The 72,089-nt window shown below is 38.3% G+C and overlaps 1 protein-coding gene across 1 annotated transcript; it reads right to left on the reverse strand.

Moving 5' to 3' along the window:
• Positions 1-511: 511 nt before the first annotated feature.
• On the reverse strand, positions 512-31,156 carry LOC149804481 (centromere/kinetochore protein zw10 homolog). The gene is made up of 7 exons (XM_089940697.1): positions 31,014-31,156; positions 26,713-26,915; positions 17,162-18,288; positions 12,703-12,878; positions 10,891-11,091; positions 4,560-4,694; positions 512-2,883 (listed from the first exon to the last, which is right to left on the reverse strand). Exons 1-7 carry the CDS (start codon positions 31,048-31,050, stop codon positions 2,510-2,512), a joined length of 2,253 nt encoding a protein of 750 aa, XP_089796823.1. The 5' UTR covers positions 31,051-31,156; the 3' UTR covers positions 512-2,509.
• Positions 31,157-72,089: the final 40,933 nt, after the last annotated feature.

A 72,089-nucleotide genomic window follows, 5' to 3' on the forward strand; every position in this document is an offset into this window, starting at 1 on the left:
AAAAGGAAAAGTTGTTGCAATGGGCATTCATTCACAATAAGACTCCAAATTTCAATTTTAGCTAGACGCGCCATTTTCTTTCGAATGTCGAGCGTGTGACTAAGTTCAAATTTATCTGGGCGGAATTATGTGCACATTAATAATATTGTTATTGTGTAATGATGAATCTGTCCTTGTGTATTTAGTTTGGAATATAGCATACATTCAGTTATTTTGTTTCTTGTTGTGTATTTTGTTAATATAATTAAGCATTAGGTAGAATTAAAAATAATTAGCATATAATAAAAAGGTTACTGCATTTGTATGGGAAAATATGAACTCATTTTGTCAGATGAATATACTTACATATTTACATCAGAAAAAACTTGTTCATATTTTCCCATACAAATACAGTAACCTATAATTATCTGATGCACAAAAGTAATATATATATATATATATATATATATATATATATATATATATATATATATATATATATATATATATATATATATATGTATGCATGTATGTTATGTTTTTAACAATTTGTATTCCCTCTGATAAATGAAACAAGTTTGTGAAAAATTCAGTTTTTCAATGAATTCAAGGATATAAAGTATATAAACTAAATTAAAAACAATTCAAGGAATTCTCAAGGCTACTCCTCATATACATGCATTTTTCAAGGTTATATGAACCATATTTGTCTAATGTTTAAAGACTCCTATGCCAGGACACTTAGTGTGAAAGCTGGTCACAGATCACACCTTACAGCATGGGTGAGTTAAACAAGTGGGACTGAAATCACTCACCTGACTGAAATCTGTCTAAAAGCCAAATATATTAGATGATTTTGTTCTTCCACATGCATATTTTCTGCAATTTTGGAATCAGGAAATACCTATGTGAACAAAGGACCAATGTAGTCTTCTACCGCTAGGGGTAGTCCATGTTCTATTACGAACTCAGTACATAACGCCTCTGCATTTATAAAATTTGCGTCCACAACTTAGTTCTATTGTAATAAAGAAGTTACCTTAGTACTGGAGTTAGTGAAATGAGCTAATTCAAGGTTTTCTTATTTTACCACAATGACCAATATTAAAATCCTTTCCACACAGACTGAGGGGCGTGAAGCTGCCCTAGAATGGAATGCTGTATTGTGTAATTCATGTATTCATCTCTGAATCGATTTTTCGTCTTTTCCTATTCCATCTGTGAAATTATCTGAAAAACATTTTTGTTCTAACACACGCATCGACTAGAATAAATCTGACTTGACTTTTAGCACCAAATACCAACAGATTGGTTCTGTACCAGATACGAATTTGAACAAAGAATCTGTGAGCAAAGATTAAAAGTTAGAAAACCAGTCTGTTTTCTCCTAATCCATACAGCTGCTATAAATAGAAACTGAGGTCAAAAGTTTTAAAGTAGAACCAGCATGTTTTATGGAAATAGGACAGCTGCTATAAATAGAACATAACACTGTCAGGAAAGTGCATGCAAGTCTACGGACAAGCGTAATCTTATGTCGTAGTTACATAGAAGCCATCTTTTTTAGAATATGGTCTGTGGGATTAATGGGATGTTAATAAAAATGAGAAAACAAATTGTTAATTTTTTTGGAGGGGGATATACCGAAAACATGTAATCCGAATATATTTATGCATAAGGCGTAATTTAGTGAAAAAAGTGTAATGACTATGCCAAAAGCATAATGGTTGGCATGTATGTGTACCATATATAAATGTTTGCCATATCCATTCATCATGTCCTTATATCATGAATTTTATTCCACATGTTAGCTTTGATAGACTTCATGGATTGAAACTGCATTTGGTATGAGCCTTTTATTAATAAGTCCTTTGTTATGTTAACATTTTTCGTACAAAATCTGACCCAGTTTGCATTTGTTTTGACTTCTAACTGCCAATTCAACATGAAACAAGCTTTCTTCAATTGCACTATATTTGCAGAGACAAGATATTTCTAGTTGAAACATATGCACTAACTAGAGTTAAACATGCAGAGAAAGCCACATGCAAAATGTTCAATTATTCCTAGTTGAAACAGATCGACCAACTCGAGTTGAACAGGCAGAGAAAGCCACATACAAAATGTTAAATTATTCCTAGTTGAAACAGATCAGCCAACTAGAGTTGAACAGGCTGAGAAAGCCACATATAAAATGTTCAGTTATTCCTAGTTGAAACAGATGGCCCAATCTGAGTTGAACAGACAGAAAGCCACATAAAAAATTTAATTCATGAGATAATGTCAACACTACATTTGTGGATGCAAGCTTTAAAGACTTGTTTTTTTGTCTGGATTGCTATTTTTTGAAGCTGATATTCATATTGTACACTGACTGAGGTTGATATCTCTTTGTGCTTCTTGTCCTGTTTTCACAGAGCTCCAAGGAAGTTTTTCTTCAAAAGTATCTAAATCCCAATTACGAACAAATTTGTGAAATGTTTCCAAACACTTTTGTGTTTTTTGCATCTTGTTTCAGTACTTTATTTCACTATTTAATCTTGGCCAAGACATTGGCCCTTCTCTCTGTATTTTGAAACAGAGCTCTAATTAACTGCTTGACCTCTGTGGCAGTAAACTCCACAGCAAGTGGACCCTTTCCAGCAGACCATCTGTCTGAAATTTCTAACAAATTAGCATTCAGGACCAGATCTAGTTCTTTAAACCTGTTCCACTTTGACACGTTTCTTTGCAGCTCCACGCTGACATTGATGTTTTCCCCGCCTTCAGTGTGCATCAACTCTTGAGCAATCGCAGTGATTCTTGAGACCATGCCTGACAGGTGCTTGGCATCATCAGTAGAGATGTCCTCTAAAGACACAACACTATCTGTCAGCTCAGCAATTATGGCATTCAGTAATGTGCCTAAAATTGAGAAAATAAAACATCTACAGTACTAACTCACTATACCGCTGTTCATGAGAGCAATAAAAGTGGACCACTTTATATGAGGTTACCTTATAGTCAGGTTTTTTATGCATAATACCATTACATAATGAAATGAAATCCATGATCATACCCACCTGATAAAGGGACCTTTTACTGTGGTACCTTTTTTTAAGAAAACACCACATCAGCTTTTATTTATCAATGACCAAAGTCCTCCAATGTTATCCTTTACAACAGAATGAATATTAAAATTGTTCAAATTCATTTATAACACTTTCCAGTAAAGATCTTTTATTTATTTATTTATTAAAGTACGAAAGAATTTCAATTCACTTAAATTCATCAGGAAAAATGAATATGTTCTAGATAATTGGAAGTTCTAATAAAAAGAAAGATAAATTAGACTCACCATCCCAAGATAATAACATTTTCTTGTTTGGTGCTTAAAGGTACATCAACACATAAAAGGTTATAGTGTTTGGTCAATGAGAAAGAAGTGCCTTGCATAGACATTATCGATGGAAACTGATCCAGGTTGAATGGTATGTATTAAAACTGGTGACCTTTGATTTGCAAGAAAGGTACGCTAACCAATGAGCCAATGTGACTCCCTTGTAAAGTTCTAAACAATCTCATGATAAACATTTAGTCTTCTCATAAAAGTAAAAGTAAACATTCTGATATAGTCTTTATCAGAGCTGACTTCCCTTCTTTCTTCAGCAAAAAGCAAAGGCATCTTCCACAGCGTCAATGTATGCACTCCATGAACTTTAGTCAAAGTAAGTGGTCCAGAATTAAAGTCATTATGTTAAAAAAAAAAAAAAAAAAACATTTTTGTTCTTGTAGTCAGTGACCTTGACTTTTGATATTTTGACCCCAAAGAAAAAATAGGCTTCTTTCTTACCCAACCTGCACCTCACCCACAAACCTTTGTGAAGATACAAAGTAGAAGTGATAATTGTGTGCAGAAACCGTATTCTTTGTTTAGTCAGTGACCTTGACATTTGACCCCAAAAATTGATAGGCTTCTTCTTTACCCTCATTGCAAACTATCCATGTCAGGGCCAGGTCTGAGATGCAGAATGTTGTTGTGCAGAAAAAAGTTCTTTCAGGCAGTGAACTTTTCACCCACAATCAAAGAACTTATTTCTTATCCAAAGTGCAACCTATTCAAAATGTTTGGTTCAGGTCTGTGACAGAACTAATCTTATTGTGCATACACCATTTTCTTTTTTCGATAATAATGACCTTGACCTTTGACATTTGGACCATGCTGGACCTGATATGGAGGAAGTAAATGTCCTGCTACTTGCTACTGTGTTTTGAAACCTCACAACTCTGTTTTCCTCAAAGAGGAAATAAAAAATAATCAAGAAAATTTAACGAAAAAGTTTCAATTCTGCTTGTGTGAAAAGCAGTTTGTACCTATGGAGTTTCCAAACTTCTGATGTTTCCAAAGGAAAAATAACTGACTTTACAAAACAAATGGTGACTTTTTAAATGGCTAATCATGTACCAACCAAAGCTTTTGTGTGCTAAATGTTGTTCATAAATAATTATCTATAATTTGACATTAGACTTTCAAACACTTATGCGGATAAAAACAAAACTTACATACCATTTTCAAGATGTGAAATATAGCAGCTTCTTACCCATAGATTTTCTAAAGTTGGTACTGGGAAGGACTTCCTGCCAAACATTTTTCAGATGTTGAAGTTGATGCAGCACCTGCCTGATTGATTTGTCTGCAACAAAGAATCTCTCCTCCTCTGATACACTCTGGAATCCTGCAATAAAAAAACCGTGACCTTTAAACTCATCAAAGAAAAGCATTTGTAAACTAGACAGGAAGCTGATACACAGGACAAGAGACTCATGGTGTCCTCCAAATTCACACGTGGCTGGCAGCCTAAAAGTCAAATGTAATAGCAACTGAAGGAATGGCAAGCAATTTTCACAAGAAAATATACCCATTTCTTCGTACATGGTGAAGGTGAATCTAGTAATGTAGCCATTGAAAGCAACTGTGCAACTAATTGCCTCTGGCTTGCAAGTTTAAAAGGGCAAAAACTCCTACAAAATCACGGAAGCCCAATAATTGGTCAATATGCACATCTTCATAAGCTGACCCTATTATGTGCCACAAGTAACTGAAATCCATCAGTAGCTGCAACTAATTACACTGAAAAAATATTCAATCATTATCTGCATTCAGCTGTAAGCTGAAAAGAATCATCTCTTACCAAAACTGTAAAATGATTGGATGATATATACTTCTTACCAAAATTGAGTAAAAAGTTTCCAAGTCTTTAGATACTTAACAGTTTCACAGCAATCCACTGAAAATTGCAAGACCAGTGACAACATTGTGTAATATTTTGCATCAAATGAGCAATAACAATGTGCTTACTTATAACTATACTAATCAGCTGGGGCTCATATAGAGCAGCCAACAGTCTTAAGAATGGTACAAGAGAAAATAACAGTTACTCAGGCCTGAAAGTTAGGTCACAGTGAGTTACTCATCTTGAGATACAATGATGTACAAATTTTCAAGATTGTACCTGAAATAGGGCCTAACATATTGAGGGTATATGAAACAAATAGCTGCATGTACAAATCATTCAAGTGTGAAAAAATCAGGTTACAGTGACATAGTTTTGGTGTGGACGAGTTACTTCCCTTAAGAAACCTCTACGTGCCTAGTTTCATGAGTACAGTTAAATAATCTAAGATATTGCAGGTATAACAAATAACTGAGAACACAAAAGTCACTCAAACATGAAATCTGGTAGCAATGACCCAGTTTTGATATGGTTCGATTATTACCCTTGATATAAATCCACATTACATTTTTCATAAGTATGCATCCACACACCTATAGTGGTCACCTCATTATAAAGCTATTCTGAGGAGCCGTAAAGTGTATTGCAGTATATTAAAGATTGCCATTATTGTACATTCATTATATGGAAAATTATAATCCAATTAGTATATTGGTATCCATAATCAAACCCATGTTTGAGAGGATGTCAGCTACAATGCAGAAAGAAATTGATGACGCACTCTTGAAAGTCATTGTTGGAAAAGTTCTTCCACTGAGACTCATTAGAAACTTCGTGATGCTTCTTAATCAAAAGTAAGTTTTGAATGATAAAACTATAAATTATTAATATTTATTTAAAATGACAGTGAGAAAACAAAAAAGTGTTAATCCATTTGATTCTAGATGTCAACACTGTAAGATGTTCAATTGTGAATTTTCATACATAAATTAAGCAATGTTTCATTAAATATAATGCTGTCCTGTCTACTTAAACATTATATAAATTCAATGTTTTCACGATATTTAGACACAAGGAATATTTCAAATACATGTATGCCCTGTCTTGTCTGACTACCATCACTAAATGTTTCAAACTTTACATTTTCAGGTATGAAATTCCAGGTCATAAACCAGTGAGAAAAAAGTGGAAGAGAAACTACATAATGTTCTTCATATAGCTGTTGCTCATGATACATGGACATCATTAAACACAGAAATGTTATAACACAGTGACAGCACATTTTATTTCCAAAGATTGGGAATTGAAAAGTGTTGTGTTAGAAACAAAAAGTTGAAAGCAGTCACACTTGAGAAAACATAAAAGAAAGCCTATTGGCCACTCAGAGGTGATTGAGTCTTCCAACACCAACTGGAGTCACTGGTCATGCAGCCAATGAGATAAAGGCTTTTGATTTACTTCAATGGAGTCGATTTAGTTGTTATGGTCAAAGAATCAATCTTATTGTGAAAAAAGCTTTAGCTATACCAGAACTGTCACAAATTATTGCAAAGGGGTGCAAACTTGTGACCTTTCTCCATCAAAGCACAAGCATAAATGATTTGCTAATGAGCAAGCAGCAGTTACTATCTGATGTAGGTACTAGAGGACACAAGCTCAAGATGGATGTTCCAACTAGATGGAATATCACTCATGACATGCTTAAACGACTGCTTGAATGGACACATTCTATTATGGCTGTTATCAGTGACCCAAACATAAGCAAGTCAGCAGCTGCAACGTTGAAAAAATATGTCAATACAGCTGATGAACAAGCATTGGTTGAAAAAGTTGTGGAAGTTCTCGCACCATTCCAGAACGCAACAAACAGTGTTTGCAGAGACAAATCCCCAACCCTTCATAAAGTTATTGCAATACTTCTTAAACCTGCCAAATGTGTGGACACAAATGTTAATGATCTACCTCCAATTGCCAAACTTAAAGATATAATGAGACAAGAACTTGACAAAAGAACACAGTACAAAGCTTTAGTTCTGTTAGGCTGTTTATTAAATTCATCTTGAGTTTCTACTGACATGCTCTGAATTTAAAGGTTGCTCTTGATATGGCTGATGTCAAAGTGAATGTCAAATTGGAGCCAGGGACTAGTGATGAACAGCCTTCAGATACATTGCCACCTCTACCAATAGTACCATCACTGCTAAATGTCAGAGATGACAACGATAAAACTGTGCTGACACCTGGTCCACCAATAAAGAAAGCAAAGTTCAATGTTTACATGGGTGATTGGTTGCAAGATGTTGTTTGCCTTGGTGAAAGTCAACAGCCAATAATAGATGTCAGCCACCAGGAGGTTTCCAGATATTTAGCTGCTGCTCCATCTGATACCAATCTGACAATGTTACAGTAGTAGAAACAAAATTGCCAGTTCCACGCCTGTCTTAGCTTACTAGCTCAGAAGTACCTAAGTATTCTGGGATCATCTGTATCCAGTGAGAGGGTATCTAGTCTGGCTGGACTTTTTGTCAGCAAGAAACGGGCTCGTTTAAACTGTGACAATGTGGACTTGATAATATTCTTAAACAAAAACATTGACTACAGGTAGTGCTGGTGTAACAAACACAAGAATAAGCAGTATTCTGAAAAATGAGTTATGTGTTCAGTATTACTCAAACATCTGATTTGTATTTTATTGTACCTTCTGTTTAACTTGTAATATGAATAACATTTTGATCTAGTCTTTAGAATTCTGGTCTTAGATTTTTTAAATCAGTATATGACTTTGCTGTTAAACTGTTAAGTTAATAAATGTAACCAATTTTTGGTGTTTTGTTTCAGTTTAAATGTAAAATGTGGATTATTGGTTCATTGTTAGTGCAATAATCAGTATTCTGAAAAATGAGATGATCTGTACTAGTCAAACCTTTGATTCTGTTTAATGTGGATAACATTTTAGTCAAGTTTTAAGAATTCTAGCTTTAGATGTTCTATCTTTACATAATTACATGATTTTGCTGATAAATTGTTCAGTTAATAAACCTGTGAACTTTTTTTTATTTCGTGAAGTTTTTTTGGGCATAAATCTAAACTGCTTTGATTGAACTATTAGTAAATAATGACAAGCAAGAAAAGCATGCCCTTCTATACTTTAAGCAAAAGACAAATCACATATGATTAAAAGTTTTCTTGCGGATTGCAACAGTCTTTCAGTCGCATAAAACTGATATGCCAAAGAAAGTTGCTTTCATTTAAGAAACTTGTAGAACAAAAATAACACAATGTAATAAAAACTATTATTTTTATAAGGTTAAAGTATATATATACATATATATTGTTATCAGCCTCGGCTCTTACAAAGAGTAGCAGAAAAGAGTGAAGACAACAAGCTTTGCAAAATTTAACAAATAATTTACTTCCCTAGAATATCAAGTGAAAAATGAGAAAAAAGAACTAACAGTTTTACAAATCAAATCCAAAAATAATCCAAGAATTAAAAAATAGAAGTCCTAGTAATAAAAAGTCCTGAATGAAAATGAGTTCGAATCCCGATGAAATCCAAAATGGAAGACAATGACATCTGTTGTAACCTGCGAAGCACTGTTACGTCAACAGTTTCTTGTTGAATCACAGAAAATATTATTCCAGTTTTTAATTCCGTATAACTTTCTGCGAATATCTTTGTCCAAGAATTTTGTAGGAGCAATTATGTATTTCTAGGGAAAAGAATCACTTGAAATCAAAATAATTTGAAGAAAATAAAATAATTAGCCCAAACTGGACACAACATAAAACAACTTGACTTTTCAAGTGTTAAGACACAACTGAAAAATTCTGATCATAACATGAATTGTAAGACTAACTAAAACACAAAACAGAGGCCCAGACGGGGGTCAAGAGTTCACCTTTTCAGAGTGAAAAGAAGTTTGTTACATGATAATTATCACGTCATCCTGGTATGGCCTTGACTTAACTTAATAATTCATACTCGGAGAAAGAATTTAAAACAAACAAAAAAAATGTTTACCAAAACTGTCACTAGTTCTGAAACAAGGTCAGAAACTAGATACAGAGTTTCTATTATTAGGTGTTTATCAATGAAATTAAAAAAAGGTCAGGTCAAACAAAACTGAACTTAATTCTGAAGGAAAAACAAATAAAAGTAACAGACATTAATTTAAATTACATGCAGATAACTATATATATAACTATATGATTACTCCTGAACATTTGTTAACATTTTGAACTCTTGAACAAAGATATTACTGTATAACAAATACAAATTAAAATTTACTTGTAGTAACCAATTATAATCAATTATCAGTAAGTTGTGTGGAACTGATGATCACTTATAAACTTCTGATTCCCATCACTACTACATACCACTTTTCAAGATAATTAAGGTCCAAAATATTAGCTGAATGAATGAGCTGAAACAGGATTTGAAGAAATAGCTGAAAATACATACAGTACAGCTCATACAAGGTTTCATTTCTCCACCCATTGTAGTGAAGCAAGTAAGTCCTTCCATGCTTGCTCTACACGGAAGCACTACAGTGAGTACCTGCAACTCATCACTGTGACTCAGTACAAATGTGTTGTGCACATGGCGGGGGTTGAAAAGCATATTCTGATTGACAATTGAATTCAATTGTCATAAGTATTTTTTTTAAGTTAAAACCCTATATTTATGACAATCCATTCCAGAGAAGTAAAAATAACTATTTTCAAGATGGCTGCTGTGATGGATATACTGGATGACTGACAGCATAATTTTGGTTTAGATCCATCTAGACCTTGGGATAAATGTACATAAAGTTACATGGCAATTCTCAAAGTAGCTTAGAAGGAGTAGCAATAAACTTGTGCTAATGGACGTACAGACATTGGACGACAGGCAACAGGCCATCTCATTAGCTTTCTGTTTTATGACTAATAGAGCTTAAAAGAGACCACATCCACTATGTGGGCCCACATAAGACTGCTTTGCTTTATGATCAAATGAGCTAAAACAGTTTGCTTTAAAATCATTTTTTAAACAACCCTGTACAACAGCCCACATTAAGGAAGTAAAAAATGTGATGATGCCATGTGTTTTCATTGATTCCCTTATGAGGAATGGTCATATCCCAAACAGTCTTGTTTTTCTTAAATGTCCAGATCCTGTCACATCTAAGCATGAGTAAAAGAACATAGGATAATATACACTCTGTTGTGTGCAAATATTTACCGAAGCATGAGGTAAATGTTAGAGCCTGAGGGTCCTACATCTATCCCAAGTGCACAGACAAAAAAATGCAGCAAACTGTATGATTTACCAAACAAATGTACTTTATTATTATTTGCAAATCCAAGATCTGAGTACAGCTTACGTCAATTACAAAATTAAACTGATGTCAGTTTAGAATGAATGAATGATATGCATGGTTGAAATGAAGAATTCCCACCTCTACGGCCAAAATTAGAGAGCAGGCCAACAATTCTGAAAAACAGCTTTGGATTTATAAAGCTATAACCATGCACATGATTGATTCTACATAATCTATTCATTATTTTCTTATTTGTAATTAAATCAAATATAAAATGAATAAAAAGCATCTGGGGACATACTGCTTTGTACAAATTTCTGGTAGTGCATTAAAATGAATATTTTCTGAAGAAGCAAATACACATACCAAACAAAAGCAAGTCAAGTTCTTACCACCAGCTGCCTGCAGATACTCCAAGAGTTGAGCTTTCTGTTGAGCTAACTGCTGAAGAAAGCTCTCTGTTCCAAGTCGACGAATCTTGGGGACCAAGTCAACAAATGTGGTACTGATGTTCGGTGGTAATTTCTTACTAAACTGGTGACCCAAAGTCATCAGATGATGGCTGATGAACATGCAGTTGTTATAATGCAGAGCTGAAAGGAAACAAAAAATGTTAAAATCAAAAACCCAGTACAATAGAACCTATTGTCAACTTGGAATAAATGCACTTAAAAAGTTCAGAAGTGTGATCTGATTCAGCAAAGGCAAACATCAAATTAAACTAAAAAGATTTTCTTGTACACTTCGACCTTAATTACCACCAGTGCAATTTCCGTAACTGCAGTTTCAAACCCAATGGGTTCTTGCTATATCTCTGAACTTAAAGGTTTTTTTTGTTGTCAATTGCAATGGCAATCATCTCACCCATCATGACACAAAGGTTTTTTTTGTTGTCAATTGCAATGGCAATCATCTCACCCATCATGACACCTTGTATTGACTGACATGAAGTTGAGGTCGATATAATAGGTTTACTGGTTCATAAAGCTTAATATTTACCAAAACAAATGTGTGTAATTGTATAACAAGACAGCATGGACACTGTCATGAAGTTGGGGTGAATGAAATAAGCTTACTGGTTCATACAACATAATATCCATTGATGGTCTATAATTGTTTTATTATATGATTTAGAGAATAAAACTGCATATTCTTTTCAAATTTTACAAATGCTTTTTCAATGGTATGATGTCAAGAACTTTAATAAGATTACAATGTCATGTAGAAGTTAATTATATCAGACCTTGTAACATGAACAGATATAACATGTAATGTTTGTGCCATCCAGTGAAAAAACATTTCTCACAGCTAAGAATTTTTTTTCGGAGGTTTCAAACAACAGTATTATCTTTGAACTGATGTTAATATGAAGTGAAGTGCAATAAATGCCTTGTTCCGATTTTTCCCCATGTGAAGTTTTTCATAATGAATATCTGTTAAATTTTATTTCACATATTCTTGCCATGTGAAGCTTAAAACTGCCAAAATAGGTTAATTTATGTATATGTGTATTTGGGACTTTTCTACATACGGAGTACTATATTTTTTTGTGTCAAAAACTTAACCCATGTGAAACTTTTCAATGACGATATTTTTAAGTATGCGTGTGGTTTTTTTTCTTTTCCAATAATCTTTACTGAGGCAATAACACACTAATGCTCAGCAAACCCTAATGCTTAAATTCTAAAGAGAGAAGAATTTCCTTTAAATCAATACCATAAATGCCTTAATGTAAATCACCATCAAGATGAGAGAAAAAAGTATCTAAATAGATGGGACTTCATTCATGAGTACTGACCCAGAAGTAATAATTGTGACCCATGTCATGAGATTTGATTGATATGTTCCAGACTGCTGAGTCATCATCAGAAACAATCTGCTATCGTTTATTTTTCACATGATTTTTATTATGTATTTTAGTATGATAAAATATAGAATTTATAGATTAAAATTTTCTACATACCTAAAAGTCAAACTGGCAAGGTGGAGCGGCTACTCATATTTTGCACCAATCTGCAGTGAAACTAGCTGCCATGGGACCAGTAGGCTGGCAGCAATTTGCATGATTCACTTAACACGTCTTTTAAAATATATTTTTTGTAGGGTAAATTTTTAACTGTAAATATATGGTACTAAATAACCTAAATTTGTTGTTTTGCCATAAAACAACAAATCATGTACTAAGCTTCTTTTATTGTCAGTACCTGAAAGTTGAGGTAAGTTTTCTAAGCTTTGTTTGTGGTAAGTTGGAAAAACGCAACAGAAGAGTTCAAACATATTTCTGATTGCATAATACATCTGGACAGCACACTGTGGAGAACTCTCTGAAGCCTCTTGCAGGGTTTCATAGGCCATGGTCATTAACTGCTGGACACATGTACTGAAATGCAACACATATTTTTAAAATATAAACTGAATCAACAGGATTTGAAAAATGTGAACAGATGAACATTTCTATTTATTCACAAATAAGGCATGGAAATTGCACAAAATTCATTTTCCTTTTAAAGAAGAAATCAACATTTACTTGTCAAAATTTCCAGCCTTTTACAGGCAAGACTTTTTCTGAATTTCAGCCTTATACAGTATCAAACATCATGGCTATTTAAGGACTATTTAAGCTGTGGAAACATTGTCCCCAATTGGTAGTACTGTGTGCACTGTTTTTCTGGTACTGCTACTCACTTTACCCCTAAATTTTTTACATCCACTCATTTTAGAACGCCAAGCTGTAAGTTCCATCAAGCTGTGTGAATAAATTGCAGATACATGTACATGTAAATTATAGGTACACATATACGAACATGTAAATAGTTGATATATGAACATGTAAGTAGCAGATATACATAAATGTAAATAGTAGAGATATGTACAAGTAAATAGTAGCAGCAGCACATGAAAAGACAGAGCACCAACAAACTGTTCATTGAATAGAGTTTCTCATGGACAAAACAAAGTGTACACATTGCAAACCACTCATGACAGTATGGCCAGATTGCAAACCACTAGTGACAATATGACCAGACTGCAAACCACTAATGATAGTTTGGTCAGATTGCAAACCACTAATGACACTATGGCCAGGTTGCAAACCAGTAATGACAACAAGACCAGACTGCAAACCACTAGTGACAATATGATCAGATTGCAAACTACCAATGACTGTTTGGTCAATTGCAAACCACTACAAACAATATGACCAGACTGCAAACCACTAATGACAGTTTGGTCAGATTTCAAACCACTAATGACAATATGGCCAGACTGCAAACTGCTAATGACAATATGGCCAGATTGCAAACTACCAATGACAATATGGCCAGATTGCAAACCACTAACAAAGTATGGCCAGACTGCAAACCACTAATGACAATATGACCAGATTGCAAACTACTAATGACAATATGGCCAGATTGCAAACCACCAATGACAGTTTGGCCAGAATGCAAACTACTAATGTCATTATGGCCAAAATTGCAAACTACTAATGACAATATGGCCAGATCTGAAACCACTAATGACAGTTTGGCCAGACTGCAAACTACCAATGACAATATGGCCAGATCTGAAACCACTAATGACAGTTTGGCCAGACTGCAAACTACCAATGACAGTATGGCCAGATTGCAAACCACTAATGACAGTATGGCCAGACTGCAAACTACCAATGACAGTATGGCCAGATTGCAAACCACTAATGACAGTATGGCCAGACTGCAAACCACTAATGATAGTTTGGCCAGACTGCAAACAACCAATGACAGTATGGCCAGATTGCAAACCATGAATGACAGAATGGCCCGATTGCAAACCACCATTAACAGTATGGCCAGACTGGGCTATATAGTACTGTGTAAGTTAAGGAATTATAAATTAAATTAAAAAACAAACATGAAGGCCAAAAAATATAAAATCCTAAGATACAGAGTTAAATTATTAGAATAAACTGCACTCTTTTCAAAATTTCATGACCTCAGCTGGTTAAACTTTAAGGGACACATCATAAGGTAAAAAAATTTGCTTCCATTAGTTGGCACTAACAAAACTCTGGAGTCTTTCTATATCCATGAGCAAGCTGACCAGCCAAGGGAAACAGCTTGACAAAAGGAATGTGCAAACCACTTATTCATTAAATATAGGTCTCTGTGACCTACATTTCTCTCATAAGACTCACATTCAAATCTTAAGGGAGGCAGGTCTATAGTCTCAAAACTCTCAGACCAATGGGCACACCCACTGTATGGTACTCATGAAGTATATTTTGTACAGGCAAGGCATGACTTGTGCATGTCTTTCTTAGCCTTGAACTTGTTGCATTTATTACACTTACATTAAAACTGCAGCATGTTAGTAAGTCAATGAAACAACATCATTACTAACTTGGTGAGCGAGAAATAGTCAGTGTGCATGAAACCATGAATAACACTAAGCATTAATGATAGCATGTTGTACCATGTAGTCTAAAAATTGACAGTGATAAAATGATTTTTTTTTATATAAAGTATTTGCAAAATAAACATTTTTATAATTACCACCTGTTGAGGAATGAATATTAATCCAAATAAACCCAAAATCCTATATGGCTGGTTTGAATTTAACATAAACTTGGCTTCAGAGTGACTGATCATATTCGATGTTGTTTTAAGTAAGTGAAGCTTAAAAACTAGTGTCATCCGATGGTGGCAGGGGGATGCAATGAGCAGGAGTTATTGCTTTTCGTCTAAATGAGATGGACAGAAAAGATTATTTCTGTCTTTTTTGTAGGGCTGGATTCAGGAGGTAGCAGACTTATATCCATAATGTTAATGTGATCCAGAAAATATGACAGAGAAATATGTCCAAAAATGATTTAACACTCACTAAACAGTGACATATTCCAAATGACTCGTTTAAACACCAAACTGTGTGACTCGGCAACTAATAATGTCTAGGAAAATGACTCAATACAACAAACTCTTAACTAGTCCAGGCCATCGATAAACCTTGACCATTTATATTTATTCTTGAAGGATTACAGTTTACATTTATTTGACAGTGTTTATCTGAAAATATAGGTTTTAAACAAAATATTGCCCAGCTGATACAGTGTAAAAGTCCCTTAAAAATATGTATCTTTAGAAAGACCACATGGGATTTTATTTACGCAGAATTCTGTGTCAGTGTAAACTTGGAAATGTCAATCAACTCATTGTACCTGGAAGATTATTTTTATTTTCACCTGAAATGGTAGTAGGTGACAAACTTTTCTTGTTACTTCTAACTTAAAGCATGGCTGAGTCTGAAATAACTTCATATCCACAATGCTTAGATACATAAAGAAGTTGTTTTCAATTGGCTGTTTCACCTGTGGTATTACTGAAAAGAGGAAAGATGTACAGAAGCTTGTCAGTGATTACAAGTTATGAAAATATTCTACCCATTATAAGAAATAAGCCAAAAAAATGAAACTTTTGAGATCAGAGTATTTTTATAAGCAGTACATTGCCGATTCCAGAGCTAGAGTTTACATCCAAATTTTAAACTTCCTGTCATTAAATCTAATGCAAATTCGTCTATCTGGCACATGGATATACACATCTATGCGGCACATGGATATACACATCTATGTGGCACATGGATATACACATCTATGTGGCACATGGATATACACATCTATGTGGCACATGGATATACACATCTATGTGGCACATGGATATACACATCTATATCGCACATGGATATACACATTTATCTGGCACATGGATATACACATTTATCTAGCACATGGATATACACATCTATCTGGCACATGGATATACACATCTATGTGGCACATGGATATACACATCTATCTGACACATGGATATACACATCTATCTGGCACATGGATATACACATCTATATGGCACATGGATATACACATCTATCTGGCACATGGATATAGACATCTGTCTGGCACATGGATATACACATCTATCTGGCACATGTATATATACATTTATTTGGCACATGGATATACACATCTATCTGGCACATGGATATACAAATTTTTGCAAAAATGAGGGTGAGTTCAAGATCTGGAGAGAAAGGGAGCCTGAAGATGAACTCATGTGTCCAGTAAGCAAAAACATAGGTCAAAATTCCACTCATGTATGAAATATGAAAATGTTTCTAACCCTGGAAAAATGGAACAAGATATGTGTAAATGCAGTCTTTGGGCTTCATGATTTAAATACATTTAGATAAATTAAGATCTAAAATTAAACCAGCAAACTTATGATAACAGCCAAATGTGCCAATCAAAATGCTAATGTGACATAGCATTAGCTTTGATAACAGTCAAGTGTGTGATGGGATAACATTCAAGTGACAGATATGATAACAACCAAGCACGTGAGATAGGATAACAATCAAGTATCAAGTGTGAGGGGGAACAAGGATTTTCTGTACTGGTATTACCACTGGAAAATCTCTACCTATACTGATAGGAAATGTGATCAAATAGGTCAAGACTGCATATAGTTTTCCTCAAGGCTCTAGACTTTCATATGCAATCAGTTCTCAGATGAAAATCTTAAATCAAAACTTAAACAAGGGACCTGACAACTATGTCCTCACATGAGAAAAGTGATAACTAACTTTTGATTTTTCACCAATGTGGGAACTCGACATCGAGATCATTACCTGATGAGACATGTAGGCAGTCTGAAAGTGTTAGGACTAAGTTGAACTTCTGGTGCCAACTCCAATTTCTTGGCCTTCTTGCTGGTATAACCATGTATTATTGGGGGTAGGTCACCGAGAGGTTTATCATTCGTAACCAGTGTGGTATTGTGAATCTCTGACGTCATCAGTTTTCTGGCCTCTTCCAAAATGCCCTGACATTTTTTGTTGGCAAAAAGAACATTTACATTCTGGACATAATCCAACAAAGTTGTATTATTGTCGTTGATGAAATGAAGTTCCAAAAGTTCTTTGTGGGTGTCTTTTGTTAACTGAACTACTTCTCCAAATTTCTCCAGCTCTTTGGTAGAGGTAGGTATTGCTGGTATCAAACACTCCTTCACCGTCATTTCTAAAAGCTCCCCAGCTACAATTTCCCCTAACCTCTCCAAAAGTGTCTCTTCCCCATCATCAATTTTAACACAGAATAAATTTTCTTGGAGATGGAGAAGACTTTGATACAGTCTGCTAAACATGTCAGGTGGTGAGGGAGGAGAAGGGCTGCTGCAATTTTTGTAGCTGATGGAGAATACTTTAGCCTGCTCTGTCACCGATACCTGGTTCTTGCAGTCTGCTCTTGTGATCATGGGTCTCAGCAAATGATCAAGGAGTTGCTCACCAAAACGTTTCAACTTTTCGTCCAAGATGTCCAGTTTATTCATGCCAGAAACGATGTTTTCTGCTAATTTTGAGTTTACTCCACTTTTCAAAAGTTTTAATTCAATTATATGAATGGCATCATTTTTAGTGTCATCCTCTTGAACATTCCATTGAACTAACTCTTTCCATCGGTCCCCAAGATCAAAAAGCAGTTTTTCTTTCTGGACATGGCATTCTGTTCTAATTGCAAGCATAATCTGCAGCTCATGTTCATGACCAAAAACTGATTCCGCTAGTAGGGACTGGATGCTGTATAGGGTATCTGCAGCTGTCCCATAGTCCTGAACTCGGACTGCATGTCCCACATTGTCCAAACCTTCTTGCAGCTTGACCAACTTCTGTAGGATGACCATCAATGCATTGACGTCCTGAAGCTGTGCAGTCAGGTACTGGAACTCTCCAGTGGACAAATTCAACTGACTTTTGATCTGCAAGAATGAAACTGAAAATCAGCTGTCTGTACATTTATGCATGACCTATCTTACGGACAAAACATGTTAAACACTGTGTGATATCCAAATCTAAATTTTGCAGGAAAAAAAAATATACAAAATCAGTCCATATCTGGAATAATCTGGAGCATGAAAATTTTATTCAGACTCCAGACTCAGAACTAGGAATATTGTGATATTGAAATGGTGGAAATAGGAAATGCCATCAACTTTATACTTACTCTTACAAACTGACTGATGCTACTTGTATTTCAATAACCAAAAAAGCTCTCTAAACAAATTCTTGAACATGAATATGGGTCCAGTACCAGAAACTGGAAGTTCTAGTAAGAAGACTGCTCTGATTGAAGTTCAAGTTCTGTCTGTATGATGTGTTATTATCACTACAGGAAAAGGTCTTAATGAACAAAGAATATTTTACATACAGAAGGCTGGTATAAAAGGAAAGGTACGTCTCTATTTCCAATATTACAAAGATAATAGCATACATCATAGCAAATGTGCATTGAATTCTATTAAAATATGCAGAAATTGAGCGTGAACTTTCACCTTCACCAAGAGTACCATGAATGGCACATTATCACATTATATACACAACTCTATGTTTAACAGTCCTGTATGCAGGCTCTCAACACAATGAACTTATGTGCAGGAACGATTATTTTTTTTTATCAGACTCACTATGACTGTGACCTCTATACTCTAGACACTAGAATATATAGGTTTCTATTGAAAATGCAAGCCATCCACATAAAATAATCAAGAAAATGGCCCAACACAATGGTTATTCTGCAAAATTCAACTCTCATGGAACCATACTGACCTTGAAAAATGACCATTTTACCCCCAAATCAACATGCCTCTTCAATACCTTAAGTGCAAGTCCTCTACAAACATTGGTCCAGGTAAGTGCTGTAGAACTAATCTTAATGTCCTGAAACCCATTTTCTTCTTTCAGTCTCAGTGACCTTGATCTTTAGAGAGTTGAACCCAGTATCAACAGGTCTCTTTCTTACCCTAATCCACAAAACTGGTTAATTGTAGATGCTGGATAACTTGGGTTATTGTGCAGGAAATTGTTTCCTTCTTTTAGAGTGACTCTGATGTTTGAACTTTCAAACTGAAAACAACTGGATTCTTCCTTTCCCCATGTGTAAACCATTCACAAAGTTTGGTAATTATAAATGGTGGAAACATTAAGTTATTGTTCAATTTATCTTCATTAAATCAGTGGCTTTGACATCTCATCTTTTGACTCAGAAATCTAAATGGTTCTTTGTTGCCCAAGTATACACGAAGTCTGGTAACTGTAGATGGTGAAGAACTCAAGTTATTGTGCAGAAACCATTTTCCTCATTTCAGTCAGTGATGATGACCCTAAAGAATTGAGTCTGAAATTGATTGGGTTCTTCTTACACCCCCACCCACCCCCCGTGCAAGTAATCCACAAAGTTTTGATGACTGTAGATAGTGGAAAACTAAAGTTACCGAACAAAACAAAAGCAAATTGGTAACAGACAGATTGATGGATGGACAGCATTATTACAGAATTCATTCTGCCTTAACATAGATTTTTTTTAAAAAATCACTAACACGATAAACATTGCTCCATGAATGAAATCTCAAGAACAAATGACATACACAGCTGAATTGTTTTTTTCTTGTTAACAACTGAACTCTGCTTTTGAATTGGCAAAAAACTAGATATGCCATTCCAATCCTAAAATTGCAATATAATGCCAATGAGAAGAAAAAAAATAGAAAAATGAATAAGTCATACACACCAAAAGGAACTTCTTACAAAAATCCCAACCAAAAACACTATATGGGCATCACAATTATAAGTCTTTTCAGCTTTTGAAAAAGCAAGGATAACTTAGGGCTGCTAAAAAAAAACACAAGTCGGGCTAAATAGGATTATTTTAAAAGGAAACTGTGAAATTACTGTGAATTACTGAGAGAGAAAAATACAACAGGATATAGCTGGCACCCAGTATTAATGGTGGAGGAAGAACCCAGAAAAACCCTGGGAAGAACCATTAACCCATGGGAAGCTACTGGGAATCTTTCTCATATTCACAATGGCAACGCTGAGACCCATGTGGACAGAGGTGAAATGTCAGTGGTCATTAAAGACAGGTGCATGGACAAACTGGCCAACTGGGGTACTTATTCAGTTTTGAACTGTCACTTTAATCATGCAGCTGTAAAGTTGCAATTGCTCAACTGTAATATATGGGTTTGAATAGCTGACCACTATGGTGTAAAGATGCTTGTCATTTATATTGATGTTTCAGAAACAACCAAAAAACAGTTATATTCCTTGGCATTTAATTAGATATCTGTAGCTATTTGTAATTATAATAATGTAATATAGGTATTCCTATCAGTTTTAATTAATTATGTTATATTTTCTGCCGAGCTCATGTGAAGTCATATGGCCAAAATGTATGTCGAAATGACCAAAACAGGTCTATTAACATTCAAACAATCAGCTAAACATCACAAAGCCATAAATGACTTTACTTCACAATAGCTGTTCATGCAGTGTACTCAATTTTCATGATGAGTGTTTTAAAAAGTTGAGATAGTATGTCCAAAATGAGAAAAGTGTATGTGAAAAAATGGGAGTCTGACAAAAAGTAAGTACAATTAGGTAAAACAAGGACCCTTAATAATAGAAACGAGCAGTGTTGCTCTTTGAAAAGGAAGAGAAAAAAATCGGCCACTAAACTCACAGAGGGACATAGAGGATCAACCTATTTTCTAGATACTGATCACAAAAGATTCTCTGTTAGAGGCTGATCTGGACTGAATGATGCACGTTGCTTGAAAACATTTATCTGCAGAGAGATCATTTGAAATGAGCCAAGTGTGATAGTGGAGAATTTATGGGATGTTGCTTAGGATAGAGCCCTTGTGCTCTGAGAGAAGATCACTCCTCACAGGTAAGATCCTGAGATAGTCCACCTGCAGACTGACAGAAGATCACTTCTCTGAGGTAAGGTCCTGAGATAGTCAACTAGCAGATCACTCCTCTGAGGTAAGGTCCTTAGTCCACCAGCAGATTAACAGAAGATCACTCCTCTAAGGTAAGGTCCTGAGATACTGAGATAATTCACCAGCAGATCAAGATCACTGAACCATGATCACTAGGGCCACAGAGAAGCAATCAAAATGAGTTGAGCCATGGAGTGTCAGACTTTATGATGGACCTGTGGGATCATCCTGAAGGGTGATATGGCTTAAGTAAACAGATGATCCCATCTCAGGATGATGGTGTCCACTGTCCAGGAGACTTGTTGTTCAGCTTGGTGGCAAACAATCCCAACAAGGGAGTTCCCCAAAGATGGAACAGGGAGTATGCCACAGACTGGTGGCAATACCATTCCATAAGAACTATCTTCCCTTTCTTCGACAGACTGTCCAATAAAATGTTCTCTACCAGGAATGGGAAGTAAGTGAAGGAATATTTCCACTGAAGCTGTCCAGCAAAGGAGGTTGTAAACCTCCTTGCCAAGAAAAGGTGCATGAGTGCCTCCTTATCTACTGAGGTACACTACTGACGCGTTGTTGGAAACTATCATTTTTATTCTCCTGTACTGATTTTTAAAACTTTTTAAGAGCAGTATTTTTTCCTTTTGTCTTTAACATGTATCATTAGCTGGATGCCATTTTTAAAAAAAGTATATAATGGACAATTTGATCATGCATACAATGGATAGATATGTGCAGTTTAAAGCATCCAAGGTAAAACTATAAAGTTAGTCTGGTTCTCTGACCAATTCCACTAAAGCTAATGTGATACTACGATCCATCTCAAACACAGACACACCAATTATCCGGATTTTACCACAACAGTCATCTTTGTCCTTTTATTTTGCTCCCCTCTCATATCCCTTAAGTCCATATTTTAAGGGTCATTTTCGTAAGACTTAAGCAAAATTCATAAGGGTTGGCAGGTCTGTAATCCTGCCAAAAAGCTCTTGGTACAAAGACTAAGCCAAATGGCCTCACGTGAAACAGCAATTCAGACAGACTCCCAAATAGCAACAATGTCAGATGCTCAGACACAGACAATCCCAATACCAGCCAAAAGAAAATGTAAAATGACCACGCAAGTAACAATTAATACCCAAAGTAATCCTGCACTGCAAACAACAGTACCATCATCTCAGTCATGTGTCACACCTGCAACAGTAATAAGTGTACACTATTGGCCCTCAGCTCAGACAAGTCTGTTGCCTGCACCAACAACTGCATTTCCCAGTGCTCAGACAAATGTGTCAACATCAGCTCGATTAGCTCACACAACTGAGACACCAATTTCAGCACCTCTTCCTCCAAGAAATGTATCTGAAATACAAACCAGAGTCCAACACATGAAATCACAAGCCAGAAAAGATAGGACTCTAATAATTGGCTTTTCAATATTGAAAAGTATAATACCAAGAAGACTTTTTTAAAACAGATGTACAGACTTTAAGAGGTGCAAAAATCAACAACATCACGGGCAGAATAATGAATACTGACCTAACCAAATTATTATTTTAGTAGGTGGAAATGATGCCAGTGAGGGAAGGTCACTAAATCAAATCAGAACTGATGTTAAAAGTTTACTGTATGCTGCTAGGTATTGCAGCCCAAATACATGTAAAATAATGATATCAGCACTACCTCCTCATGTGGACACCAGGGTGAAAGAAATCAATGATCTGATAATTGACCTATGTAAAGATTTTAACCTACAGTACATTCCACAATACAAATCTTTCTTCAGAACCAGGATGTCAACCTAAGCCTCTACCACAGAGACAAAATTCATTTAAGCAGAAAAGGAACTTCTCAACTACTGAGAAAGATTAACATGTATGCCCCCATTTTCAGGCACTATAATGAAGAGTACTGTCTCAACTGTGGAGAAACTGGGCATGTGACACAGGTATGCCAACAGATTGAGTGCTTCAGATGCCTTAAATCTGGACACAAACAAAGACTGTCAATCAATGTATTATACATGCTAGGAAGCTGGCAAAGAAAAGAATTCCAGTGCTTCATTTATAACAAATCTAAATGTTCCCAATGAGACTATGGACATGTTTTTCAATCAATTTTGACAAGTTTGGTCGTATTGAGATTGGGCAGTAGTTATCAGCATCATCCTTAGAACCAGATTTGTGAATAGAAGTTAGTTTTGCAGTTTTCCATATTTTGGGGACAATACTTAAATGGATCATGAATGTTATGCTATCTAAAATAGCAGGTGCAGAAGATTTAATGAGTCATGGACCAATCTGATCAAGTCCTGTAGCTTTCCTGGTATCAAGTTCACTGAGACATCTTTTAACAAAAATGTTTGATACTGGTGGAATAGAAAAACATACCTCCTTAGAGATTTTGCTGCTACAGAACTTTTTCAGTTCATTAAAGTTGTTTTCTATACCTGGTTTTTTTAACTTTGTGGTAATGTTGGTTAAAAAAATCACTGAATCTGAACACTCCCTTTCTCAGGAGACAAGATCATGTGCCAACAATAGGTCCCTAGGGCAGAATGGGGATGGTGCAGCTCTTCCCTCTCAGAAGCATGCAACTCACTCTCCACCTGTTAATACCGTCCCTTAGAAGGGGGCCCAGTAATCCTAGGAGTCTCCAAGGAGCTGTGGGTAATCTTTCTCTGAGACCTGAGAGACTCGGAGAAAGAGAACCTGGAAAACTGTGATGAACACAATGATACCTTTCTCTTCACTTGGTAGATTCCACAGCTCATCAAACCAAAGGCTTAAAAATGAGCAGCCATCTTTCCTCTTACAGTGTATATTGCATAAAAAATAGTGGGCGGGGGGTCCCCAAGTTTATTTCCTGTGGCCACACATATCCACACAAGTCCTTGCTTAGACACTGATCCCAAAAAAAATGTTGAAAGAATATTTGATAAACACAAAACTTCAAAGCTGGTATGCACCAGGTAAATTGGGGACTAAATATATGCTAATGTAATTTATTCAATTAAAAGACACCTTACATAGTTGTTTGGTTGTTTGACAAAGAATAAATGTTAAAAAAGGAGCAACACTATGCTTTCAGGAGAAAAGAAGCTATAATTAAGTCAACCAGGGACTACTTGATTTTTTTTTATGCCAGAAAAAAAACAAGGTTACATGTGCTAACTATACAGAAATATTTCGGTTAGGCTATCCAAGACTAAAAATAGAAAGATCCTGAATTCATTAACAGAGTACAAAAGATGAGAGGAAAAAGTGGTTTGTGACCTGCTTATCATATATAAAATGTCACAATTCACCATACAGGAATACAATTATTCTTCGGTGAGTCTGTAGACTGCAAAATGTAGCAATATGGAAATTACAATACATTACCTACCTTTGCAGCTTTGAAACTGCTATTTCAATACTAATAAAACCACCAATTTGATACTAACACCCACAGATTTGAAGAAAAAAAAAAAGACTTACACATATGTACATAACAAAGAAAGCTTAATTAAACTATGATAAAAACCTGTCAGGTATGGGGCCATCCATTTAGTATGTACACAAAGATCTGGCAAAGATTGACTCCTCCCCCTCACTGTACACATGAATACTTTTTACACCCCCTCATCTGCGTACATATGCTTGATGTACCCCCAATGCCATAGAAGCCTATATTTAATCCAACCAGAAACCATAAAGGATTAATAATATTAACGTGTTTAATCATACAGATAGTCCACTGACGCTGAATGTCTGGCTGCATCGAAAAAATAAGCCATGTAACTTTAAACAGCTTGTCTAGTGTCCGCTAAAATTCAAACGCAGACTAAACCCAATCAAACAGGTTACGTATTAGACAAATTATTATAGAGGTTTCACCCCACCCACCCCCGTTTCCTATGCATACATACATTATCAGTAGACCCTACCCATCATACACAAGTGTATGCATTTGGGTTATCCCCCTCCCCTTCCATGTTTATGTACTAAATGGACGGCCCCTATAGTCCTGATGTTTATGAAATATAGTTAGCACATAAGATAATTCGCTCATTGATTCAAGTAAGCAGCAGATAATCTTGATGTAAACTGCTGACCTTACAACATGGCAACCCAAAAATATAATGGAGAGGACATTCATGCATGATAAGGGGTGTATGGGGTTCTCCAAAGACAGAAAGGGCTGATCCAGGAAGACTCTGGTTCACTCTAATGGGGGACAGAATTTTTGTCAATCGGTTGGGTATTTTCCTCCTAGAAAAGTACGAGCAACATATATGGCATCACTGATGTTACAAATTTTAAGTTATTTTCAGATGTACGTATATCAAATTTGGATGAACAATTCACAGATCTGCAAGTTATATAGTCCAGCTAAAACAAAAAAATTTTGGAAAACGAATAGAATAAAAAAAAAATTACAGTTTATGGATGTGTTTTAATGATCTAGAGATCGACACTGAACAGGGCTCAAGGTGGACAGTTGGGGAAGGGCACAGAAGAGGGCATGGGAAGGGGAGGCAGGTAAGAGCTGGAACACTGACAGAGCAAATGCACAGTAAATTCCATCAATGTATAGGTGCTTACAGTTTACAGAGGTGACCACTTACAGATTCTCTGTGATAAAAATAACATTCCACACATCTGAATCATTAAGTGATGCAAGTTTCATCAAATCCCTATAAGCATTTTGGGGTTATAGGCTTTTACTCAATATCAACGTCAATACTGCTCGGTCCAGCATTTTACATGATAAAGGCAAGAAAAAAGAGTTGAGAAATTCCCTAATTGTGAGAAAATCCTATAGTTTTAATTACATATAAGCAAGAATCTTCTGTACAAAGAACTGGGTAATATGACCACATATTAAGTCATTCCCAGTTTTTGAATACATGTAGTACTTTGTTTATAATACAGGGACTCTTTGCAGTACACTTTTGAGGACATAATTCCAGCCATGCTACACTCTTTTCCTGTAAAATACCTCTCACGAAATTCCAAGAAACACCATGCTACACTCTTTTCCTGTAAAATACCTCTCACGAAATTCTAAGAAACACCATGCTACACTCTTTTCCTGTAAAATACCTCTCACGAAATTCCAAGAAACACCATGCTACACTCTTTTCCTGTAAAATACCTCTCACGAAATTCTAAGAAACACCATGCTACACTCTTTTCCTGTAAAATACCTCATGAAATTCCAAGAAACACCATGCTACGCTCTTTTCCTGTAAAATACATCTCACGAAATTCTAAGAAACACCATGCTACTCTTTTCCTGTAAAATACCTCTCACGAAATTCCAAGAAACACCATGTTACGCTCTTTTCCTGTAAAATACCTCTCACGAAATTCCAAGAAACATGATGCCAAACTCTTTTCCTCAGACACACTCACATTATACCTCATTCTCAATTTTATTGGAAACTTCATCCATTTCCTGCTTGACAAGCTGTACTTCTGTAGCCAGTTTCTCAGCAGTTCTGAGATTGGGCACAAAGTTGGCATACTTGCTGACAGTGGCATCATGCAGCTGGGTTTTCAGGTTATCAATCTGTTTGGATAATATCTGTAATTTTGATCTGGCCTCCTGGGCACTCAGCTGACCTGTCAAAAAAAAAAGGTTAAGTTTGGCTCTCCTACAACAACAGGCAAGGTGAAATGTTATATGATCCTTTTCCTACTAAGACAGAATGCAAAAATGCGCTGACCAATTTCCTTTCATGCCAGTGTGGCTACCATTTTTTTACACTTCACTATACTGTGGACATCCAGATTTTACAGTTGGAGCAATGGTCCTATGGGGTGTTAGACTGACTAATTCAACACCCATACAGTAGCCACCTGCTTCAGGAAAATAAAATAAATATACTATACATCTTGTAACCCACATTTACCAGGTGGATCCATCCCACTTGTGTCAGTGTAATTTATAATCGATGAGTGAAGTACAGCTTGGTCAGAATATAATATCAGCATGTCACTCTAACTACACTCAAATGTACCCTACACCAGCACAAGTTTAACATGGTCAATTCATTTTGTATGTACTATAAGGTGAATACATTGTTCAAAAATACTAATGGCATGGCATTAAAATACCTTTAAATAAAATTTTAGACCAACGACATAATTAAAATGCTGGTTAATTGATCTGTTTTTCAGTGAAATACAGACATAGTTACTCATTAGACATAATAGGCAATAGCTAGTTTCCATGCAGATTATCCAAAAGATCATGAAAAATGTACACAAAATTTGCATGCATCCTGTGACACTCAACAATAGCAACAACTCACCATTGCATCTGTACAGAGGCAGGAAACTGATTAAGGCCAAAAGATGGCAGTTGGCAACAAACTGGACAAGGGTGGGCCTATCACTGATGCTTTGCTGTGTTTCAAATACTTCATGAGTCTCATTTTCTCTCAAGCAATAAGATAATCTCCTAAGAGAAAATTTCCAGCAACCTGTTTTTAGAATAAATCTCATAACCTATTATTCCTTCTGAAAAACTCTTGTTTACAGAATTTTCTATAGCATAACAGCCTTACAATATTAATATATTTAATATTTAGTGTTAATAAACATTAAGAAACCGAGTTAACTAAAAGAAAGATTTGAAAACTTTGAAGAACATAATAGGGTAAAAACTGTATGACTTAAACCAAAACAAAAATATGTATTGCCTATTGCACTGTTTTTAAAACTAGAGTAAGTAGGTACTTAAGTTATTTTTTTTTTTAAAAACACACACACACACATATATATATAAAATGTACTAAGCATCTTCAATTACTGGCCAAAACCAGCTCAATTACTGTAGATGCACAAATCAATTTTAGGAATTAAAAAAGAAAATTAACCCTGGGAGAAAAAAGTGATAGTGTTGGCAACAAAAAATGGTGACAGTCAGCCAAACAGAATCTCATTGTTTTGGGGGCTTTATGGTTAAACGAAAGAAAAAGTTTATGTTTAAAGATTTGGACTGTTTTAAGGCAATAATTTCTAAGGTTAATTGTAGACATGGATTATGGCAGACGCAGCATCTATAATCTCAGAATGTTATAGTTCGAGACAGGGCTAGTGACTTAAAAGAAAATAACAAGCTCTTACACACAATTCAACAAGACCCAACTCCACTTATCGGTGCCCAACCTTTCTACTAAGATCAGTTCATTTTTCACGGCACATACCATTTTTATGCTGTTGCCCATAGCAACGGTTTGGAACCTGTGTTAAGTTATGCACTCTTACAATATTACCAAGGTAGACTGCATGACAAGGGAAGTCAGCATGTGTTCATACCAAGGTAATAAAGGAGAAAATCAAACTTAAATGCAATGATGTACACAACCTAAACAATGACCTATAAACACATTGAGTAAGTAGCATACAGTCTTAATTAGCTAAATAGAAATAGTCATTAGACAAAATATCAAAGATGCCAGTTGGCAGCATAGGCACTCCCTATTTTCACTAACTCTAGACATGTAGACAATACCAGCTAACAATTATAAGAAGAATTAAACAAAACATAGAATCATAGCAAATATTAATGTAACTCATTTTAGAAATTCGTTAGTAATGCACTGATTTTTTTTTTTAAATCAAGACTGAATTGGGGAGCTTGTATGATTAGTGCTTACTTTATACATGTATGTATATTTCACTCCAGAAAATGCAGGTTATTATATCCAGGAATGCTGAAATTGGATTAAGTTAAGTATTTTTCTCTAATGAAAGTAGTAGAAAATATACTAATATTGAAGAAAGTGTTAATACAGCTTTGTTTTGTTTGAAATACCTGTCATCCTTTTAACCCTTTACCTCATACAGCATAGTTACAAAGTGCAGCGTGCTGTTACCTATTCGACTCCATACACATAGGCATGCCTGTTAACTGTTAAGCAATGTAGTGTATGTTATGTTTAACAGCAATTTTAACCATTTTACATTTTTGGTACACATCTATTATGTGTGGAAAAATTTAAGAGTAAAGTCCGATTGTTATAGCTGTGTAATTAATTTTCACGGAAGAATTTGTTATGTGCTTTAAAATCTTGAGAGAACTTGTTCACCGTCATGTCAGTGAGGTCGCATGACCAACCATAGCTGCCATTTCTCATACTTGAAATTTACAAGTTTTTGTCTGCGTCTACATCACTAAGTCATCTGAATTTGATAATTTATAAAAACTAATTGCTGCCTACATCAATATCAGAGCCTTTACCTAAGTTATTGAATCTTTCATAGTTGTAATTCTAATCATGAAAACTTCGCAAGTACTGAATGAAATCTGCGACCACCATTTTGGAGAATGGAGATTACGACCCAGTTACTTTAAACAGCAGATATCGACCAGTGCATAAACAGTGACCACGTGATCTGATGTAATTGTCATTCGCAGAAATGAATACAGTAACTAATAAGGGGTTTTCCCCGAAGGTGGCACTACGAAAACCGACTTAAAATGGCTGATGTTTACAACAGGCATCAAAAGGCGCTTCCATGGGAATGGAGTAGAGGCGTCAAAAGGTGCTTCCATGCATGAGGTAAAGGGTTAACTAATTTCAGCATTCCTGGTTTCCACTGCATTCCAGGCAAGTGAAATGTAGGTCAACAAAACTTGAATATACATCCATTTGCTTGTGTGAGAATTTGAATTTATTAAAAAAAAGATATCAAAGTACAGTCTGGCTAAAGCAATATGACTTTAATTTGTAGAAAAGCATCAATATGGGCTGCCAAGTATGTGAGATATTTTCGGAAATTTGGCCTCTTGTTCCAATGCTAACTGACCTCAGAACAGGCTACACAGCAACATTATTTAAGTATGAAGATGGCAAACCCCAAAACACAAAATATCAGGGGAGGCATCTTACATTATAAGACTAGTCTTTTTAATGAAATGAAGTTATCAAATCACTTTTCTCAACATTAGTATATTTTTTTCTCTCACTTTGTTAAAGAAATTTACCCCAAACCAAATTCACAATTACCTTTGCATACCCACCAACTGAATGTCAACAGAACTTGAAAAATGCACCCACATGCTTGTGTCAGAATCTGATTACCTCAGAAAAAAGCAAATACTATAAACACCAAAATAAACTCATACACCGAAATACAGAATTATTTGTTTTGTATAATATAACAGATTATAACTGTGAAAATTCAGAATGTGTATTTACACATTTTCAGTGAAAATATATATTTTTGTGTTTTAAAGTAAATAAAGACATAACCGACCCATAAAACGGACTAAACTTAAAGCTGTCCAGACAAGTACAACCGACTCCATCAAACGAATGGTGTAATAAATAGAAAAATGTAAATATTTCCTTACAACAATCGCTTAAATAAAATCGTATTTTGCTTTTCCATCATTATTTAAACACATACAAACCATAATACTTTTATCTTCATGTATATTGGTAAAATATGTGTATTTCGGTGTTAATAAAAACCCTGGAAAAGAAGTTATAGTAAGAATAGTCCCACTAAATCCATTAGTCTTCAATTTGTGGAAAAGTGTCCATATGGGCTGCCAAGTGTATGAGATCTTCCTGAAAATATGGCATCTAATTCCCGTCAGTCTCCAAAAGACGGCGATCTTGATATGTTTCACTGTAATACATATAAATGTTGACGTATTACACTGTATGAATATTATATCCAATTTTCATTACTTTTTGAGCATACCTGCTGATGTAAGAACTTCTGCTACGATTGAAGCCATAATCTATGCGACCCTAGCCTAAACTCGCTCAAATAAACTACTGCAGCTGAAGTATTGTCTAAGACATTCCGTTTTAGTTTTAAAACCTCGAAATGTGGCAATTTGCGCCTTCTTTAAAGGGGCATAACTCCAAGAGACAAAGGCCGGTAGTAATAAAGGGTATGCGGAGAACTCGCCCCATGGAGAGTTGGGAGAACTCTCCATGGGAGAACTCGCCCCAACGTATCTGGAGAAGTCGCCCCAGAGTGGTTGGAGAAGTCGCCCCAATTAGGCGGAGAAGTCACCCCAAAACTTGTCACCCAGATAACCTTTTTATAACAGAATTAAATCATCTTTTACGTAATTCATATTTAGATTTTTTTATATATGCGATCACAGAAGAGATATTAACTGGTAATCATAAAATGCAATATCATAGTAATATTTCTAAGGACGAAATTAAGTCTTTATATAATCTAATGAATGACGACAGTATAGTGATTAAAAAGGATGATAAGTCAAACACTAATATTATTATTATGGATCAAGACGATTATGTTAATGAAGTTGAACGTCAATTAAAGGATGAAAAATACTACAAACATATTATCGAAGACCCGTCAATAGAAATTAAATAAAAGAATTCAACATGCATTAATGAGATCGCTAAAAATAATTATTCCGTATATGAGGAATATGATACTATCCCTCTTAACATACGTACACCTCAATTCTACATATTACTCAAAACTCATAAAAATCCTGACCATAATTGACCTTTAAATTTTCCAGTACGACCCATTATATCAGGTTGTAATTCATATACTGAAAACCTGTCCAAATTTATTGATAGTGTTTTACAACCTTTAATGAAATCACTTCCTTCATGCATTAAAGATACAACTACTTTCATCAAAAAGTTGAAGTCTATTCCACAGCTATATGATAATTTCAATCCTGGTATCATTAGATGTATATATACCATATCTGCATGCAGATGGTATTGAAGCGTGTAAATATTTTCTTGATAACAATCCTAATAATAGCACACTATCTAGTGAAGATATTTGTAAAATAATAAAACTTATCTTGGAAAATATTTGCATACTCTTCCCTTTCATGGGTAAATTAGAAAGGGATTTTCTTCAAAACGAAAAGTTTAATCCATCTCTTTGGTTCGGATTTTTAGATGACATATTTATGATCTGGAAGCATTCAACTGAAGAAATGAAAAAAAATATTGATCGCCTAAATCATTTTCACCCGACGATTAAATTTAATTATACTGCATCTAGTACGCATGTTTCATTTTAAATGTAAATGTAATAAAAAATATTGATAACACTATCCCTACAAATATTCATACCAGGACACTAAAATCCACCAATATATGGAATATTCTTCATGTCATCCCATGTCATGTAAAAACTGTATACCATATAGCCAGTCCAAAAGATACTGACGCGTTATTTCAGATAAATGTCAATTACAAAATTCGTTGAATAAATTACAACATATTTACAAAATAGAAATTATCCTACATATGGAAAAGTTGAAAAAAATTGCAAATTTTATAGATTTAATAGGTTATTAAGTTGAAGAAAAACAAAAATAAATAAAGGCTTAACAACCATGTGGCGACATCTCAGAATTACTATTTATGATCCTTGGAGCGACTTCTCCAGGCGAAGTGGGGTTACTTCTCCGACCACCATGGGGCGACTTCTCCTGACACCTGGGATGAGTTCTCCCAGGGCAAGTTCTCCATGGGGCGAGTTCTCCGCTATTCGTAATAAAGTGCGAAAAGAACTTCTTGTCACGAAAAGAAGTTATTTTCGCACTTCAGTAATACCCGACAAAGACAGTGGTCCAATTTCCGTTAAGTTTAGAAATAACCTTAGATCACATGGTTGTCGGAATTACAAATACATTTTAGCCTGGTACCCTGGCCTCCCATGAATTCCACGAGCAAGCACCGTTGAAATGTACAATTTCCATTATCAGGTGCTCGACGCGAGTATAAAGCTCATAAACAAACAATAGTCTTGTAGTGTAAGCCTTAATCTAATTAGCTTTGAAATATCACTTGACAGTAAAAGTAATCAGATATTCCACATTGGACTAGAACTGATACACACTGGAAATATACCCTCAGAGCAGTCTTTACTCCCATTCCTATCTGTATTGATGTCTTGTATTTAATAAATAGTATAGAACGCCTTCTGTTATTCTTCAATAACAAATAACATTACATGGTGGCAGCGGTAAAAACATCAGATTGTTATAGCCATAGTCACATTTCTCACGGTAATAACCGTATCCCAAGAATGCAGTGATACTGGTAATGGCATCGAAATCTTCATCGTGATGATAGACGTGAATATATTTTCCGTCTTTGAAATCGTTGCCTCGAAACAATTGAGGTCCGCGCACTTCTTGAGGGTGTACTTTCAAGGTATAGCGTGGAGCCAAGACGTCTTGCAATTTTTGCATTTCAGGAATGCTACAAGGTGTGTCTTTGGATAGCCCTGCTTGTTGTAACAGAAGTTCTGCTTCACTTCGTTGTTTGGCTCGGTCCGATTGTTGGATAGTTTTCCAGGCTCTTTTCCAATCTACCGTATCGTTCTTGACCTAAAGAATACAAGATTTTGAAATTATTAGATCCAACAAATATAACACAAAATCCGAAACACAATAAAGAAAAATTTCCTCAAAAATTCTCAATAATAAGACCAAGAAAAAGGCGAGTGACTGAATAGACACGTTTTCCTTAATGTTTGAAATCACAAACATATGGGAGGTTTTGATTGATCAGTTGGATTATAGTGGTGTGCGCACGTTGTGCATGTACTGTTAATGGTCGCACAGCGACCTGATAATTGATCCTGGGGGAAGGAAAAAGAGCCTCATCCCCCAGGCGTTTGTGTGTACAAGGTACACTGGTAATTATAGCCTTCAGCCGCGGGTCCTTTTGGTTCCCATTGCGGTCTGATTGGAGGGCTGTGTCATGAGTGGGAATGGATCCACCCACTCATGATCCTAAAATATATTTTCTGTTTACCAATCAATGTGGTGTCGACCAATGCATTTGTAACGTCAGTCGCGATTGGTTGGTGCCAATGACGTCACACTGGGACACCAATTTTAGGCGGGTGGAACTCGTTCCACATCTCCGCCCTTTGTACGAATGTCCGGACGTGGAAAGTGTAGGGGAGTTCCGGCATCAGACAATCCGCCCATACTTAGCCAAATGATATCCAGTTGTTTGTAAATGGACCCTAACAACCAATATTGTGTGAGCCACCTGTGCAATTGAGTCAAATTCAAATGACTCTGATAATGTTCCTAACTCCTAACAATTGAAATAGTACTAGTACATAGTGTACATAGTGAGATCCCTAACAATTTTGTTTTTCTAACTGTCTAAGCGACAAATAAAAGTTTAGTCACTGTTAGGTAATTGGGTTTAAATTTTGATGCAGGCAACCGAAACGATCAAGTCAGTCTTGTGTGGTTTTATCGAATTGGGAAACCAAGCCAAACTGGTTCCCTTAGATAAATGACAATTTGTAGCCCTAAGAAGGGCTGTTATTTCTTCCCAGGCGAGAATGTGCCTTGGCTAACTTCTTCCTCGAATATTGCTTCGATGATGTTAAAAATATTGTCGATAAACTACCTAAACCAGAAAAAAACCAAGATATTTTACTCAGGATGGCTGCATGGAAATAGAGAAGGATCCTGTTAGGGTCGCGGCGACGGGATATATCTCAAGAGATAAGTTACTAAAGCCACAATTTCGTAATACTTCAGAACAGGATTGAAACGCAAAAGTATTTCGTGAGTTTAACGATATTCCAAGAATCATCGGTAAACATAGCTCGAATTTGATAATTTTGTTAGTCAAGTTAATGAACTAAAAAGGGCTAAAACACCAATGTGGAAACCTCGGTCACGGAGACGACAAGCATCGCCCGACCCGGGTGAAAAATCCGGTGATGGGTTTTCAGGAAGTGGTTTTATTCCCTGACCTAACAGTGTTCTTTCTGACGTAGAACGACTGGAAATTCTCATAGGGGGTAAACGAGCTGGAAATAATTCTCCGGAAATCATTAATGAAGCGGCTGATATTTGTCAACGATTATTTCAAGGCGGTATCATGGAGGCTGATATTTACCCAGAATTTATTGATGAGCTCGTTGACGATTACAGCGATTAGATAAATAATAATTAGATAAGATGATCATACATGACTCTCATCACATGCCCCAACGAGTTAGGGTGGTAAATTCGCGATATCCTGTCTACAGTGCGTATTACGGAGATAGACTTGGAAATGTTATTCAAGGATTGTTTACAAGAATAGCTCCAAAGGCGGGACCAATTGCAAAACAATTATCGGCAAAAGCTATTGATATTATTCGCGAGAAAGCTCCTGGCGCGATCAATGATGTTGCTGGTAAGGCGTTGTCGTCAATCAAAGACAGAATAATGCAATTATTACGACGGCGAAAAATGGTTCAGCAGCAACCAGTAAAATTACAAAGCACAGAGGTTATGCCTGCGGATGTAAGTAAAGTAATAAATCAGGCTGCAAATCAGAAACTAGCAGCACTAATAAATCAACAGGTTGGTGTGCCTTTCTCCAAAGAAACAGAAAAAAATATAACTTCGTGTTTAATAGCAGGAAGTGGTCTTCGTGTTAGACGATGATTTAAATCAACACAATTACAATAAGATGTTTCAACGTGTATCCAACGTCGCATTTGATATGGATAAACCAGTTAGAAAGGATGAGTCCTTGCGTGATTATCAATATTATTCCTATGATGCAGAAACACCTAACGCGCGGGGGAGAATTGAATTACAAGTTCATGATACAAGTAGATATGTTCTGCCCAGTGAAGCTTATATTGAAGTCGTAGGTAAAATCGTAAAAGAGGATGATACTGAATATGGATTATTAGACAATCGTATTGGTTTTGTTAATAACGGCATAATGGCGCTATTTAGCAGAGCCACATACTCGATTGATGGAAAAGATATCGAATCGTGTTTGGAAAACGTCGACGTTGCCACGACGATACTTGGTCTTGCAAGATATTCCGATGACTACACAAGATCGGCTGGTCCAACAATGATGTTTGTAAAGGACACAACTAATAATCCAAAAAAAAAGAAATGTAACGATGAATGCGGCTGGGGATGCAGTTGCATCAATGAACGAAAATTTCAATTTGGGTTTTGCTGCACGTCGATTAATGTTAAACGAAGATGAAGAGTTTTCATGCGCGATTCCACTATGTCATATTTTGGGATTTTGTAGAGATGTCCGAAAGGTTATATTTGGTGCTAAACATGCAGTAGTACTCGTCAGAAAAAACTCTGACAATGATTCAATATGGCGAGCTGATGGGATTGATCCTGGTAAGATAGTGTTATGAAAACTATCCCTGTGGATGCCAACAATGACTCCATCGGTCACTGAAGAACAACGGCTACTTTCTTTTATGAATCAGTGTGGAAAATCAATATTATCATGGCATACAATGACAACAGATAGCCCTTCTGTTAACGCTCCTGGGTTGTTTACGTGGCAAATAGGATCACAACAGGGGGTGTCAGCGCCACGACATATATTTATCGCGTTTCAGGCAAATCATAGAATAAATAACCAAGAAGAAACTCCAATGATATTTGACACATTTGGAGTTTCTGAGGTTTCGCTAAGAATAAACGGACATCAAGAGCCCGCTGAAGATATAAATCTGGATTTTGAACATAATGATGTTGTGCGTGCATATTATCGATTGATGTCTTATGATGGGCGTGATCAAAACGTTGACACTGGGTTGCAAATATCTCAGCGTGATTTACAACGTTGTATCCGATCTATTACTTTTCGTTGGAACATTTGGATTTATTCAGAAAATCTGTCGTTGATATAACCGTTCGGGCTCGCTTAGCTCGAGTACCAGTAAGAGTAGTTGGTCCACCGGAAATTCATGGAGGCGCTAGAGCAATTGCGGTTATACTTAGTAATAAAACAATGTTACTTGAGTGTGTTGGTGGCCGAATGAGAGTCATTGATGCCCCAGTGGAAAATATGTAGACAATTAGATCAATCGCGTTTATTATAAAATGTCATATAGTCACGTTAATGTTACTCTGACTCCTGGTCAGGCGAAAAAATTGCAATCAAAAAACGCGAGCGCATGTGGGGCAACGATAACAGTAAAACAAGATCAAATCGCTAGCGGCGGTCCAAACAAGTTATCGCTGACTAAAACCCAACTAAAACATTTCAATAAAGCAAAGCAAGCAAAAACCGGAGTTCAACTTGATTTCGCTCCAAAAGCTATCAAGGATATGGTTAAAACTAGTGGTATATTTCCACTCCTCTCAGCAATACCAGCGCTGATAGCTGCTGCTGCCCCAGCTGTCGCAAAAGCAGCCGCGTTAGGTGCTGTTGGAACAGCTGCTGGAATGGCATTAAAGAAAGCAACTGGAAATGGATATAAAAAAAGACGGGGTCTAAGACTTCCAGGAACTCCACCTTCATGGTACCCAAAACGGTTTTAACACAATACGAAGTATTGCACGCACCGATGTCAAATTTTGATTTGCTCGATGCTGCTAAACAACTTAAAATAAAAAATTTCAGAGGTGTTTTTATGCGAGATCAATTACCACAACAAACGAATAATCCAGAAACTGAAATTATTAATCTCGATAACAGCGATGGTCCAGGAACTCACTGGGTTGCTTACGTAATCGATCCACGTGGAATTATCTATTTCGATTCGTATGGGTTAGCACCGCCAGTTGAATTTCTAAAATACGTGCAAAGTGTTCCCATTCCAGTTTGGTATTCAACGCTGCCAACACAAACACTAACCGTTCCACCAATATGTGGTCGTGAAGTAATTAATGTGCTTGACGCGTTATCAAAATCAACCAAACCGCCTCATAAAGTCGTGCACGAGTATACCGCGGGCCGATTTAACATTTTAAACAATCCTTAATGAATAATGGTAGATATTTACGGAAGATCTCTCATCGAAGCAAAGAAAAAAAAACGCGGTGATGTAGATTTATCAAAATATGCGACCAAAGATGAAATCGACAATCTTTTAACGCTATCCGGGATAGACCCAGATGAGGTTGTTATTTTTCAGGACCAATATGGAAAAATAAAAACCAGTAATATCAAGTGGAATGACATAGTTCGCAGGGTTCTTGGAGCTACCCCGGATAGCATCCCTGTGTTTACTGACAGCGGAAAAATCAGAGACTCAAGTATATTGTTTACAACCATCAGAGATCAAATCTCAGCAAGCGTGATTAATCGCCTAAAAAACACCGGTGACACAATGACAAGTGAACTCAACATGAACGGAAACAAAATAGTTGTTTTAAGAGATCCAACATCCGACGAGGACGCGGCAACAAAAAAATATGTTGACACCGTAGACAATAAATTATCCACGTTGCGGGCCGAATATGACGTTCACGTAAACGCCTTTTCAAATCTTCGTAGAAACTTTAGAAAAATTAATGAAACCTCAGAGGAATTCTTTGGTGATCCGTTGACGGTTGACATAAAACTTGCTGATATCAAAACCATCATTAACACGATCAAACAAACACAGCAAGATATCGTAAGTGGGATTCAAGATATCGTTAATAAAACCAGTTTGATTAAAATCCCACCTGGAGTTACTCCCGGGCATTTTACCAACATAGTATACACGGTATCATCTGGGTTCGCAACATGGTCTAAACAAAATAATACTATCAAATACACCGCAACAGCCACTGGAGTGTATAGGTTTTCTGTGTTCAGTGCTGCAAAATTTGAGATTTTCACAACATATCCCTGGCAACATTCCACCGACAGGTTTTCCCGGGGTTGTTACTATCATATTAAACAAGGGAACCTGAAGAAGGTTTTCATACACGACAAACAAGCACTTGAAAACTACATCAAAGAGGTGTTTATGCAGTCCCCGGTCAGCACATTTGATTTAGTTATTGATGTATTCGGTAATGAAGATTTTTTATTAACGCAGGGACAGTTAGATGAACTGCGGAAAAAACGTATTTGTATGATCACATGTGACAGAGACCAGAATTTAAATTATGCACATTCCTGCATTAAATTTGATCGGCTTAAGGAAATATTATTTAACTCATGATACAAGTCAGATAGGTGCAGGTCAGATTGATGCCGGTAAAAAAAATATTATCTGTATCAGATTGATGCAGGTAATATTTTTTTTTACTGTCAGTGCAACCAGACTGACATTCTACTTTCAATTTCATTTCCCAGTAATCAAGGGGTTTAACTCTCGATCGCTTCACTGTCTGACATAATTTTTTTCAATTGTCTTACACGATTATGAATTACCCTCCTGGCTTCGTATTCTTCAGATAATGCTGATCTATTTTTTTCGATTGCACGACACAGACAGACAAATTCATCCAGTCGTTGTTCTTCTATTGCAGCCAGTGATTTATATAACTCCGTCTCAATTTTCTTTATAAATTTATACTGAGCAGGTAAAATATACCGCCCTTCCAATTTAGCCTCATACAATGCTTTAAAATCAGACATGATTTTTTTAGGATTTAATTCATCAGATATATTAATTCCGTTTTCTTCTAATTTTTTAATAGCTGAAATTACATCATTGATATTTTCGTAATTCATTATTTATATAATTATGTATTTAAAAGAAAATAAACCAAAAATAAACAGTAGCCATGATGAGCGGTTAACAATCATGGGTCTTGCACTGGCCTATGTGTACCCCACGAGGTCCTTTCAGACTTTTGTCTCGGAGATTTTATCTCAGTTGAGACTTTTGTCTTACAGATCTTTTCTTATCGATTCTCGGCATCCTTCGTGATCGTTTCTTTTTGGCCGCATTCTTTCTGAATGTTTTGTTTTTGTGGGACCCATGTGACGTAGAGCTTTATGCATCCACGGCTACTGTTTATTTTGAGGGGCGCATGACAAACATACCTCCATCGAATTCTCTAAGCGAAAGTGAAGCTAAATGTTAGAGTATTCAGAAGGCTGTCTGTGTATTGCATTCATGTACATACCCCCGAGATCAAATCCCAGGGATGAAAAACGTCACCCCCACGATTTGACGTGAAAGAGATATGTACATGAACGGCTTCGGCTGCCGCTCCCCAATTAAAACCATGTTAATCGGTACCGTCGACATAATGTCCGTTACGAGACTCGATCCACTGGCATTGACAGAGTCGGTGACCAGAGTCAGCCGATCTACAATTGCACTATAGTCTAATCTAATGATATAGGATTTAAAAATTATCATATAGGTAACTATTGACAGACAGTCTGCAGCTGAATTTAAGTTCTGAACTAGATTCTAAACATTACTGCTGAATTTAAGTTCTGAACTAGATTCTAAACATTACTGTGAAAATAACACTTACCTATACTGACAATTGTTGATTTTATCAAGCGCGGAAAAAGACTGCGGCGCAGTGTGTATACAATAAGACAGTTATAACTGGCTGTAAAAAAACTGTATACAGTTCTGCCCGCTAGATAATAATACCTGCAAGGTAGTGTGTTGCGCAATTACCTTGACAAAGTCACCTTGACGCGTCAAGGGGAGATAATTGCATCATTGACTTTTACACAGTCGCTGTAGAGTTATCTCCGTTATAGTTATCTACATAACGAAATAAAATCCAGTTATTAAACTTGTATGAAAACGTTGATTTGATTATATTTTCTGCAACACGTTGGACCGAACGCGGGTGAATACCGAAATACTTGCCAGCCGCGCCCATTGACTGAAAAACTCTCTCTTCACCGGTCGCTATATTTAAAGATTGAACCATCCTAGGCCTTTTGCTCCTCCCCCCCCCCTCCGCATTCCCACGTGCAGAATTTTCCCTTTGTGTGATAGCTCATAAATTTTGAAGAGAGTTATTAAGTTAATATGATCGATCACAAAACCGTCTTTAATCTTCCCAAAGAAACACTCGAATACAAACCTGTGATTATAATAACTTTTTCCCCCAGCGGTAAATCTAAAATAACCAGAATTATTAACAACACCAACTGGGTTTTTCAGCAGACAATGTCTAACTATTCGATTATGATTCGCTTCGTAATTCTTGATGATAGGGTGTGGGATAAACTCTTGATTCATTTTATATAATAATGTATTTGTCTAATTTATAATTTGCCTAATTTATAATTTGTCTGAAAACTTAGTTATATAATCGCGCTCACATTTCAGCGCATCATTATCATTTTGTTATCATAATATCTTTTAAGTTCCCTGTATCGCTTACCGCCGCAACTTGCGCATAACTGTTTTACGCCTGACTCGAATACCACAAAGCAGACACGGTATTGGTCCCAAACCCCCTTTCCGAATGCTTTGTGAATGTTCCCCGCAGAATTCTTTTCTGCATGATTTGTTACAAGGAGTTACAGATCCCACCTTAAGCCACTTGCACTGATTGGTTTGAGGCATTATATATATATATATATATATATATATATATATATATATATATATATATATATATATATATATATATATATATATATATATATATCTTATTGAAATGTTTGTCTTAAATATAATATGGAGGAGTTTGAGAGATTATCCAAAATCAAGCCCTGGAAAACTTCTAGATTCGATCTTGACAGACTAACCCCTGATTCGCGGAGGCAAGCCCTGACTGGTCTGTTTGATATTATCAGAGATGCCAAAGAAGAATTTCTTTAGTGTGGTCTACATTCAAAATTATACGCAACAACGATGTCAAGGACGCTACAATGAGTGATGCACGAGGGAAAACGATCATCGATTACCTCAATCAGAAATATCATTTCAGAATAAAGTTTATTGTGCGTTCGGATGATGACAGGTGGATTATTCGTGACAAACGTGACCCTGTCCTTGCTAATGGAAAAACCGCTCTGTTAAGTAAAGATTCCAAACCAGGAATGTTAACTGGGATTGACAGACCATATTACACTCGATCATATCCTGTAACAGCGGTCATTTATGGAATCTGTCAGCTAAATGATAGACCCAACATTAATGATCTTACCCCGATGAGATTTTCAAAGCTGAATTGTGTAGCCGAGCGAGTAATTGAACATTTTAAAAATGCGAAGCGTGGAAACGGTTTAACCGATCTGCGACGTGAAAAAATAGCGAAGTGGGCTGAATCGGTTAAGGATACAGGAGCGTCAATAAACGATGTCGCTGAGTTATCAAGTAAATGAAAATTTCCAATGGTAGTAAAAACGTTCACGGGGGAGGTTTTATATGAATCAGCGAATACGGGAAATGGAACACCAATTGAAATTATTGACCATAACGCTCACGCTTGGACTAACGCAGTAACAATATTTCCACGGGATCGTGTTGTGAGATATTACTCGTCAGAGAGTTTTTGGAGTGAAATGTTCGATGCTATCAGCCGTATAAGCAGAAACGACCCTGTGTCAGTGTGGTTGTTTAAAAGTTCCGAAGATGGTGAGTATGATCAATTTGTAAGACCTAACGGTGAATTATATCGTAAAGAATCTCTCCACGAAGAAATGAGAAAACTCGCACAGAGATATTCAGAAAATACTGAGCAATTATTAACTAATTGTTTTACAGTCCCGTCAGTTGCTGCCCATGGAGACCAACACACGCTGAGTTCCTTGAAGATGTCCAGGATAGTGGTATCGAATACGGACACGGCGGTTTGTGGAACACCGAGTATAATACCAGCGAGATGATTTCCGTAGACATGACCGCGCGTTATCCCGGAAGTTTTCTCGGGATGGGCGAGTGTGCTGGATATTTTACAAGATTTGGTCATCCTTGTCATGAGATGGTAAGAGTATCAATTAATGGTCCATTACCCAATTTTGATCTGACAGGATTTGCTCGTGTAGTGTCGTTTGAATTCACTATGAATCTTCATCCTTGCTGTTATGTTTGGTTTGGCAGACACTTCTCGGAGAAACGTTGGGCGCCAGTGGTGTTATTACGATATATGCTTGACAGTAAAATATTGATATCGTTGGTTGTCAGTGAATCAATTATATCATATCGGTCGCAGACTTCGGTTTGGTTACCAACACCGGAGCGTATCAGTCTCGATGAAGTCATCGAAGAATGCAAACAGGAATATCCAAACGATTCTGTTGATGTCATTCTTAATGATGCTCCTAATATTCTTAAGTTTAAACGCAGCAACAGTGAAAAAACAGCAAAAGATCTTGGTAGAAGAATAATCGGTAAATTTACTCAAGGTGGTGCATATGATCATAAACGGCATCACTCACGATTGATTATGGATAATGTTGAATTAGATTTTATAATTAATGATGCCACTGCGAGAAATATACTTTGTGATCGGGAAGATGCTTACTTGTCTGACGGAACACGGTTGGGCACAATTGTTAGTTAGATTAATGGAGAATCACCTCAGTACACACATCTAAGATCTTCGATGCTTGCTTATGTTTCTATAAATTTGCTATCGATAATAAATAGATTTCCTGACATTGCAGTTAGAGTTGCAACGGATTCATTTTATATCGAAATAAGATATTCAGAATTACCAGCTCGTTTCACAAGCAATGATGATTCATGGAGTTCATGGAGAATAAAAAAGGAAATGTTACATTGTTATTGTGAATACGCGGATGTTGCAGTTAAAGATAGTTATTGCAAATCAGAATTATCAGAAATGTCGTCGCGCCGTCTGTGTATGATCCAGTGTCCAGACACAAAACCGTTTATTTGAACGGTCGGTTCTGGTAAGACGACTCTAGTGATTGAATTATTTCAACAGAATTCAGATATGATTGTGCTTACACCAGCACACAGACTTGCCAGGGAGATGAAAGAACGAGGAGTCAATTCTTGTACTTATCACAGCTTTTTCAAATACAGCGGTGGTGTGTGGACTCCAGATCGAATGGGAGAGAAATATATTCCAAAAGTTATAATTTGGGATGAAGTGTGCACAGTGCCGTTAGAAACATTAAAAAGATTTCTTGATTGGTTATTAACAAAAAATACTGCAGTGGTTATGTGCGGCGATCACGGTCAGCCACCTCCGTTTGTTGGATGATCCCCACACGATTGGTTGAAAAATTTTTTTGATTAATACGAAATAGTGACTGATGATCACAGATCTCTTGATGCAAAACTAAAGGAATTTAAAACATTAATCAGACTACAACGGAATAAAATTCATTGTGAAATTATGCGTACAATAATTTCAGAAACTTCAATGAGCGACTTTTGGAAAACGTGGAGACCAAACGATTTGATAGTGGCAAGTAGAAAGATAGTCAGAGACACACTTCAACAACAGTTATTTCAATTACACAAGAAAAAATTTCCAACACTGCCAGTGCCATTGTGTTATAGACCAGCTGATTCGCGGTTACAGAATATTGACGTTGATATACCAGGACAGTCAGGGAAACAGAATCTCGTATTAAATGATATTGTCACAGTTGATGTCAATGTTGTTGAAGATGCACTGCGCGCCGATAAATCCCCGTGGCGCTAGGATACTCAATGACGATTCATTCATCTCAAGGATTAACTATCTCTGATACAGTTGTTTGGATCGTTGATGATAGAATCGAGTGGTCAAACTTAGTTTACTTGGTTGTGTCCAGAGTCAGAAGAATATCTCAACTGCGAAGGATTGTTTTGGATGAGTCAGTGATCAAAAATGATGATATTGACAATGATATAATAAGAAAAAAATTAGCTGGTTACAAACAGAATGACAAAAAAAAGAATAATCGAGAATTTGACCTTGATGTTGAATTTATCATGACACTGAAGCAACAGCAGAATAATCACTGTGCGAGCTGTAATTGTATAATGTTGTGGCAGTATCTGAGTAATAATCCAAGACAATTTACTGTAGATAGAAAAGATAACAGCCGTGGTCATACACGACAAAATGTGATACTGACCTGTCTTGAGTGTAATCGGCGTCGGGGTGCTAGTTAAGTGATCTGGGCGGTAATTGTGTGTCCTCGGGATTTACTTGTAGTTGTTCACGTGTAAACCCACGTTGAGGAGCAGTTGAATCCAGTTTGTAGATTGCTGGTCTACCAGTAGATCTAGTTATACCAGATATATTGTGTGTGGTAATACTCCAAATAGGATCAGTCGCTCTTTTTTTTACCCTTTTCAAGATCACCTGGTTCATATAAATATCTCACAGTGACATCACCCAGTATTGGTTGTGCTGAAAAATCACGTCGTTGTGGTATATGTTTTTTGGTAATTGCGTTAATAGGTTTCATGTTGGTTGTTCGAGTAATTTCACTATTTAATGCACCTATCACACCTGGTAATCTTGCAACTCATTCGCGTGATCTCTTGTCCTGAATGAATTCCTTCGCGTATTGATATCCAAATAACCGTTCAGTAAGTGTTCGATTAAATCGCTCAACAATTGCCTGATCACGGTGAATTTCAGTATGTCCTCGTCTGATGTTGACATTATGTTGCTTCATCAGCGATGATACTACACCCTGAAATTCTTTGCCAGGATCAGCTTGTAACAACTGTGGCCATTGTAGAGGTCCTCGTTGATAAATTCGTTCAAAAGCAGAAGCAACCTCAGATGCTGTTTTAGTTGTTAACGGGTCTGCATCTTTGTATCTACTTGCAACTTCAACTACAGTTAACGCGTATTTATATGTAATTCGACGTCTTCGGATTTTAATAGTATCATGTGGCAGAAATAATATATCAGCTTGATGAACTTCATTAGGAACACTAACATCAAAATGTGCAAAGTGAATTTGTTTAGGCGGTGGGTGGTAAATCTGCCATATTGCCTGTTTGGATAACTACTTTTTAGCAGTATCGCGCGTAACTTTTGCTGCTTCAGCGAGTGTACTAATTGCTGCGCTACCCCTCCAGTATCCTCTTGGGGAATAATAAATCGACTCCATTTATAATTAATTACCAGCACCTAGCGCTAATTTACCTTTCATCGCGGATTTTATTAACCAACTAGCTAATTTTTCCTTGAGAGAATTATCAGTGATGTAATTTAGCGCGTGAATTAATTTCACATCCGCGAGAAGCCTATCTTGTAGATTTTTACTTTTATACGCTACATCATGAGCATGACACGCCTTATCAATAGCGTTTATCGGATACTCACCTGGTTTTGGTTGATCTTGGTCATCAAGTCTGATATCAAGTCTGGTTCCTGGGCCGCAGTAATTATATCCTGGAAGATGTTTTTCTCCTGGGTATTTAGCCCACGGAGTTCCAGGTAGTTGTGTTAATTTTGCTGCAATATCAGCCCCGTGTTGCTTTTTGTTTTATCTGACTTTGGCTTTGGCTTTGACTTTGACTTTGGTTTTGGCTTTGGCTTTGGCTTTGCTTTTGGCTTTGGCTTTGACTTTGGCTTTGGTTTTGGTTTTTCACCTGACTGCACTGACTTGTCAGTAGAGATAAATTGAATTTCTTTGTACCGCATCGTTCGCACTTGCCCGTAACCTCAGATCTATTATTTTTTGTTGTAATGGTTGTTAGATCACTTGTTGGCGTCCGCGCCCTGCATTTCACACAATATAAATCCATATTTATTTTATTTTATTCTAATGGAAATCACTGACTTATCTGCTACAAAACGACGAGAACCAGTTAAGCATCATACCGCGCTACCCAATGATGTTCATATGATTATCGTAGGGCCATCTGGAAGTGGTAAGACACAGCTGCTACTTAACTTGATAATGAAGTGGATGAAGTGGGATAAGTTGTATTTGGTAGCACCATCAGCTGATGATCAACGATGCTATGATGTAATAAAAGATTTTAATGAAAGTGCAAAATTGTTAAATGAAAACGGCAATGTTGTTGTTGAATTTATAACTGACATTAATGATGCGCCGAATGTTGATGATTTAGATAAATCTATTAACAATTTGGTCGTGTATGATGACGTAATGTTGGACAAACAATCAAACCCTGCCAGGATATTTTCACGAGGCAGACATAAAAACACTGATATGATTTATGTAACTCAAAGATATACACAAATTCCTAAAGTGATCAGGGATAACTGTAATATTCTTGTTGTGTTTAACGGAGTCGATACACATACGCCGAGAAATATTCATCAGACTGGGTGCAGCGGTGACATGGACATAAATAAGTTAAGAAACTTTTTTTCACGAGCGCAAGCTACTCCACACGGATTTGTAACAATAAATTTACATGATCCTAGAACATGGTATCGAACTGGGTTAGATAAAAAATTTTAATTCATAGCAGCAGGGAGGGCGACGCTCTCAACGCGTTACCGAATAATCGCGCATTTTTTCTTCGACGCAACAAAGAAAAGAAAAAACATCAGCGATAACAGGCAAACCAAGTTGTCATCGACGGAGTTGTTTTACGCTGAATATCGCATTTTTTTAAATACAATTTTTGTGATTCCCCAGGAAGTCGTATTTTGGCGAAATATAGGTGAACCAATTAGAGCTTGTTCGCCCTCCCTGCTGCTCGTCCTGTGTGCCATTGCTGCAACGTGGGTTTTCTGTCCTTAACTGACCTCCAGCCTATAAATATAGTTTCTTTCATAAAATCGTGCGCTAACCTGACGTCAGCTGGATCCATCTGAAGTCCCAGTGCATTTAGTCGCTTTATGTTTGGGTCGCTTTCATCCTGTGTTGTTGCTACCTCTGCTTCCTGTACGGTGACTTTGAAGGTTTTGTCCGGTGGTGGGTCTAATGTGACCTGTGATGATAGCAGGATTTCTCTGATATCAGCTCTTGTAGATCTTGTTGCATTCTAGAAACTACAATTGGAGTGCTTGTTCTAAGAGTAGTCCTGCTCTTCACTGGCGGACGTTATTGTGGTGGTGGAGGTTTAGAGACAATGTTGGCAAATGTCTCTTTTCATTTTATTTTATTTTTATTTATTTTTTGCGGGGCTGGAGCGTGGTCCTTCTTCGCCTGGGCAGCCTTAGATTTAGTCATATCCCTTGTTGCTGGTAGTGGTGGTCTATCCGGCTGCTGTAGTCTATTCACTTTAGTGAGTTTAGTGGGTTGGGTGCTAGCTGGCTGGGTCTGCATATATGTATTACGCTTTCTATGCTGCTGCGTTCTTCCAAGGCGACCTGATAATTGTTCCTGGGAGAAGGAATGAGAGCCTTATCCCAAAGCGTTTATGTGCATACGGTGCACTGATAATTTTAGCCTTCAGCCGCGGAACCTTTTTTTTTGGACCCATTGCGGTCTGACTGGAGGGCTCATTCATGAGAGGGAATGGACCCACGCATTCATTATATGGGAGGTGATAAGGTACCTCCATATTGAAACTTTTAATATTAGAATGTTCTCAATCACGTCCGCGCCTTTTACAAATTTCAATTCGTTTTTCTTATCAAGCTCGGTACCATATAAGCATTATGAAAACAAAGGAACAAAGGACGGAACACACATCGCCATTTTAAATCAAGGTAATAATCAAACCTAAACCTAAAGGTATTATATCTCTGTGCTGTTTTTCATAAATTATTAACAACTAATTATACAATTATTCATCAATATTAAAACAATCTATCTACTTTACTCAAACTTTATTACTAAACAACTTATTAATCACCTTTGGTTATTATCGTAAACAAGTGCTAGGTTCCATACTAGTAAACACTTGGGCCGAGTCCTTGCAATTTCTCCAGCTCAGGAAAATCTTGTAAGATTCCCGGCTAGTAAGATAATAACCTAATCTATAATTAACATCTTTTCATCTACCCTCTCCTTAAATAAATACCACTCCTTTTTCCGAAAACAGGTGCTAGGACATATACTAGCATACGCCTGGACTGTGTCCTCACACATTTCTAGGACTAAGAAATCACTGCGAGACCCACAGTTTTTGGAAAAAATAACGTCTCCTAACGCTGCTCAATGCTTACTTTTTACTCCAACCTATACTAGCTAACAATTCTCTGGCAAAACTCCGAAAACAGGTACTAGGATCCATACTAGTAACCACCTGGACATAATCCTAGTACGTTTGAAAGCACTCGCAAACCACTACTCAGATTTTCTGTCAAGAAGAGTGATAGCCAAACCTCTTTCTTTACTATAACCTAACAAACTCTACTATTCTTCTAATCAGTTAAGCAACCATAAGATGTCACAACTTCAGTCAGCATTTAGACTTAGACGAGGTAAAATTAGGCAACAAAACACCCTTTCAAAACAATTAGAAAACTGTAGCCCAAAAACTCAAAAATGCACACAGGGTCCCCCACCCCCAATTATCATTGGTTGGATCACAAACTGTAAACCACAAACCCAACAACAAGTAATCAAAACAACACTAAAATGTACAATCAGGACCACCCCACCCCCTCCCAAACAATACAAACAATCTCTCCGATTACCCTGAAACTGAAATCTTTTTCAAAGACCCAAACAATCCATACAAATCTAAAACATTAGTTGACACAAGACCAATGTCACCCATATACGCTACACCACCAACAAGCTCCCCCTACCTGGACATAACCTAAATAGGGGAAAAACTCTACCAGCACTAACGAGCCCGATTGTAAATAGCCCCCAGGTAGACACGCAGAAGGACAAAACTCAGTCCGAAATAACAACACCAGCCTCAGCCCCCACCCCACCCCCCAACACACACACCTAGAGAAACATTAACCCAAGGACAAACCCCACTCCGACACAAAATACAGATTGGGGAAAAAAGTGAACAAAAACCACCAAGCAATGAACAAACTACACCAAAAATTTGGAAAGAAATCTTACATTGTAGCTAACTAGGCCCCCCAGGAATTAATGGAAACAACCCAATAACTGATTCACGAAACCCAAAACATATAAACAACGAGTCAACCACAACAAGCTCAAAAACCAAACCACATAACAACCCAGATACGCCTACCTACCTAGGCAAAGGAAAAAGACCAATGAAAACTAAACTAAGCCCTCCACCACCACCACCCCCAAAAGTAGTTAAGTGGGATACATTAGCGACAATGGGAATTAGCATTACAGACCCCCCCTGGGAACGATTAGCGACAATGGAAATTTAACATGGAGAAAAATCGTGGGTCAGATTAGCGACAAGGGGAATTAACATGGGGAATAAATCGTGGGTCACTCTAGCGACAAGGGGAATTTAACATGGAACTATAGTGTGGGTCTGTCTAGCGACAAGGGGAAATTGACATGGGAATAGAGTTTGGGTTTGTCTAGGGACAAGGGGAATTGAATATGGGATTTTTGTTTTAAAAAAAGTTTTTTTAAATTTAAATTTAAATTTAGAAAAGGGGGTAGGCAATTGAAAGGCTATCTCTTTTCGAGAAATATGGCTGGCCCTGAAAAGGGCCTTTGGGTTTATGTTAATATTAATATTAACATAGATGGCATCTGTCAAGTCTTCTTCTTCTTAAACTCCTTCTAACTGCCGGTCCATACACAAGTACCCTCTTGAGACATCCTTGTCTTTCTATGTAAACTCTCCTCATCCATAGACTAGTATCTGTCCTATCAACAACAGTCCACTTGGACCTGACATACATGAGCATGTCCGTCCTAAACATCATGGAAGACACAAGGGTGGATGACTCAACTGTGGTCCACATCTTGAAGCGACGAGAATAGGTGAATCAATGCAGTGAACTGCGCTTATTTATAGGCACAGGAAGGATTGAAACGGATTGAATTCATTCACCAATCCGAACACGCGTTACAAAATTCAGTCAGCTCGCATCCAATCCGAAGAGAGCAGTCTGTGACGTCACGTGCTCCATATAGACTCGTTAGCGCTTGTGTGCAGTCAATCTATGCGACAGTGATTCAACATGACGGAAACTCAGAAAACGATCCATTGGGGTGCACCAGCAGGGGAGACTGCCCAAGGGAACCCGGACTTACTTTCAGAAGAGGTACATTGGGATTTTGTGGATTTTCTTACCTCGCAAGAATTTGTTCCGGAACCTTCGTTACCTTCTTCATTACCGCAAGTGGAGAATTTTAGACAGAGACAGAAAGAAGAATTGGAGAAATTTATGCAACGACAAAAGGAAGCGGAACAAGCTTTTCTCCTACAGCAACAGCAACAGCAACAAGAAGAGGTAAGAAAAAAACAAAATCAACAACAGCAAGAAGAAGTAGCAGCAAAGAAACAAGAGGGTGAAAATCAAATGGCTACGGTACTGTTGGACATTTTAGCGGAGTTAAGAAGTCTGAAACAAATGTATCAGACTTCTTTATCACGACCGAAGAGAATACGACCTTCCCGAGCTAAACACGCCAACCCTGTGACTAAGCCTATCGTACCACCCTTAGTGATTTCAACCCAATCATCAGAAGTAGGCCTTGGCCGTGGCAAAAGCTTAAGGCAGTTAAAGTTGATTGGTTAAACTCACTCCTACACCATAAAGAAAAAAGGCCCTTTTCAGGGCCACCCACATTTCTCGAAAAGAAATACAATTTCAATTTGCCAATAACTCAAAAATCAACAAAAAAACCCCACCCATTTTACCCTTATAGTACGTGTCTGTGTATGAGTGCGTGAGTGTAGCTTCTTATTTTAAAATCAAAACTCAAAGACACTTACCTTATATCATTCATTTATTCTTTTATCCATTGTTACAATCCAATTCACAATTCACCACAGAACACTTTAATAAAAAGTTCATTGACTTCTTCTGTCTCCTTGTTTAGTCTCTCTGTTTTTTGAATTTCTTCACCGTTTTTTCCTCATTTTCTTCCCTTCTTCTTTTCTTCTCCTGTTTCTTTGCTTCTTTTAAATAGAATTGTCTTCTTTCTTCCTCCTCTTCCTCTGAAGAATCCCTCTCTTCTTTCGAAGAATCCCTCTCTTCTTCCGAAGAATCCCTCTCTTCTTCTGAAGAATCCTTCTTTTCTTCTGACTCCTCTTGTTTCTTTTTTGGGCAATCTGGAGACCAATGTCCTTTTTCTTTACAATAATAACAGGTATCTTGACTTTTGTCTTTTTTAGCCCCTGTTTTTTTTCTTTTTTCACGGTCTGGACACTCTGAAGACCAATGCCCTTTCTTCTGACAGATATAGCAAGTATCTTGACTTTTATCTCTAAAGGAAGGAGAGTAGTCCGTGGGCTGGTCTGAAGAGAATTTTCTAATGACCCCTCGCAAAGCTCTGACGAAACGTTCCATCTGGGTAGTCTCTTCCATCGTTGTGCTCGGCTTGAGAGTGAAATGAATAGTGAAAGGACAAGACACACACCCTTTTTATATGCGCTGGTTTGCCATGACTATAAATTAGTCTATGGTGTTTAAACTTGAGTCATTTGACGTTTTGCACTCAAGATGAAACGATCCTATTCATTTGAGAAGAAAGAAGAAGAAAGTAAGAGGCAGAAACGTGATCTATCGCCTCGTACCAGGGCTGAAATCTTGGCACAAATTCATGCCAGTGATTTTGAAGAGGACATGAGTGAACCAGAATTTGAAACCTCTAAACCAAGTTCACCACCCTTAGTCAATCCTGAAAAATACTATTCCATTCGAGAGACGGAAAAGCGCTCCTCTAGAAAATTTAGAACCACGGCTTACACCTACACGGTGAAGATTAAAGATTTCAAGTCCGACGTACCCTTGGAGAAAGCAGAAGGGTTCATCACCGAGATGTGGGATTCTTTGCTCACCGCACTCAAGCGACAATGTCAAGCCAAAGAAGACGATCGCTTGACACTATCCATAGATCACGACGGTTTGAAATCCCCTGTTTGGATCGAGTTTAGCAGACCCGCAGAACTAACCCCTTCCAAAGTCATGGACAAGATTCAACACGTACAACAATCTAATGACCAGTTTGACATCACCGATGGTAAAGCCACACTGAAAATGGCTCACGTCTCTCCTCCTCAAGGGACAGGACGCAAAAAGATGTTATTGGTGGACGACCTTCGCAACACCAAAAAGAGTCTCGTCCGAATTAACAACCCTCAAGACCAGATGTGTTTAACCCGTGCCATCGTGGTGGGACGAACCTATGCCAACAAGAACGACACGGTAGAATGGAAAAGAACCTGGAAAACTATTCAACGATGCGATCGAGCCAAACAACGAAACGAAGCAGAACTCCTGTTACAACAAGCCGGACTGTCCAAAGACACACCCTGTGGCATTCCTGAGATGCAAAAATTGCAAGATGCCCTAGCTCCACGCTACACCTTGAAAGTGCACCCTCAAGAAATTCGTGGAACTCTGTTGTTTCGAGGCCAAGAATTTAAGGACGGAAAGTACATTCATGTCTATTATCACGATGAACATTTCGATACCATTACCAGTATTACTGGATTCCTGGGATACGGTTATTATTGTGAGAAATGTGACTATGGTTATAACAATCGAGAGCAACACAAGCATTGTGGAATGAAATGCCCAGGATGTTTGGCCTCTCCACCCTGTCTGAGCGAAGGACCAGTGCCTTGTTCAACTTGTCTGCGCACGTTTGTCAGCCCTACCTGTTACCAACAACATTTGAAGACGCAAGGTTCACAGCAGAAATGTGCTTGTCAACTCCTGAGATTGTGCCCTACGTGTGGACAAGGCATACCTACCAATAATGCCAAGGCACACGTATGTTCAGGAAAGAAAAAATGTCACATTTGTCACCACATCGTGGACTTGGAACATCAATGCTACGTGCAAAAATACCAACCCCCACCAGAGAAAGAGGACGGTCACAAGAAGAAAGGCAATTTCATCTTTTTCGATTTCGAATGCATGCAAGAGACCGGCATTCACATTCCTGATTTTTGCTTGGCTCATCGAGTGCGAGAAGTGCATTCAAGAACCTATCTTCAGTCATTGCCCTCACTGCAGCAAGATTCCTGGAGGACGTGAAAAAATCTTTCGGGGACCGAACACGCTAGCCGATTTTGCCCAATGAGTCTTAGACCCCATCGACAAGACGTGGAGCCAAGAGGACATCGAACGTTACGGAGATTGTCATCGTCATGCCACGGTGATGGCTCACAATTTCTCCGGATACGATGGACAGTTTCTTCTCAGATACTATACGGAACAAGGCACCGAACGTCCTAAAGTGATTTTGAACGGAGCCAAAATCATTTTCATGCAAGTGGGACAAGTGCAGTTTAAAGATTCGATGAGTTACTTGGCCATGCCTTTGAGCCGAATGCCTAAAACGTTTAGAATGACAGAAATGGCTAAAGGGTACTTTCCACACTTTTTCAACACGGAAGCCAATCAACACGCCGTTCTACCCCATTTGCCTGAGGCTCACTATTACGACCCCGACAACATGCGTACCGAACAACGAGAAGCTTTCTACGCTTGGTACCAGGCTCACGCCTCGGACCCTTTCGACTTTCAGGAAGAAATGCTAAAGTATTGTCGTTCCGACGTGGACATTTTACGACGTTGCTGTGGAAAATTTCGAGAACTGTTCATGGAACACGGAGGGGTCGATCCTTTGAAAGAAGCTTGCACCATTGCCAAAGCGTGTTCCTTAGCGTACCGGCAACGATTCATGCCTGAAAACACCGTGGCTGTCATCAGTCCTCAAACGACCCACTATGTCAAACGTCAATACTCGGTCAAAGCCCTACGCTGGTTACATTACTTGTGCGACAAGGAAGACAAATGGATTCAGCATGCCCGCAACGGAGGAGGCGAAAAGACCATCGGAACGTATTCGGTCGATGGCTGGGACTTAGAAAACCCCAAGATCGTGTACGAGTTTAACGGTTGCTTATTTCACGGATGTCCCGTCTGTTACCCTGACCGTGACACTAAAAATCAGTTTTTGCAACGAACCATGGAAGACTTGTACCAGGACACTTGTCAGCGACGCCTAAAGTTAGAACAGCAAGGATACCAAGTGGTGGAAATGTGGGAACACGAGAACGATCACCGTTTGAAAACCGATCTCGAGTTTAAACGCCTCGTGGAAAGTTACCAGTTCATGGACCCGTTGAACCCGAGGGATAGTTTGTACGGAGGAAGGACCAATGCCACCTGTTTGCTGTACCAAGCCGACGAAGAGAAAGGAGAAGAAATCAAATACTTGGACGTGTGTTCGCTGTATCCCTACGTGTGCAAATATTGTCGCTTTCCCGTAGGGCATCCGCAATTGCTGACGGAACACATCGACCTGAAAAACATTCGACAATACGAAGGCTTGATCAAGTGTAAAGTTTTGCCTCCCACGAACCTATACCATCCCGTCTTACCTCACCATTGTCAAGGCAAACTGATGTTTCCCTTGTGCCGTACTTGTGCCGAAACGTGCAACCAGGACCAACCTTGCCATCACAGCCAGGAAGAACGTGCCTTGACGGGAACCTGGGTCAGCGTAGAATTGTTCAAAGCTCTGGACATGGGATACCAACTGTTAGATGTGTACGAAATTTGCCACTTTCCCAAGACACAACAGTACCACAAGGGTGACCCTACTCAGAAAGGCATTTTCGCTGACTACGTGGATGCCTTTTTGAAACTGAAACAAGAAGCCAGCGGCTATCCTTCCTGGTGTCACACTCCCGAAGACCAAATACAATTCAAAGAGAAATACTACGAACAAGAAGGCATCTCTTTAGACCACATCGAAAAAAACGAAGGCAGGCGATCGTTTGCCAAAGTGATGTTAAATTGCTTGTGGGGTAAAATGGCACAACGACCGTGTTTACCCAAGACGGAATATTTGACAGAACCTTCCCGCTACTTCCAGATGATTCACGACAAAACCCAAATACATGAAACACGTGGACGTCGTTCGAGAGGATTTGATCTTGGTCAATTACGAAGAAGATCTGGACTTTGTACAAGACGACCCTTTTGGAAATGTCATCATTGCAGCTTACGTGACAGCTCATGCTCGCTTAAAATTGTACGAAGCTTTAGAACTGTTAGAAGAACGCGTCCTGTACTTTGACACGGACAGTTGCATTTACATCCATCACCCGATTCAACATCACCCTGACATCGAAGGAGACTGTTTAGGAGCCTGGACATACGAGCATCCCGACGACAAGATTCTAAGTTTCGTCAGTGGCGGCCCCAAAAATTACGGCTACGAATACCGGGACAAACAAGGTGAAGTGCACACGACGTGCAAAGTGAAAGGACTGACTCTGAATCATCGTACCAGTCGAGTGGTCAACTTTGGGGTATTGAAAGAAGCCTTGCAATCGGGAGAGGATGGAAACTTTAAAGTGACCACCTATCAACCGAACAAGATTGTACGTTTACCCACTCACCACATCGTCAGTCGACCCTTGGAAAAAGTCTATCAAATTGTATACCAGAAGCGAGTGCGACTTCCGAATCACTTTACGTTGCCGTACGGTCACGTCGGTATTGGTCTGTATATAAAAAGGAACCCTAGGCAAGATCGATAGTTCATTGTTCATTGAAGTAACTTACCATGTCGTTGACGAAGAAGAATAAACCAGATTGGTTTGGCTTGGACCCAAGAGGTGATCCAGTATGCACGAGAGTTATTCAAGGAAAAAGTTACTTTTCAACCTGTGTTAGTGACGGTGCCAGAAGAACCCGTCACCCAGGACAGGACTGTCGTGGACAGGCCTGAAAGACCCTTTCGGGAGGACACTTGTGTGACCTTACCCCTACTATAGAACTGGTTAGAACTTTACCCAAAACATGTGGTTGTTGTACAGACACTTGTGTTTATTCAACGTTCATTGTTATCATGTGCCTTTTATTCTTGTACTTAAGCCTTTGGCTTTTATGTATTTTTGTCTTTCGTATTCATGTTTGAAATATTCAATAAACGTGTTCTGAAAAAGTATATAAACTCTTGTCTTGTTTGTTTTCGTGTCACAAGTGACATTTCTCACACCATGGCTACCTCTGCTGTCTCTGCTCCCTCTTCCTCTACTGTCAAAGTCATCGACGAACACTTAGATCGTGCCAGTTGGGAGGCTTTGTATCTTCGCCATCCCTTTAACATGCTCATTGCTGGACCTAGCGGTTCAGGCAAAACCGAATTCGTCAAACGTTTGATCGAACATAAACATCATTTGATCGATCGGCCACCTCAACGGATCGTGTGGTGTTACAAAGAGTGGCAATCGGCGTACAACCTCTTGCGAGAAAGTCAAGGCGATTCCATCGTGTTTGTGGAAGGCATTCCTAAAGAAGACGACGGCATCGTCTCTGACTCCCGTCAAACCCATTTGGTCATTTTCGACGACATGTTAGGAGAAGACGAAGAAGAAATTAAACTGTGGTTTACGCGCAAAGGGCATCACCGTAATGCCAGTGTCGTTTACATCACCCAAAATTTGTTTCAACAAAGTAAAGCCCATCGCACCATCAGTCTCAATGCGCATTACGTGGTCTTGTTTCAAAGCCCTCGAGATAAATCGCAAGTGCAAGTCTTAGCCAAACAGTTAGGAACGCCTTGGCTGACTCAGGCGTACGACGATGCCACTCAAACGCCACACGCCTATTTACTCGTCGATTTGAAACCTACGACTCCCGAGGATTTGCGATTTCGTACCCACTTGTTTCACCACTGGTGCCAAGACGGAGGGCCTGTCCTGTACACGTCTCCGTCCTCGACTTCATTTCACTCCCCATAAAAAAATCTATAAAAACCTCAGACCCTTTTTCGTCTGTCTCACACAGTGTGAACATGACGTCCCTTCAGTCGCATCTTCCCGTCAAATTGATTCGTGCCTTGTATGGCATCAGTCGAGAAAAAGATCCACAAACACGAGCTCGTGTCTTAGAAGCTAGTCTCAAAGAAGTCTTACGATGGTTCACGGTGACGGCACGTCAATTACTCCAAGGAATCATTCAGATTCCTCATCAAACCAAACGCTTTTTTGATCGAAACAAAGTCGCTTTGGTCCAACTGGCCGATCCCCGCATCGACACTCAAACCAAAAAACAAATCATTTTGAAACCTGGAGGGAGCGGTACTCTAGGAGGGGTCATCATTCGCTCACTCTTAAGATGGGATCCTAATGCCCCCAAAGTTATCCTCAAGACAAAAGTCCAACGAAGCCCCAAGAAGAAAAAGACCAGGTCCCCAAGGAGAACTTCTCCAGTGGCAGGACCCTCCTCTGACCAGACACCACCCCGGAAAAAGAAAAGAAGCCCCCAGAAAAAGAAACAGAGAAAAAGTTCCCAGAAAAAGAAAAGTCCACAGAAGAAAACTAGTCGCAAGAGAGGCACTTCGGCCAGGACGCAACCTTACACTCGCAAACCACGATCTGCCACGTCGGTGACTGTGTCTCCGGCAGCCTCACGTTTATCCACTTCTCCGTTGATGACACCAGGAACTGAAGAGTACTTGAAGACGTTGATCACACCAAGAACTTCTCCGTTGATGACCCCAAAAAGAACTTCCCCAGTGGCAGGACCTTCCCATTTAGCGGCAGTGGCTGCTGCTCACAAAGTACCTTCTCCCAAAATCAAAGTCCATGAAAGATCGGGCATGTTACAAAGTTTACTGGATTTGTCCAAGCAAGAACTGGCTCGATTTAGTCCGTTGCGTACCCCTGCACGACGTGTCATGCCTGTCCTCAAACTGATACGCCGTAAAGAAATCAGTGGCGACGCGTTCCAGTATAAAAAAGGCCTGTGACCAAGTATGGTATCAGTGTTTTTTTTTGGTGCTCCTGAAGACTCAAAGATGTCACCCTCCAGAAAACCCCAAGGAAAGAAAAGGAAAGGACTACCACCACGTTTAGCCAAACATGGGGACATGTTATCTGTCCTGTCCAAAGCTTCTCCACCCCTACGAAAAAAAACTCATTCAAACAGCCTCCAAAGAGGTCATCGATACCGTGTGCGAATGTTGTTTGAACGTTTTGAAAGGCACGATCCCTTTGTCCAAACACCAGAAACAATGCTTAGGCAAACATCGTCACGTTCTTCGCCAAATGGTTCGAAAGAAAATTCCCATTCGTCAAAAAAAGAAGATGTTAGTGCAACGTGGAGGCATTTTGCCTCTCTTGTTAGGCCCCATACTGAAAGGAGTCTTGGGAACCATGTTGGGAGGACTGGTGGGAGCAAGATAAAATGGCCCTCGGAAGTCCCAAGATCTCAGAATCGACCTCTGACAACCCCATGGAAGGACAAAAACTAGCTTTAGTGCCTTACAAACGATGGATGGAATACCATCGGTGGCAAGAACAACGCACCCCGCATTTACCTCCCAATCCCAATTTGAGCGAGATGTCCCAGTTACAACACGAATTACAGTCCTTGATGGATCGCCAAGATTTGTCCGAAACAGAAAAATCGCAAAAGTACGGCCAACTCTTGCAAGGACTGCAACTCTTTCACCAGAAAGCTTTAGACGAAACAGCTCTACCCACTTTGAAAGATTTTAAGACCTTGATGAAAAGTCCAGCACCATCATTATTACCACCACCACCACCACCACTACCACTACTACCATCACCAGAGATGCTACCTCACGAAGACCTGAGGAAGAAGAGATGCGAGAAGTGTTTCAAACACCGTCAGCAGCTCCCATTTCAAGTAAGATTGCAGCATCCTTGCTGACACCGTCCCCCACACCCCAACGAGAAGAAATGAAAGCTTGGGTTAAAAAGATGATGTCCACTCCTCCTTCGAGAGAAGTGAAAAAGAAAGAAGGGAAACCAGAAGCGAAAAAAGAAAAGAAAACCAAAGCCATTCCATTGCCACCTCCACCTCCACCACTACCTTCGACTTCTACTCCCGTAGCCCATCGGACACGTAAATCCGTTTCCAAACCACCCTTCCGTCCCACCCAAAGTAGCATCACCGAAGAGTGGGTGACTTATTAACACACAAAAAATGGAAAAAGTCTTAGCCAGCATTTACTACGATCCCTCCCATCCTGCAGGTTACGCAGGAGTTCAAAAATTGTATCGTGCTGCTAAAACTCGACTGAAAAGTCTCCGTTTACCTCAAGTGCAACGATGGTTACAAGAACAAGCTACCTACACTTTACACAAACCCATTCGACGCAAGTTTGCCAGAAGTCGCACCCGAGTGGAAGGCATCGATCATCAATGGCAAGCCGATTTAGCCGATGTCTCTCATTTGGCCAGCTACAATCGTGGCTACAAATATTTGTTTTGTGTCATCGACGTCTTTTCCAAATTTGCCTGGGTCGTGCCCTTGACTTCCAAATCGAGCAGCGAGTTAGTGCGAGCCCTGCCACGGGTGCTGAAACAAAGCGATCGTCACCCTCTTCGATGGCAAACGGACAAAGGTACCGAATTTCTGAACCAAGCTTTCCAAAAAGAATTAAAGAAACGTAACATTCATTTTTTTACCACCGAGAATCCCGAAACCAAAGCCAGCATCGTGGAACGTTTTCAACGCACTTTGAAAGAACGCATGTGGAAATATTTTACGCATCACCACACTCTGAAGTACATCGACATCTTACCTCACCTGGTGCAAGCGTACAACCAATCTTACCATCGAAGCATCGGACGTGCCCCGCAAGACGTGACTCCCAACAACGAAGTGTTGGTGTTTGAGCGCCTGTTTGGTACGTCCCCGACGAGGGCTGTCCCCAAGAAAAGTGGAGACTTGGCCGTAGGAGATTGGGTGCGCATTGGCAAAACCAAATGCACTTTCGACAAAGGTTACTTACCTAACTGGACGATCGAATTGTTTCGCGTCACTGGACGAGTGCATGGCCGTCATCCTGCCGTCTATAAATTGGAAGACATGAACGGAGAAGTACTCAAAGGAACGTTTTATTTGCCCGAGTTACAACGTGTCACCAAAAAAGAAGACGACGTGTACGACATCGAAAGCATTCTCGAACGCAGAACCCGTAAAGTGGGCAAACGACGTGTCAAAGAAGTCAAAGTACGTTGGAAAGGATATACGCCCACTTTCGATTCTTGGATCGACGCTTCGCAAGTCATCGACTATAAAAAGAAGTGACCATCAAGCCCTTTCACACATCAGACGCAGCTACGTCGACCACTCCTCCTTCACCTAGTTCTTCTGTGCAAGAGTTACAAAAACAACCCTTGTGGGTGTGGTGTGGAGAACGTGTGCCTAAAACGCAAATTGTCTTTTTCTGTCAAATCTTCGTGGTGTATTGTGTCATCGGGGCAGCCATCGCCAATTTGAGTTTGCAACAAGGAGACAAACAATTGTGGACCATTTTATTGAGCAGTTGCATCGGTTACCTGCTTCCTAATCCCTCCCTGAAATTCACCTCGAACGGGAACCCCGGGAACCTTGTTTCCAGTGCCAGTGCCAGTCACCACTTCAACCACAACCAGAACCCCATTTTGGGCGGAGACACGCCTCTGACGTCCATTAATAACCCCTCGGACAGCCACAGAACTCTGGAATTATGAGTCACCAAAACCAATTTTACTTAACCTTACCCAGTGACAGTTCCATGGAGGTGTTTCCCCACAACACGTTGTGCTGTTACACGGCCAAATTACCTCAGGCTATCCCCTTAGATCACGAAGCCCATTGGGAAGTGGCTTTAGTAGAAATCATTCACCCGACCCAAGTCCTCAATGTCCTTCCCAATCAAAATTTTTTTGATGTGGAAGTTCATGACGAACAATTGCAACAGTGGATGGATAACAATGTCGAATATGACAAGAAAACCCGTACACAAAAGTACATCACCTATCACTTGTTCATTCCCCCAGGCTATTATTTTAGTGGTCAACATTTGGTCAGCACCATAGCCTCCAGGTTTAATGTCGTGTTTCTGAAAGCTTTGGAGCATGTCAACAAAAGTGTCACCATGGAGTACCACAAAGCAGCTCGTCGCTTCTTGATGAAATTTGAACGGAGTAAAATCATGTCCATTTTATTTTGTCCTGAATTGTTTGACATGTTGGGCGGAGACATGAACATGAGAAAGACCATGATCAAGAAAAACGAATTACCCATCGTTTACGACAACGAGTCGTTTAGTAAGTTATTTCGTGCCCCGGTAGAACTGAACCAAGGACTGAATTTGATGTTTGTGTATTCCGATGTGGTGGAGTACAACGTGGTGGGACACACCTCCGTACCGTTACTGCGTGTCATTCCTTTCAAAGTAGATTCTGCCACGAACACTGACGAGGAAGGTGGAAACACTTACCACGTCCACCGCGAATTTGTTCATTCTCACTATTTGCCGGTCAACAAGTCGTATCTGGACACGGTCAACATTGCTATAAAAGGAGATCTGGGACAAAATATTCCATTCACCAAAGGAAAAGTCACGGTGAAACTCCATTTTCGAAAACGGTTCTCTCACGACTCGTAAGTAAGTCATGTATCCAGTGTACCGAGGGGTTGCTCGACAGCGAGGACACGGTTTAGGAGACATGTTAAAATCGGCCTTTCGTTCGGTGGCCCCAGTGTTGAAACCGATGGTGACACGCGGATTGCACGCCTTGAAAGATGCGGCACTGACGCAAGGCAAAGAATTTCTCCAAAATGTCATCATCGACAAACAAAACCCTAAAGAAGCCTTCATGAGGGCAGGCAAAAATATCTTGCTGCAAACGGGTAAAGACATTTTGGGCCGACAAGACACACCTATAAATGCCCTGCACGCTACCGAGTCAGGCATTCAGCAAGGACAAGGCAGAAAGAGACGACGAAGAAAACACCCTTTCACCAGACTTCAAGCGAGAAAGGCCAAGAAAAGAAGAACCGTTCGAGACTTAGACGTTTTCGATTATTGAGAAAAGAGACAAAAAAATGATGCACCGAGAATCTTGCGCTTGTTCCAAGACGGAACTGGATCTGTTTGCCATGCCCCCTACCATGATGACCATGCAAGAATCCCAGTGGGTGGAATTTCACCCCGTCTCCTCACTGACGGATTCCGCTCCCATCGAGTTTGAAATCAAAGGACAGCCCGAAGATTACATCGATCTGAATAGCAGTTACTTGTACCTGAAAGTCAAAATTCTAGATAAGACTGGAGGTGCTATAGACGATGAAGCAGTAGCTCCCGTCAACAATTTCATGCATTCCTTGTTCAGTGGAGAGGACTTGTACTTGAATAACAAACTGGTCAGTAGCAGCATGGATACTTACCCTTATCGTGCCTACCTGGAAAATCTCTTGACGTACGGAATAGATGCCAAGAACACTCATCTCAATGCCTGTGTGGTATGGGAAGCTGACGAACCTACCAAGTTTGAAATATTGGAAACTGATGAAAAGAAAGACAACAATGATGGATTTCTAGAACGAAGAAAGAGAATCACGGGAGCCGACACAAGTTTAGAACTGATGGATCGTTTGCATTTGGACATGTGATTGCAAGAAAAGTATTTGCTGAACGGGGTGGATGTCCGCCTGAGACTGAATCGTAGCAGTGCCGCTTTCCATTTGATGGCTGATAGTGACGGTTACAAAACCAAAATCCTAGAAGCCAGACTCTACGTACGCCGTGTGGAAGTGTTACCTAAAGTGGGAAACGACATCAGTCAAACATTGAGCAGAACAACCGCCAAGTATCCCATACGACGCGTGGAAGTGAAAACCTTCACCATTCCCAAGGGACAGCGATCCATGATCGAAGATCATCTGTTCCAAGGACAGTTACCCAAACGTTTGATCGTTGGTATCGTCGAGAATACAGCCTTCAACGGAGCTGCCGAAAAAAATCCTTTTTACTTTCAACACTTTGGCGTGTCCAAAATCGAAGTCAGTCGCGATGGCAAGACCTTGTGTACCCGACCTTTCGAACCTGACTTTACCAAGAAGAATTACTTGAGATCGTACTTGTCCCTGTACGAAGCCACCGGACAGTTAGGAACCAATACCAGTCACGGTATTACGTACGAGGATTATGCAGGAGGCTACGCTTTGTGGGCTTTCGATTTCACTCCAGACCAAGGCAGCGACGAGGGACATTTCCACCCTATAAAATCCGGCCAGATTCGTGTGGAAATTCAGTTTAAAGACCGAGACCCTGATGAAACGGTGAACGTCATCCTGTATGCCGAATTTGATAATACGATAGAAATCAACAGTTTGAGAGAAGTCATCCTAGATTCCTAGAAGCCATGGAAGACTGTTATCCCTCTTTACCTAGTGGAGAAACTTTTAGTGTTGGATTATTGTTAAAAAATGTTAGAGTTGTTGTTGTTTAGTGTTAAGTGATTTTTGAATAAGAAATGTTGTGTTTTGAAAAAATTGTTTGATGTTATATTGTTGGATTATTGTTAAAAATGTTAGAGTTGTTGTTTAGTGTTAAGTGATTTTTGAATAAAAAATGTTGTGTTTTGAAAAAAATGCCTTTGTCTTTTGTTTAGCTATAAGAATGTTGGATTGATGCTCTTTCATTTCTTACTATCCCTCTCATGACACTCACTAAACGTTGCGACTCAAAAACCGTGTGGGGGATGTTTTCCTTCACGTCCGCGCTTTGACTTTAAGAACCGGGGTTGTTTCCAGTCTAACCATCGATTGTCGACTCATCCTCCTAAGAAGATGTGCTCCAAACTAGCTAAGCTCAACGAAGCCTACGTGAATTTGCATAGGGTCAGACACAGTCTGATACCGAAGCCAGAAGAAATAGAGAATGTGAGAATGTTAAAAATCACTGAAGACCTGATAGAAGAGCTCTTCAGAGAAGAAATGAACAGGGAAAAAGAAGAATGGACAGAGAAGTACAGACTTCAGAGACAGCAGCAACAACAACAACAGCAGCAGCAACCTGAAGCTGACAGAGGCTTTGTCGATTGTCGTATCGACACCAAAGAGTTCTTCTTCTCTTTTCGAAGAAGCAGACCTATCGCCAGAAAGTCTATCCTCAGAGGACATCGCATTCTTAGAAACTAAAAAAGAATGCCATAGCAAACAAAAAAACAGCCCTTTTCAGGGCTACCCAATACTCTAGAAAATAAATAACAATCCATTTGCCAATGTGTGTAGGTAGAGTAGTGTGAAAATAAACACTAACTCTTTTTTAAAAAAAATGTGAGGGTATGTGTTTGTGTTTGTAAGTGGTTAAGTAAGTTGGTAAGGATAGTAGATTAAAATGATGTCTTTTTTTGGTGTTTGAGGTGTAAATTTGGGGTTAGATTGGATTGCTTTGCGTATGTGGATAGTCTATTGAAGTGATTTATAAAAAAATTTTAAAATAGTGATGGGTAGCATAAAAAAGTGAGTGAGTGTTTCTTTTAGGTCCGCGCGTTGTTGTTTTTTGGTTATGATCTAGGTAAGATCAATTTTATGTTTTAGGGGGGATGTTTTCCATCACGTCCGCGTTTTCACTATAAATTGAAACTCGCTGGGCAGTCTAGCTACCCTTGTTGATTGATCAACACAAGAATGAATAGCAGAATAAGCAAACTTCTTGAACTCCAGATACATCTGGAATATGTCAGGCGCCTGTTAAATGAACTGGCCGCGGAGGCTATAGTAGAAGAGGAAAGAATGAAGAACGAAGAGGAGGAGAGAAGACAGAGGGAAGAGGAGGAAAAGAAACTAGAAGAGAGGATGTCGTACAATATTCCCGAGACAGAGGATTGGGGTGTTGAAGCGAATCATCCTCCCTCTGCGCTCCCCAGAAGAAAGGTGAAAGGAGACTGGGGAAGAAGATGCGTGTGTGGCGCCAGGCCAGGAAGGTGCAACCATTAGATAGGTGCATCTGGAGTTAAAAAAAACCCAGCCCTTTTAAGGGCTACCCAATACTCTAGAAAAGAAATAACTATCGATTTGCCAATGTGTGTGTGTGTGTGTGTGTGTGTGTGTGTGTGTGTGTAGGTAGAGTAGTGTGATTATAAACACTAACTCTTTTTTCATAGTGCGAGGGTATGTGTTTGTGTGTTTGTGTTTGTAACTGCTCACGTACGATTGTGTGGATAGTAGATTATGGATTTTGTTTATTGTTTCTTAGCGTATGTGGAGAGTATAGTTTGGGTTTTGTAACCGCTCACGTACGATTGTGTGGATAGTAGATTATGGATTTTGTTTATTGTTTCTTAGCGTATGTGGAGAGTATAGTTTGGGTTTTGTAACAGCTCACGTACGATTGTGTGGATAGTAGATTATGGATTTTGTTTATTGTTTCTTAGCGTATGTGGAGAGTATAGTTTGGGTTTTGTAACCGATCACGTACGATTGTGTGGATAGTAGATTATGGATTTTGTTTATTGTTTCTTAGCGTATGTGGAGAGTATAGTTTGGGGTTTATTATATGAAATGAGAAAAGTAGGGGGATGTTTTCCTTCACGTCCGCGCGTTGCTGTTTCTTTGGTCATGATCTAGGTAAGATCAATTTTATGTTTTAGGGGGATGTTTTCCTTCACGTCCGCGCTTTCACTATAAGAGCCCACAGTATTCGTCGTTCAAACCATTCTACAAAGAAGATGGCTTCTAACCAAATGGACAAAATACAAACATTGCAAGACGTTTTAGACAACTTAGGAATGATGGAACAAATGTTAATAAGACTCGTTGTAGACCATTATTCCTATAGTCCCCATCGTGTAAAGATGGAAATTAATAACTTAAAAAACGGTAAAGGACAAGATTAGTGGTGTCATGAAAGAGATAAAGGAGGAGAAGGAGGATGAAGAGGAAAGAATAAGAATAAGCAAATGGAACGAAAAAATTGAAAAAGAAGAAGAAAATGAGAAGAGGAAGAAAGAAGAGGAGGAAGAGAAGAAGAAAGAAGAGCAGGAGAAAAAAAAAGAAAGAGAAGAAGAGAAAGAGTGTAGGAGATAAAATAAGAACTTGGTGGAGAAAAAGAAGAAATTAGAAGAAGAAGAAGAAGAAGAAGAAGAAGAAAACCCAAAGGCCCTTTTCAGGGCCAGCCATATTTCTCGAAAAGATATAGCCTTTCAATTGCCTACCCCCTTTTTTAAATTTAAATTTAAATTTAAATTTAAAAAACTTTTTAAAAAAAAAAAATCCCATATTCAATTCCCCTTGTCCCTAGACAAACCCAAACTCTATTCCCATGTTAATTTCCCCTTGTCGCTAGACAGACCCACACTATAGTTCCATGTTAAATTCCCCTTGTCGCTAGAGTGACCCACGATTTATTCCCCATGTTAATTCCCCTTGTCGCTAATCTGACCCACGATTTTTCTCCATGTTAAATTTTCATTGTCGCTAATCGTTCCCAGGGGGGTCTGTAATGCTAATTCCCATTGTCGCTAATGTATCCCACTTAACTACTCCCAAACATCCATAAAACATGATCAATCAAACAATGTAGGAACAAACGCAAAAAACAACCACAAGTACCATTCAGCTGACCACACAATCTATCTCAACAGCAAAAATAAATACTCAACCTTAGTACATCTACCATCATGTCAACTCTCACCCGAACACACCAGGGCCAATGTAGAATAATTAGACCCAAAACAAACTACATGATAATCCAATGTAGCACTCTAGCACAAGCACAAAAATATCTCGAAATTCAAAATATTGTGCCACTCAAGGTCAAAATGGACAGACATTATCAAACCCAAAACAGGAGCAAAAACTCAACCCCACCAAAGGTAGAAACAATAATAAAAAAAACACAATTAGGCACAAATACAGGACAACCATTAACAACCTCAACTACAACATACAAAAAAGTTTTAACATTCAAGGGACATAAGAAAGACATCCCAAATGTAATATTATATTAAAAATATCCAGCCAAACGGCACCCAAATCACCAAAACGTATAGAATTAAAAACTATAAAGGTCAGGAAACAATCAAAGCTGTCATTGAATCAAAGGAGCCACTGCCCACTTTAATCAAACTTGGCCCATCAGGAGCGAGACACCGTTTAGAACCCTTCAGAAACAACCTCGTTTCTGCACTAAATGCCAACACTGGGGACACTTCGCCCTCAGATGTAGATTTGACCATAGATGCCACCGATGTGGTGGTAAACATCAGGGCAAGTGCCACGCACATAAACAAAAATGCCCAAATTACCTTGAAGAACACCACCCAAGATCACCAGAGTGCAGATATACCATCAAAGAAAAACTAACCATTGAGATCGTGGACACAAAACACCTATCCTACCGAGACGCAAAAACAATTGCAAATAAAACAAATCAACCACCTAAACAACCTAATGTAAATATACCTTTAAAAAAACAACCAAAACCCGACAAAACCAACCAACCGAAACCCACTAAATACATTAAAATAAACACCTCAGTTAAGAAATCAATAGCCATACAAACGTAAGTCACACAAAGAAATATCATAAGCCCTAAACCACCCGAGGGGGAAGAAAAATCAAAACATACAACTCAAGTAAATACCCAACTATTAAATAACCCTTTAGAAGGAAACAACAGCTACAGTATGACATATACACTAAATGACATCATTAGGTCACTCAAGGACAGTCTAACCCAATTAGAGCAATGGGCAACTACTTTCTCTGAAAAGTTTAACAGCAACCATGGATAATACAACTAAAGACAAACTAACCATCTGGCAATGGAATAGTAGAGGATTATTCAAAAACCTCCCCGAATTACAAGATAAAATCAACCAGTCAACCAATAAACCAGATATAATATGTATCCAGGAAACACACCTTACCAACAAACAAACAAAATTACCCAAAATAATAGGATGCTCTCCGGGAATTTTTAAACACCGCCACAAAGGACAAAAGGGAGAAGATCTAGCAATCTTTACTATCGACACAATAACATATGTTGAAACATTACCAGCTCCAGTTACCACAAACAATATAAACAACATCGAACATCAAACAATAATGGTAAGCACAGGTAACACAGATATCCAAATTATTAATCTCTATGACCCGGAGGGCAATAACCCTACAATTAGCCAAAACATCTACCATCAAATTACCAAAGCTAAAACCAACAACTTAATCATCTGTGGGGACTTTAATGCCCACAGTGAATTATGGGGAGAGAATAAGAATGATATATGGGGGGAAAACATCGAAGAGTGAATAACCAATCACAATCTAGTCATCCTTAACGACGGATCCAAAACTAGACTAAATTCTGAGGATGGGTCCCTCTCAGCCATAGATGTTACCATAAGCACCCCCCAGATAAGCGCAAATCACTGACTGGGATGTAGATCAAGACGATTCACTAGGAAGCGATCACTTCCCAGTCATTATCACTATTCAAATAAAAACCCAACACATACCCATTGAAACCCCACCCAGATGGAAATATAGTCAAGCTAACTGGGATCATTTCCAAATCCTGCTAGATCAAATAAATATTGACAACCTAGAACATCCAAATATTGACAACCATCATGACAATATAATAACTACCATTTTAAAAGCAGTTAATCAGAGTATCCCAAAAGTAACAAACAACAGCCTACAAAAGCCAAAAGTACCATGGTGGAATGAACTATGCACAACAGCGCATAAGGCTAAAAAGAAAGCTCTAAATAACACATGGCAAGCCTTCTGCTCTAAACTTAACCTAAATATTAATTCAAAGCAAGTCTGGGACAAAATTAAAGCACTTAGGGGAAAAACAACATATACAACCCCCAAACTTAAAGGCACTACTACCAATAAAGACAAGGCAAACATACTAGCAAAACATTTCTCAGATATGGGTAGCAATATCAACTATTCCAAAAATTGTTACCAATCTTCAGTACTGTGACGTCACCTCATATGGTTGCAACATTGTTACCATTCTCTCATACCGTGACGTCAGACGATATACAGACCCAGCTTTCCCTTGTCCGTAAACAGGCCCAATATTCCCCATGTTAAATTCCCATTGTCCGTAAACAGCCCCAGAGGGTTTTGTAATATATTTTCCAATTGTCGCTATTAATCTTGTCGCTATATCATCCCAGGGGGTCTTGTAATGCTAATTCCAATTGTCGCTATAAATCTTGTCGCTATATCGTCCTGGGGGTGTGTCTTGCAATTATAATTCCCATTGTCGCTGAAGCGTTCCGCTATACGACTTGGAACCTCTCTGGTTGTAATTATGCTGGGAAGTTATTTTTATACGATCGCAAAGACGTTTGGCATGAATCGTTTTGTTTATTAAGATGTAACATTTAGAACTAACATAATTGTTGTACGTTTTGCAATAAAAGCATACCAGTAAAATTAGTAAGATTTATTCAGAGTCTTTTACATGTTGCTATTGTTTTTCATTTCATTTCTCAATGAATATCATATATTTTTGGACGGACTGAACGTTCTAGTTCAGACAATAAAAGGCGAGATTCATTCTTTGCTGAGTGTGGCAGCATGAAACTTACAGTAGTTGTTGGTCCTGAGTGGATGATGAGAGCAACAACTTGCATCGTCCCATTAGCATAAAGAGAAGGTCACGGTCACGCCCTTATCTTGTAGGATTCGTTATCATACTCCTAAGCAGATGATGAGAGCAATAACTTGCATCGTTCCATTAGCATAAAGAGAAGGTCACGGTCACACCCTTATCTTGTAGGATTCGTTATCATAATTAATAATATCATTTGAAGTTTAGTGACAGTACATTCAATTATGTTAATTCATATAGGGAAAACATTGAGATAAAGTTGCCACAAATGACTATATAGCTGTCCAACCCCACCCCCACCCAAACCCCACCAGAAAACCAAATGCAAAACAAAACAAACTTTGGATTTTGTTTTACATTTGAAAGAGCACCTCTTTCATGTTTCTCATATCACAATCCAGAACACCTGAATTTCAATGTGGGCTGTTTTGCACTGAAAGGAAACGACTGATCCAAAGAAATCCAGCAGTAACTAGGCAATGTTTGTGGAACACTGAAGTGTAAACAATATGTCATAGCTGGGCAACTATTTGTATATAGTCGTTGTCAAGGAAAGAAAACTATTACGTTTTATGACAGTGTTTGGTACGTTCTATACAGTACTTAATTTTCAAAATGAAGAGTAAGGATTTTAAAGCCAGTATGAATATATAGTCTGATGAAAATTTTCTTCACCACTGGAATACATTATCTGGTTTATTTTCGCTGAAGATTTTCTATTGCATTCTAATTTCACTTATCAAATAACCGTCCACTGTTCTTTCTTCTCTGTATATTTCTTCAACCTACATGCTCGTCTTACCGATTTTCAAACGATTTGGGATTTTCCGCTTCGTGTACTTTACCTGTGCAAATTAGCAAATGTGATACTCCACAACACTACTTACCTTAGCTATTGTCAGTCAGCTGAGTATTCCTTTTTGAACAAACCTTAGGAATGGTAAAAAATCTGACACGTATTTGAAATCATTAAAATATCTGAAAGATTCTATGAGATGTCGTACTTTGCTGAAAATAAACTTTCCCCTTATAGCTGATCGGCAGTTGGCTACTGAGTAGTCGCTAAAGAAATTTTGTAAAGCGGAAAGATTACAGTCCTCACCCTCCTTGATTTGTCTGCAGCATTTGACACAACAGACCATGATATATTACTTCACCGTCTCCAGTATGCATTTGGCATTCATGATACAGCCTTACAGTGGTTCAAGTCATACTTGGTCAACAGGATACAAATTGTGTCTGCAAATGGAATACACTCCATCACTACTACGACACTACCATGGAATGCCATCACTACTAAGGCACTGAGAGTACATTTGCTTACGCAAATGTCAATCAATTTTTGGAAACAAATCAAAACAGAATAAAAAAAAAAATACTTTGAATTGAAAGAACGGTTTACTGATCAATCTCCCTACACATTACACAAGCAAGCTAGACAATATTTCCAGAGGGAACGTTAGATAAGTGAAAAGTGGCAAACATATACTGTAAACATTCAAGCGTATGAAAATAAAACGATGAATACAAAGGCATTATAAAATTACGATATGTTGTCCGAAAAAGATATCGGTCTGAAAAGTTGAAAATAACGAAAACAAGACGACATACACGACGTTCTAACCGAAATCTTCAAAGAGAGAACGCATGAAAAGACACAGTTCCATGAGGGAAACGAATTTTACAATAGGAAAGTAAAGTATTTGCTCGAAAAACAAAATATTGAGTATTTCCATCTTGCTCAGACAAAAAAGGCAAA

This window comes from Sinohyriopsis cumingii, chromosome 2, assembly GCF_028554795.1.
Source record: "Sinohyriopsis cumingii isolate HCF-2022 chromosome 2, ASM2855479v2, whole genome shotgun sequence".
Lineage (NCBI taxonomy): Eukaryota > Metazoa > Mollusca > Bivalvia > Unionida > Unionidae > Sinohyriopsis > Sinohyriopsis cumingii.

What these genes read in the sequence shown, in the direction of transcription:
- LOC149804481 (XM_089940697.1), bottom strand. Translation starts at nt 31,050, where the DNA reads ATGGCTTCAATCGTAGCAGAAGTTCTTACATCAGCAG. An exon ending in CCAATAAAATTGAGAATGAG is followed by an intron (nt 18,289 to 26,712) that starts GTATAATGTGAG and finishes TCATTCTTGCAG; the next exon opens with ATCAAAAGTCAGTTGAATTT. An exon ending in AAACTTACCTCAACTTTCAG is followed by an intron (nt 11,092 to 12,702) that starts GTACTGACAATA and finishes GTTTCCTTTCAG; the next exon opens with CTCTGCATTATAACAACTGC.